The sequence below is a fragment of the Cottoperca gobio genome, chromosome 7 (assembly GCF_900634415.1).
Source record: "Cottoperca gobio chromosome 7, fCotGob3.1, whole genome shotgun sequence".
In the NCBI taxonomy this organism is placed as follows: Eukaryota; Metazoa; Chordata; class Actinopteri; order Perciformes; family Bovichtidae; genus Cottoperca; species Cottoperca gobio.
In genome coordinates, this window is record NC_041361.1 from 20811644 (window position 1) to 20881310 (window position 69667).

The 69667-nt window shown below is 42.0% G+C and overlaps 3 protein-coding genes across 9 annotated transcripts; 2 read left to right on the plus strand and 1 right to left on the minus strand.

The window, feature by feature from the left end:
- The first annotated feature begins 289 nt into the window (after window positions 1–289).
- arfgef2 (ADP-ribosylation factor guanine nucleotide-exchange factor 2 (brefeldin A-inhibited)) lies at window positions 290–28229 on the plus strand. Of its 2 annotated transcripts, none has more exons than XM_029435721.1 (39): window positions 290–814; window positions 2813–2843; window positions 3108–3231; window positions 3474–3620; window positions 4598–4777; window positions 5155–5512; window positions 5631–5789; window positions 5930–6057; window positions 7317–7450; window positions 8053–8287; window positions 8423–8522; window positions 9282–9421; window positions 9675–9783; window positions 9874–10063; window positions 10191–10302; window positions 10393–10598; window positions 11315–11399; window positions 12735–12906; window positions 13071–13222; window positions 13727–13855; window positions 14679–14837; window positions 15676–15823; window positions 16042–16138; window positions 16231–16271; window positions 16360–16529; window positions 16798–16949; window positions 17192–17364; window positions 17883–18043; window positions 18191–18321; window positions 19329–19458; window positions 19609–19744; window positions 20655–20793; window positions 21064–21121; window positions 21316–21424; window positions 22909–23048; window positions 23164–23341; window positions 23685–23823; window positions 24319–24436; window positions 26540–28229. In XM_029435721.1, exons 1-39 carry the CDS (start codon window positions 637–639, stop codon window positions 26702–26704), a joined length of 5613 nt encoding a protein of 1870 aa, XP_029291581.1. In that variant the 5' UTR covers window positions 290–636; the 3' UTR covers window positions 26705–28229. The 2 variants fall into 2 exon arrangements, with proteins under 2 accessions (XP_029291581.1, XP_029291582.1); XM_029435722.1 differs by having other exon boundaries at window positions 291–814; window positions 5155–5473.
- Window positions 28230–29669: 1440 nt separating this feature from the next.
- bcl2l1 (BCL2 like 1) lies at window positions 29670–58933 on the plus strand. Of its 5 annotated transcripts, none has more exons than XR_003832479.1 (7): window positions 29670–29862; window positions 34813–35550; window positions 48651–50210; window positions 50682–50769; window positions 53304–53462; window positions 54148–54320; window positions 54880–55016. XR_003832479.1 is itself a non-coding variant. In XM_029435080.1 (3 exons), the coding sequence occupies exons 2-3, from the start codon at window positions 34996–34998 to the stop codon at window positions 55021–55023; spliced, it is 699 nt and encodes a 232-aa protein (XP_029290940.1). In that variant the 5' UTR covers window positions 29673–29862; window positions 34813–34995; the 3' UTR covers window positions 55024–58933. The 5 variants fall into 5 exon arrangements, 1 of the variants encoding a protein (XP_029290940.1); XR_003832477.1 differs by lacking the exon at window positions 50682–50769 and adding an exon at window positions 51384–51453; XR_003832480.1 differs by lacking the exon at window positions 50682–50769.
- Window positions 58934–62077: 3144 nt separating this feature from the next.
- Window positions 62078–67940, minus strand: cox4i2 (cytochrome c oxidase subunit 4I2). 2 transcript variants are annotated; one of them, XM_029436416.1, is made up of 5 exons: window positions 67697–67940; window positions 65564–65663; window positions 63881–64045; window positions 63021–63152; window positions 62078–62436 (listed from the first exon to the last, which is right to left on the minus strand). In XM_029436416.1, the coding sequence occupies exons 2-5, from the start codon at window positions 65661–65663 to the stop codon at window positions 62303–62305; spliced, it is 531 nt and encodes a 176-aa protein (XP_029292276.1). In that variant the 5' UTR covers window positions 67697–67940; the 3' UTR covers window positions 62078–62302. The 2 variants fall into 2 exon arrangements, with proteins under 2 accessions (XP_029292276.1, XP_029292277.1); XM_029436417.1 differs by lacking the exon at window positions 67697–67940 and adding an exon at window positions 65748–65945.
- Window positions 67941–69667: the final 1727 nt, after the last annotated feature.

Genomic DNA, 69667 nt, shown 5'->3' on the forward strand with positions numbered 1-69667 from the left:
TTGATTAGCAATTAAAATTAAAGCAATTTATATGGCGTTTTTAGGGTGTCTTTAATTAAATGTCAATGCATTTTGCCATTGGCTATGCAATGTGCCTGCGAAACAGCGCCCCGATCAAATTTACTAATTAAAGAAAATGAACAGAGCCATTTTTATGTACCTTTTTATAGTGGCGTTTTAGCTTTAGTGTTTAGATTTAGCGCCATCTGCAGGACATTTGAGGAACGGCGCTCTTTTCATTGGGAGCGCTTGATTTACTACAACGGTGTTATCTGCTAACTGTTGCTCAGCTCGCCGTTTGGGGGGCACGCTTAAAGCTCCTCTATGGTCAATTTAAACGGACACGTTTTTACAATGTCTGCTTTGGAGGACGTATAGATTCCTTTGTGTTAACTATGAGACTATTGACCGCATTTGGGAGGATACCTGCTCTTCAGGGTGCTGTTGTCAAAACCCAGACAGCTGAGAATCACGTGACATGACGTGTAACCAGCATGGCGGCGCTGAGCTGAAGTAGCGACTCGACTGGACTGACACCGATAGCCTGGCTTTCGTTAGCTTCCCTTGACACCCGCTTACTCGCAGGGCCAGGCCGAGAATGACGGCCTGAGAGAGAAGCGGAAACAAGACCGAGAGATGCAGCAACAACAACACCGGCCACCACAGCAGCAGCAGCAGCAGCAACACTCGAAGGCAGAAAACAGTAAAACCAAGAGCATGTTTCTGTCCAGGGCGCTGGAGAAAATCCTCTCGGATAAGGAGGTGAAGAGGAGCCAGAACAGCCAGCTGCGCAAAGCTTGTCAGGTGGCGCTTGGTGAGTGGGTTTGTTTTGCTTACTGGTTTGCCGACTTGCTGGTTTTTATGAGTGCTTCGCTGAACATTTCGGTCGTGTCTGGCTCGTTTGATAGACTGGGGAGAGCAGTTGGCTAGCGTTAGCGTTAGCATCTGAATGGCCTTCACCGTCTGTTCAGCTGTCCGTTGATGTTTACAGGTGTGCTAATTGTGTGTAGGCATGGCTTTCACATACTATTGTTAATTCTACAATGCTAACACCTTGCCTTCACACCACCGTCATCGCTGTCAACGTCGGCAGGTAAACAAGCTAGCTGTCGTTAGCTAGTTGGGCTAGGTTAGCTAGCTAAACAGACCAATCCCTGTGTTGTACGTAGCACTGTCAGCCAGCCAGACAGACCCGTCCGGCTCTGCAACCACACACACAGCAGGCTACCTAACTCCAGGATACTCTGACGCCCGTGCTTTTCCATTATACACAATCTCGGATAGTGTTACACACCAGGCTCCTCACTTCATTGTCATACATTGCTGCTTATATTTCAGTTTAAGCTGCCACCTCCTTGTCATATTGTTTTGATAAGTGAAACATATATTGTTGGTATCGAGGCATTAAAAGCGTATCCTACTCAGTACTGATCAAATACAATTAGTTGGTATTTGAAGGTGTTATTTTGCACAGTGCCTCTCTCTTGGTCTCAATGCCGGTGATTGAGAAACCAGAAGTTGTGCTTCATTACTAAGGTTTAGTTTACAGTAAGGTGTAGAACCACAGGGTTGACTGCAAGGAAATATCTGTCACTAAGAAGTGGGCAAAAAGGTAGGTGTGTTTGAGTTGTCCCTGTCTGTCAGTGAGACTCTCTCATTATTCATGATCCCAGTAGAACACAACACTCCTTTTTGACTCCTCACACTACCAATGTGGGTTGTTTAGTGTGTCTCCATAGTCATACTGACTGTCTGGTGTTTTGGTAAACTCTTTGCAAGCTTCATGAACATCTCATCTTTCCCAATGCTACTCTGTTCAAACATGGACGTTTATTATGCTGTGGATTGCATTCCATGGCATCTGTTGCCTCCATGATTAAATAGGCGCACTGTGGAAAGAGAGATTAGTTGTTAATGGCTGTTTTTAAGTGAAACACCAAAGCTTAGCCAGGCGACTAAATATAACGTTTTTATTAATACCTTTCTACATTTAGGTTGACCAATTTTAGAGCTGCAACGATAAATCTCCTAATTGATCTACAGAACAATGATCACCAACTGTTTTGATAGTAGAATAATCGTTAAAGTAATTTTTTTTCATGCATAAATGTCAGAAAATGTTGTTTTCAGCCTCAACTATGGAGGTTTGCTGCTTTTCTCTGTTTTATGTCATATTAAAGTAAATACCTTTTGGTCTCGGACTGACGGAACAAAACATTTAAAGACAACCTTGCCTGGGATGTTCAGTTTTCACTATTTTCTGACATTTTATAGACCAAATGATTAATCGGCAGATTAATCAATAATAAAAATAATCATTATTTACAGGCCTATCTTATTTACACACCATGGAGAAAGGAACTGAGCTTGCATTTTATTTCATGAAATATATCATCGGTGTGTGTGACATTTGTGGTGAATATTGTGCAAGTTCATTTCCTCTGTGTAGCCCAGTGAGTTTGAGCGTTGTAGTATTCACTACAACATCATTTGTGAATCGTGTGTGTGTGTGGATCAATGTAGGATGATAAGTATTAAGAAATGGAAATTGATTTTAGGGACAGAAATAGCAGAACAGATGAGAATGCTGATGCAGGGAATGAGACCAAAGATCTCAAGGAGGCTGTTCAGTTGAGCCAAATGTGATTAGCTATAAAACATTGGGGTAGTGTAAGATTAAATCCTGCTCAATATACAATGTTATAAATTAACCAGGAACATCACTTGTCTACTGCAGACATATTTGTGAATGGCCCCCACACTGAAGTTCAGACTTCTTTTAATATTTCTTCTCCTGTGTCTTCCTCCATAGATGAAATCAAGGATGAGCTCGAAAAGCAAAAGTAAGTATTGTTATTTACATACAGTTTTCCCTGAATGAATGACTGCTGAGCAGTTAGTTTGTGCTTTTCCCACCTTGAAGCAAGTAGTCGAGGTGCCATTATGCTTTTCTGAGGGTTAAAGGTAAAGCTTAAATGCTCTGTATAATTCTGCACATATATTATAAATATACTGTAAAATGTTTTACCCAGCACTTTATCAATTCACGTCATCCACTGAAGGTAGCATTAGGTTTATGGGCCTGTTTGCTCTCCTCACCCCTGCAGGGATGGCACAGTGGTCCCACCCAGAGCCAACTACATCGAGGCTGACAAATATGTGCTGCCCTTCGAGTTGGCCTGTCAGTCAAAGTCCCCCCGGATAGTGAGCACCTCTCTGGACTGTCTGCAGGTTAATACACACACGCACACACCGACTCACAAACTGACTTTAATTTATTTTTGTAAGTTATAAAACAGTTTAGTCTTATTTCATTTTTGTAGTTTTATTTTTTTAAATCACTCTGGGAAATGTTGACAAAATAACAAAGACTAATAGAGAAAAGAGAATTACACACCCGCTCTGCGCCTGCCGCTCTGCGCCTGCCGCTCTGCGCCTGCCGCTCTAACCTGTGCGCTGTTTCTGCACGGTAGAAGCTGATTGCATACGGCCACATCACAGGCAATGCCCCGGACAGCAGAACCCCGGGCAAAAGGCTGATCGACCGGCTGATGGAAACCGTCTGCAACTGCTTCCAGGGCCCGCAGACCGACGAGGGAGTCCAGCTGCAGATCATCAAGGTATACCCAGCGCCTCTCTGCACATCTGGCAACCTTCAGATCCTCCAGCTGTCAGGGTTGTTTATGTGAGAGCCAATCAGGCAAGACTGAGACACTTTAGCCTTCCATACTTAACCACAGAAAGCTGTTAAGTGAGGCATTAAGAAAAGTTATATAATATTAAATAAAACTACATGATCCACTTAATCCATGATTTAATACTTGATTGTTATGATCACACAAGAAATGCAACCAATTAATTTAAGACGTCCTTCATTTGTTGCACATTAGTGAATCTAAAGAGCAGAAAAGCTGTATAGATTAATTTATTTCTTCCTTTTCCTGTCTGAAGAGGTTTCACACTCATAAACTTGTAAAAAAAGTGTCCAATATCCATTATTGTTTATTTTTGGATTTGTGATCAAGTTAACATAAGCTTTAGTTTGTAATAGAGCCTAAATAGTGCACACTTTTACCATCTTTCTCAGACCTTTTATCACATGTATTCACATTTCCTGGTCACTTCTCTGGCTTGATAATCTGCCTTGTGTTTGCGCAACAGGTATGATTCATAACTGCCGCTTCCTGTGGTTTCCCTTAGTGAATGAAATGCACATCCTGGTTGTTTGGGAAGGGCAAAGTCGCTGCTGCTGTAAGACGCACACAGCTTTATCTGTTGACGAACGATTAATAGCTGATTATCTGTTTGTCTTACATTCACTACTAAAGAATGTCAGTGCAGTTTCTTTAGACTGACTTAATAATAAATACTGACTGATTTTAGAAAACTTGAACTATATTTTTCTAATCTTTTGTATTTTAATATCTTATTTTAAGTAACTGCATGAGTTGAATGCACAAAACCTGCAGTGTCGGAGTAAGAGAACTATACTTCTGTGGCAGTAAGAAGGAGAAGTTGAGCGGTGATTCAGCAAGTGCAGCAGCTTCAACAAGACACCCTGTCTGATAACTCTTGACTTCCTTTTCTCTCCGTCCAGGCCCTGCTGACGGCGGTGACCTCCCCGCACATAGAGATTCATGAGGGCACGGTGCTCCTCACCGTCAGAACCTGCTACAACATCTACCTGGCCAGCCGCAACCTCATCAACCAGACCACCGCTAAGGCCACGCTCACACAGATGCTCAACGTTATCTTCACACGCATGGAAAACCAAGCTGTTAGTGCATTTACCATTGTTACTCCATCCACACGACTGAGGTCACTGTATCGATCTATCTATCTATCTACTGCTTTCTGCTCTGCACTCTCTTATTAAATGGCCAAAAGGGACTTCAGTACATTTGATTTAAAGTCATAAACAGAATATTTCTGTTTCTGATTTTGGGAATGAGTGAATGATATCTGAACAAAGCGCTGTGTAAAAAGCTTCAGAATATAGATGTGGTGTGTGTGTGTGTGTGTGTGTTAGTGCTACTAAAGGAAAAAAACTAATTTATCAAAATGTATTTTTATTTAAATTCCCCAACATCCAAATTCCCTTGTATAAAACAATTCCTCTACATGGCTCCTCTTCTCCTCCTGCCGCCCCCGCAGGCTCTGGAGGCTCAGGAGCAGGAGAAGGACCGGCTCCGTCTGCCCCAGCAGAACCCATCCCCTGTCCCAGGTAATCTGAGGTCCGGCTCCCCCCGGTCTGACCGGACGCTTACTCCGGAGCCACAGAGCTCCCCGTCCCCGGCAGCCAGTTCTCCAGACCTCACTGCCACCAACACCACCAGCTCCACCCCCCCACCGCCGGCCCCTGACCAGGACGAGGACCAGAACCAGGCGCCAGACGCACCATCAATCAATGGAGAACCTGAGGACGGCAACGCTCCGATGAATGGAGGAGCAGAAGAGATCACGCCATCTAGAGGTATGATGAAACCTACATTCTCCGCTTTCACTTTCAATTGTAAGTTCCAATGCAATTTGTAAACCTTTATTTGTTTTTTATTTCCAAGTGTAACTGGATGGTGCAGCTCCTATAATGTTCATGACTCTTCATAGTCTTTGTTATTTGTTTACATTAGATTCAGTTTTTGAAGATGAAGTTGTGGAGGCCCCTCCTCCAGCGGCTGAGCCAGCTGAGGAAGGAGACAAACCACAGAGCAATCCAAATCCAGCCGAGTCAGCTGTGACTGAAGGAGAGGAGGGACGGCAAACCCCGACACAGATGCACAGTGAAACAGGTCTGAGCTTACTTTCTCTAGAAGTTATCCTCGAGTTCATCTGCTTCTGTTCTGATAAGTGTCGATACACTTGTTGGAGACGGTGCTTTCCTCTCATGGTCATGACGACCTGAAAACCTCCATTCTGACTTCTCCTCCAGGAGGTGAGCACCCGGCCCACCCTGCGGATGAGCAGACAGAAGGGGCTCCCCCCAGAGTGAGAACAGAGGGTCAGCAGATGAATGGCATCATGGAGGACCGCTCTTCTGTTTCCTCCACAGATATGCTGGTGAGTAGTGTTATTGCCATTAGTTATTAATCAGTAGTGTGCTGAGGAAATAACTATTTAACTTTGAAAGTCTTTAGAGAAGTATCAGCCCTGTTGATCGGCAAATAAGATTTTGCGCTGGCTAAATTGAGTTGGTTATTTATGTTTGGACTACAGTACCTAGCATTATGCTGCTACTGAGGCAGATTCAAGTATGACATAAACCGTAAATGTCAAACGCGTATATGGCATTTCTGTGTCCTGCCTTCACCTCAGTGTAGGCAGCTGCTGAACAGGAGCAGACAGAGACAAAGTCTCCGGATCATGCCCATCATGTTGTGTGGTGGAAATTCTGTTCACAAACAAGTTGCTCTTTGAGTGTTTTATTGAAAACAAAAGTCTTTCTGCAGAAAGGATCAGAGCATACGGCACAAAGGTCTGTTGAGCAATGATACCATGTGTAGAGTGTGTTCTCATCTTTAAAGAATAGGGTGAGGGGGAAAGTACAGCTGCAACTAGTTGGGTCTGGAACTGGCTTTGATCACTTTGGCCCTTATCTGCCAGACACAGCTACTTCCTCCTTAACAGGTGACTGCTTTCTCCCACAACGGACGCCTCGGTCAACTTGAGGTCATACCTTCACACAGAACCATTTCCTTAATGAGTACCAACCATGATAACAAACAGAGCACTAAAGCATGCAGTGTTTTTCCATTACAGTTGTTTATCCTCAACTGCTTAAGTTTCAGAGTAAAGTTTTAGGGTGTTTTGATTCTTGTATGTTGCAAACATTTTTAAGCGTACTCTGTCAGATGTACAGGCAGCTCCGCTATCTCCAGACACGGCCAGAAAGCTTCCTTCCTTTGTGTAGAAATATTCTACTTCTTTGAGTTTCAGTTTTCTTCAAACTCAGCATCAACACTGTTTAGTTCCTCTCATCAGTCACACTTGTGCACAGCCAAGGAATCTTGAAGAGCTCAGTTAATATAATGGGAAAGTAGTAAGTAGTGAAATGCATTAGTGCTACCAGAATGTGATGAGTTAAGTAAAAGGAGGCACTTTATACGGGAGCATGTTTACCCTGTTGGTAAGATTCTTGATTCAAAGCTCAGGTCCTCTGGACACGTCTGGAGCTCCCAAAGAGCTCAATCAATATGGAAGTGCCCAAACACAGAAACAGTTTAGTTCAGACTAATCAGAGCTGCGGCTTTCCTTTTTTTCTTTTACGTAGACGTGTTGTTTCCATAAAAAGTACGACTGACTGTCTTCCTCTGTGTCAGGATGCTGAGGCGCTGCAGGGACCCCACGGTGCTGCCCGATTCTCCCACATCCTGCAGAAAGATGCCTTTCTGGTTTTCCGCTCTCTGTGCAAACTCTCCATGAAGCCTCTGGCTGAAGGACCTCCAGATCCAAAGTCAGTGTTTTTTCATCTGACCTGTAAATGCACCATAACTTGTATAAGTGTTCTTAAGTGTTACCTTATCTCCGTCTGCCCCATTCCTATTACATCACACCAGGAAGATATTTGTTCCTGTGAAATGTTTTGATATTTACACCTTTTTTATTACTTTTAATTAATGATTGTTCATATTATTTTACTTGCTCTGGAAAGCTTCTTTAGTTTCTTTAGGTGGCAACCTTTTTGTCATTCCACAGTTTGCCAAAATGAATATAAATGCCTTCAGATTCCGCACAGCGCGCCGTCTCAGTCTCCGTAGGTTAACTTGCCCTTTCCCCTCCGGCTGTGGCCCTGTCATCTCTAGTTACTGTAACATCAGACCCTGAGCCCGTCACTGTGAATAGGCCAGAGTAAACCGAGCCAGGAAGAAAAGCTCACAAAGAAGTGCGTCTGGCCTACATTAAATAAAGCTCTTGATGAAATGCCACTTTACCCAAGTATCTTGTGTTTCCCTCAGCAGTATTTATTAAGGCGCATACTGAGAATGTTGCTGTGTATTCATCTTCAGTGTCGTCTGTTCTCTTTCATATGTACCGTACAATCCCTCTCCTCTGCAGGTCGCATGAGCTGCGCTCTAAGATTGTCTCCCTGCAGCTGCTGCTCTCCGTGCTGCAGGGCGCCGGGCCGGTGTTTCGCACTCACGAGATGTTCGTCAACGCCATCAAACAGTATCTGTGTGTGGCGCTGTCCAAAAATGGCGTCTCCTCTGTGCCCGAGGTCTTTGAGCTCTCGCTGGCTATTTTCCTCACCTTGCTCTCCCACTTCAAGGTCCATCTGAAGATGCAGATTGAGGTACAGACGCAGAGTGACAGTAACAGACTGTCAATTGTGCTCAGATAGTTTGTCTGGCATAGAAATGTACCCGTTGCAGCTTGTTTGATCAAAGAGTCGCACTGACTTTATCTCCTCTCGTCCACCATGCCTCAGGTGTTTTTCCGGGAGATTTTTCTGACCATCCTGGAGACATCGACCAGCTCCTTTGAGCACAAGTGGATGGTCATCCAGACACTGACGCGCATCTGTGCAGGTACAAATCCACTGACACAAACTGAAGAATAAATCCTACAGTCAAACTAAAGCCTTTCAGACATGGAATACATCAAGATCTTAATGTAACTTACGCCGTTTTTTAGACATGACGGGACATTTATGGAGCGAGCCTAATGCTCGTGTGATATTTGGCACCTGGTGTGCGAGAGGAAATGATGAGGAAATGATGAAGAAACAGCGTTGAGCTGACGCTTAATGATTTGACAGAAGAAGAGTTTTCTGTTTTCTCACAGGCTGCATTTAGTTTTCTGAGTTTGCGGGACGATCGCCTCTTCTCTTCTTGCAAATCTAAAAATGTTTTACATCATTTGAATCATTTATTAGATGGACAATTCAGCTGCCTGTTTCAAAATGCACAAACATTGAATACCAAGACGCTGGGACTCACTCATTCATGCATACAGTTTGCATGAATGAAAGTTGTAAATATGAAGAGGTGAGAACTGGTCTGATTGCTGTGGTAGTACCAGGGTTGGATCTTCACATCTTCATCCATCACTACGCAGTAGTTGTAACCATTGCTGGCTCTGATCATACATGTGTTCTCTAGCAGCACGAGTCACATGCAACACCAGGAGCACTGTTGGGAGATGTTGGTCGTCTTTTCTTTTAGTGCAGCTCTGGACCAGCATTTGAGCAGCCATCTTAAAACTCTCTCTGCAGGAAAACCCTGAGCAATTTATAACCCTGTTGTATCTAAAGAAATGTATTCACTCAATTGGTCTCCCCCCCCAAGATGCCCAGTGCGTGGTTGACATCTACGTGAACTATGACTGTGACTTGAATGCAGCAAACATCTTTGAGCGTCTCGTCAACGACCTGTCTAAGATTGCTCAGGGCCGGAGTGGGCAGGAGCTTGGGATGACTCCTCTGCAGGTACACAGTGTCCCTCTGTTCATATTGTAGCATCTCTTTCTGGTCAGGGGCAGACATTAACTCCTTAATGTTTCATATTTATATTTTACATCCTAGTTATTAGGTTGTTCACTAAACATATCTCTAAAAGGATAAGCATGCGGGCATCAAGCCTGAGGCAGGGGCCTTCTGGCCTTAGCTTCTCACACATGTGAGTGTGTTTGTGTGTGTGTGACTGTGTAAAAGAACTCGGGCGTTTCTGTAATATCCACAGGAGCTGAGCCTACGTAAAAAGGGTTTGGAGTGTCTGGTGTCCATCCTCAAATGTATGGTGGAGTGGAGCAAAGACATGTATGTCAACCCAAACCTTCAAGCTAATCTTGGTAAGTGTGTCGTGTACAGTGAATATGTGAGCAATGCACAGGAGAGAAGTCTAGACATATAATTATTGTGTGCGTGTTCTGTGTTTGCAGGCCAGGAGCATCCATCTGATGGTGAGAGCGGAGAGCTGAAGCTCCCAGATCCGCTGGCGGGACGTCGAGACAGCATCAGTTCGCTGGACTCCACCGTCTCCTCCAGCGTGGCACTTTCCCAAGCGGACCACCCGGAGCAGTACGAGGTCATCAAACAGCAAAAGGACATCATCGAGCACGGCATCGAACTGTGAGCCCTTTACCTCTTTTCTTAGCATTACTGAGGATCAGCCTTTTATCAATGGAACAGTCCAACAGAGGGGAATATCTTCTGTACTTAATACGTTGTGTTCTCGTTTCCTCTGTTCTCTCTCCAGTTTCAACAAGAAGCCCAAGCGAGGTACCCAGTACCTGCAGGATCAGGGCATGCTGGGTTCCACAGCCGAGGAAATCGCCCAGTTCCTGCACCAGGAGGAGAGACTAGACACTGTGAGGGATTCCATAAACGTTCATTCTACAAAGCTGTATTCTCAAGCAACAAAACAGCTTTAACTCACCCCTTTACCTCTGCGTCCACAGACCCAGGTGGGAGAGTACCTGGGCGAGAACATCAAGTTCAACAAAGAAGTGATGTACTGCTACGTGGACCAGCTGGACTTCTTTGGGCGGGACTTTGTCTCGGCACTCAGAGTGTTCCTGGAAGGCTTCAGGCTGCCCGGTGAGGCCCAGAAGATTGACAGGCTGATGGAGAAGTTTGCTGCTCGATACTTGGAGTGCAACCAGGGGTAAGGACCGCCTTAGATTTAGGATATAAGGGCTTGGAGAGACTTTTCATTTAAGTACATTTACTAAAGTACAAATTCGAGGCACTTATACTTTACTTGAGTATTTCCATTCTGTGCTACTTTATACTCGTACATCTCACAGAGAAATATTGAACTTTTTACTCCTACATACAGCTTTAGTTATTTGTCACATTAAAGATTTTGATCCCCTTCTGTCCAGTGGAAACTATGTATCTCCAGGTGTGTTGATTGTGATTGTTTGTGATGAACATAATGAAGACATTCTCCTGCTTCTTAAGCTAAATACACTCTTTAAGAAGCATCTTGCATCAGCTGGACAATGCATCGTCGCAAAGCTGACATTTCTGAGAAACGTATAATGATCTTATAGAATATGACACAACCGTAAACATCTACAGCACTAAAATACAAGATAAACATTAATGCAGCAGTTATATTAATCATATACAATAGGGAACCCTTTACTGCACAATCAATACTTTTTACTTTTAATACTTTAACATTTTTCTGATACGACTAACATTCTGTTACTTATGTAATGTTTTAAATGTTTTTACTTGTAGTGGAGATCACGGCGTCTTATTATTCATTTTTACTTTCAGGATCTGATTAATTCAATCTCTGCAAGAGTTTACGTTTGATTAAAAATAAAACGCGCTGCTAACCGTTGCTCTGATCTTTGTCCTGTTTTGCAGACAGACTCTGTTTGCCAGTGCAGACACTGCCTACGTGCTGGCATACTCCATCATTATGCTCACCACAGACCTGCACAGCCCTCAGGTGAGAACGCTTTTATGTCCCGTCACATCATCACCGTATGTGGACTCTTCTATCGTCCAGGATACACCTGTGTCTCGTCGCTCTGTGGAATATTTATTAGGACTGCATCGAACAATTATTTATTTTAATTATCGATTTAATCTGCTGATGATTTTTTTGAATAAATCAATTAATGGTTTGGTCTATAAAATGTCAGAAAATAGTGAGAAATCTCCATCCCAGCGTCTCACAGTCCAAGGTGATGTCTTTTTAAATGTCGGGTTTTGTGAGTCCGAAACCCAAAGATCTTCACTTTAATAAGATAGAAAATAGAAAAGCAGGAAATCTTTATATTCAAGAGGCTGAAAACATTTGCTGACATTTTAGCATTTTTCTCCCGATCAACTAAGCATTGCAGCTCTAATATTTATTAAGGATTTGCGGCCCTTCTTCCGGCTCTAAAGAGTCACATTGCGTGAGTTGTTATTTAAAGGATCACACCAAGGTTTTACGCAGGCAAAATGGAAGAAAAGCAATAATGTTAAAAACATTGTTTTTTGGTAAATGCAATATGTATTTTTAGCTGTTAAGATCAAAACAAAGGCAAGTGGATGCTTTGGTGGGGGTGTGTTGTTCTGCTACTGAAGAGATGATGACATACGACGCAAGGAAGTCCGGTTTGAGTACACATCCATGAGCTTAAAGGCTTATCAGACACCAAGACACTAAAAAGTACTTTATAACACTCAGACAGGATTTTATAACTCAGGAAAGTTATCATGTATTTATTTCTTGGCACTTCAATCGCAAGGCAAAGTAAACAGAACAAAGTAATCTGCCAGCGCTTGCCTGTATTTGACTGGGCACAGAAGCGCCTTGCCGGGTTCAACATCTTCACCAGAGTCCTCTGAGTTGGCAGCAGCTGCATCTGTCTCAACGTGGACTTCTACAAATATCTGCTGCACCTGATTTATCTTTGCTGACGGAACACCGTCACAGAGGAAATTGCATCTGAAATTTTAAGTCTGTGAAAAGCAAGTGTAAAATATGACACACACACACACACACACACACACACACAGAGCCGGGGGGGAAGAGAGAGACGATGTCACACAATGAAATGTTCGTATCCTGGTAATTGAATCCAGTAATTTGCAGCATGCTCAGTAAATATCCCCCAGTGTATACGGACCAAACCATTCAGCTCCTTTTTTGTGTTTGTTCCTTCAAACGTATGCAATGCTTGAATAGCTCAACAGGAATTGTTTTCCACTGAGTCCCATTCCCGCACTACCCATTTCCTCCGTTTTAATTAATCGCACCAACTGACTTTCTCCATCTTCTTCATTTATGTAGGTAAAGAACAAGATGACGAAGGAGCAGTACATCAAGATGAACCGCGGCATTAACGACAGTAAGGACCTGCCTGAGGAGTATCTATCTTCCATATACGACGAGATCGCCGGCAAGAAGATTGCCATGAAGGAGAGCAAAGAGTTCTCGATCACCCCAAAGTCCACCAAACAGGGTGAGTACTTAATTTCAGTGAGGAATACTCAGTCCCACACACTGGCTGCATGCAAACTGAAAGCCAACATACTGAGGTATCACTGTGGGGTCCTCTAGGCTCAGGATATGGCACTTTTCACTATTTTGCTGAAAAACAAAAACAAAAACATTTCTGTCCTCCAGGTGTCGCCAGTGAGAAGCAGCGGCGTCTGTTGTACAACGTGGAGATGGAGCAGATGGCAAAGACGGCTAAAGCTCTGATGGAGGCTGTCAGCCACGCTCAGGCCCCCTTCTTCAGCGCTACACACCTGGAGCATGTCAGGCCCATGTTCAAGGTAACCCTTTGCACTCTTTTCATTTACTTTACATTAGCAGGTTTATTTAATCAAATGTCATTTTCAGTTAGGATTTGTTGGTCGATTACGTAAACGGGATAATTGATGATCACGCCGTTTCCCAACGATGCTCTCGTTTTGTCTTGTATAATATTTTTGTGTGGTATTTTTATGCATTTGTTTTTCAGTTGAATTTTATATAAAGAAAACCTACAGTTAAAAAGATTTGAAGAAAAGTTTAATTAAATGCATGATGTTTCCAAAGTCAATGAGTAATCATGTTAAATAATCAAGATTGCCACAACTTTACATTCCTGATCAGATATGAACATTACGATCAAACTGTTAAACAGGTGTGTGTGTGTGTGTGTGTGTGTGTGTGTGTGTGTGTGTGTGTGTGTGTGTGTGTGTGTGTGTGTGTGTGTGTGTGTGTGTGTGTGTGTGTGTGTGTGTGTGTGTGTGTGTGTGTGTGTGTGTGTGTGTGTGTGTGTGTGTGTGGGGTAGCTGGCCTGGACCCCGTTGCTGGCAGCGTTCAGCGTGGGACTGCAGGACTGTGACGACCCAGAAGTGGCTTCACTTTGTCTGGAGGGCATTCGATGTGCCATCAGGATCGCCTGCATCTTCAGCATGCAGGTCTGCTGATGTTTAAATTATGTGTATATTTAAAACATTTTTTTACACACAAAAAGACAATACGATGACATGACAATACAACTTACCAAAAAACAAACCATTAATAAAAAAAGATGAGGAATGAATAGGATGAACAGTGTAGAGCATATTCAGCGTTCTGCCGTCCCACTTGGAGCATTTCTTCTGTGTCATGCTGTGTTTTACTTTGTGATGGTTTGTAGAAATTATTTAAGAAATTTCCTTCACAATTTTCTGTTCGTTTTTTTTTTTTTTTCGTTTTTTTTAAGGAAGTTTATATTCAGATTAGTTCTTGATTGAGCTTTAGAAATAAATACTTTTACCTGACAGAATAGTTAGATTAATAGTTTATTTATCTAGGGACAATTTTCCTCCGGAACCCCAACAAAATGTTTAAAGTTAATTTAATATAAATGTTGAGTGGCCTTAGCCAATTGTGGATATTAGACCGTCAAGTTGCAACATCTGGACAATAGAAATACATTTACAGAATGTACATGATGATGGTTGTTCAGTGTTGAACATGTTGACGTTGTTTTTAAGAGCAGTAATCTTGTAGAATATTTTCATTTGAAAGATCTGGAGCAGGAATAAAATATTTCTTTTTGTAAATTGTTCTGAAAAATTGTTTCCAAGATTACAAAATAGGAAATTCATCTTCCCAGTAGGAACAAAGTATATAAGGGAAAACCGTAAGCAATATTCTGATTATTCTGAGTTTCTTCTCGTCTGCTCACGTGATTCTTCAGTAATGTTTTATTTGAACATTGGCTCAGTGTGACTGTAGTAACCTTCCTGTCTGTAGCTGGAGCGAGACGCGTATGTCCAAGCCCTGGCCAGATTCACCCTGCTGACGGCCAGTTCCAGCATCACAGAGATGAAGCAGAAGAACATCGACACCATCAAGACGCTGATCACTGTGGCCCACACTGACGGAAACTACTTGGGCAACTCCTGGCACGAGGTGACTTACAGGATTTATGGGCAGTAGTAGCACAGAGACCAACGTTATTAAATCTCAGAAACAAGTACAGATAACTTAACCAGTGTTCATTTAGGCAGCCTTTTCAGATTTAACTTACTCTTTAAATGAAAACACTTAGTTTTTGTCGACGAAAAGTTATTACATTTTAGTCTTATCGCTAAATGTTTTCTCAGCTTCTTTTTTTATTCAGTCCCGTGTCATATGTCGAGCCAAACTTTTTGCACATAATATTTTTTCTTAATATCTGATGAAAACACAGGTTGAATGATTTTTAAAAGGCAGCTTTGCTCAGAGTTGTCCTGACTGTGCTTGTTAGTGATGAACAAGATGTAATTTGATATCGTCACAGGGAGTGTTTTAAATACGTCTGTGATGTGTCAGCATCCTCTCGTCTCGTCATGGAAAAAAGTTAATTGACGAACATATTTTAGTCATAGTTTTTGTTAAGGACATGAACTCTGCTTTAAACATAAAGCCTACACATGCAAAGAAGTACAGAGAACATCAATACATCATCATAAAGTCTACTTTGCTGCTGAGAGTGTCTGAATACAGTGGTGACAGTGTAGGAAGCTTCATTAAGGACTTTGAAGTCTGAGTGCATTCAGGGCACCTCCTCGGGCAGGTTCTGAGATGCTTGATAATTAGGGCCGGGCCCTGGTCAATTATATTCTCGCCAGCCAAGGAAAATGAGTTTAATTATTTAAGTGCTAATTCATGATTACTGCTAAGGATGTATTTTTCATATAAACTGTTAAAATTGAATAAAACATACAAACTGTAGATGTTACTTGTGGTCTTTGTCTGCGTGTTGTAGATCTTGAGGTGCATCAGTCAGCTGGAACTCGCCCAGTTGATCGGCACCGGGGTAAAGACACGCTACATCTCAGGGGTGGTCCGGGACAAAGAGGCAGGCATCAAGGGCTTACCCTCCGGCACAGAGGAGTTCATGCCCCTGGGCCTGGGTGAGAGACACACACACACACACACACACACACACACAGGTCGCCCCCTAACTCTGTCACCTACTCAATGTGTCTCTAACCTTGTAAATGTTTAATGTGAAAACAACTTTATTAGTGTAAATATTACACAGAACAGCACATTTTGCTTTAATTCCATGTGTGTCTGTTGCCTGACTGTAAGCATTAGCTTGTGTTATTAAATGTGTTTGGTATTGCAGGTAACCTGGTGGGAAGTCAGGACAAGAGACAGATGGCTCACATCCAGGAGTCAGTAGGAGAGACCAGCTCTCAGAGTGTGGTGGTAGCTGTGGACAGGTAAGACAAAATGGATACGTTTACATAATAAATGCATGATCAATACCTGTCCCGTATGATGAATGAAGGTTCCTGTTTCCTCAAAACACTAGGATCTTCACTGGTTCCACCAGATTAGACGGAAATGCAATTGGTGAGTGTGACGGACAGGATCTGTGTTTGTGTGTGTTACAAAGAAAAATAAGTTCTTCATCGTGTGTTGCTGTTTGAATTGTTTCCAGTGGACTTTGTGCGGTGGCTGTGTGCCGTGTCCATGGACGAGCTGGCCTCAGCACATCAGCCGAGGATGTTCAGCTTGCAGAAGATTGTGGAAATCTCCTACTACAACATGAACCGCATCAGGCTGCAGTGGTCTCGAATTTGGCAGGTCATCGGAGACCACTTCAACAAGGTCAGTGAATTAAGGGATTTACAAAAATCAGGTTGTAAAAATGTATCACCTGAAAGTACAAGTATTTTAGTGAGGGGGGGGGAGGGCGCGGCAGGATGACAACTGCTCTGTGCACTTGCATAAGAAGGCTCTTTATTCACGTCTACACAGGCTGTGTGTTGGCAACATATTGTTATTTATTTTTATGCACTTAGGTCGGGCATGTTGTGTCCTAAGATTCTACAAAAAAGTCCCCCCCCCCCACTTCCTGACTGCTGTCTTCCTCTAGGTGGGCTGTAACCCCAATGAGGATGTAGCCATCTTTGCTGTGGACTCACTGAGGCAGCTCTCCATGAAGTTCTTGGAGAAAGGAGAGCTGGCCAACTTCCGCTTCCAGAAAGACTTCCTCAGGCCTTTTGAGCACATCATGAAGAAGAACAGGTAACACTTTGTAATCCGGTCGATGGCAGCATGAGAGCTGTACTTTCCCAGTGCCCAAGTGTCCTAATGTACAGTGTATTTATATAAAAAGCTGCAGGGTCATAGAAGTATCAACGGTGATAAATGGTAGGGCACTAATGGGTTATATATTTGTCAGTGTAATAGATGCAGTGTACATTACAGTGGAGTGTTTGTTAGCTGTTATAATAACTCCTCCCCCCCCCCCCCCCCCCCTTCCCCAGGTCCCCCACTATCAGAGACATGGTGATCAGGTGTGTGACTCAGATGGTAAACTCCCAGGCGGTCAACATCCGTTCGGGCTGGAAGAACATCTTCTCAGTGTTTCACCAGGCAGCCTCCGACCACGATGAGACCATAGTGGAGCTGGCCTTCCAGACCACCGGGCACATTGTCAGTGAGTATGACTGCAGCTCTTTCGTCAGGGCAGCCATTTGGGCTCAGGTGACGTGAAAGAAACCAGTGACGGGTCGTGTTGTGTCAAACTGCTGAGACTCAACAGTGAGATGGATCCTCTGTCCTGCTTAAGCTCTATAAGATAGGAGAATTAATGACGGGAAAGATTTAAGATCTATGGAAGCCCTGAGATGCTATTATTTTCATGGTGATCCATTATCTAAATCTAAATCTAAATAGTTTTCTCTCCTGTGTTTATGATTTGAGAACATGTGAAAAAAGTTTTTTCCAGAAGATTCTTTCCAATCCAGAATAGTCCTATTTAGAACATGGGGTGGTTAAGCACACTTAGAAAGATTATCCTGGCCAAACCTGTTCTTAAGTCATAAACACAGGAGAGAAAATAATTTAGATCAAAAGGATCACCAGGAATGTGTTTCTGCCTCTCAGGGCTTCCGTAAAGATCTCCTTAACCAACCAAATCATCCTTGTTTCCTATTTCCACCCCTCTCACCTCAGTGAACACCTTCCAGCAGCACTTTGCAGCCGCTATTGATTCATTCCAAGATGCAGTGAAGTGCCTCTCCGAGTTTGTGTGCAACGCAGCTTTTCCTGACACCAGCATGGAGGCGATCAGACTCATACGACACTGCGCTAAATACGTCTCAGAAAGGCCACAGGTGGGAACGACTGAGTTGTGACAACGCTGGTTAAATAAAATGGCAAATGTTTGACAAGATAATGACACTTATGTACCATTGTAAGTAGCACTATGTGCTTTCTTCTAACTTATGATGCAATATTCCACTTCATGCGTCCCTGTCCAGGCCCTGAGGGAGTACACCAGTGATGACATGAATGTTGCTCCTGGTGATCGGGTGTGGGTTCGTGGCTGGTTTCCCATCCTGTTTGAGCTCTCTTGCATCATCAACCGCTGCCAGCTGGATGTCCGGACCAGGTAGAACAACAGCTCATTCATTTCACTGTGGGAACTGAGTTACAGTGATGTGTCCCCAGAACCTCTATCCCTCTAAACCCCCAGTGCTCTACCTGCCCCGATTCTGTCGCTACAACAAAATATATCAAAATAAATCGAACAAACAAAAGGATGTAACGCAAACAAAGTGCAATGCATAGAATTGAAGCATGACTGGATAAAATATTATATAAAAATATATATATATATATTTTTTTTTTTAAGTAATGTTTTTGGGCTTTGTATGCCTTTAATGACAGAGAGAGAAGTGCAGATTGTGAAAGGGGGAGAGAGAGAAGGGGAACGACAAACAGCAAATGGCCACGGGTCGGACTCGTACCACAGTGCGCTGTGGCAAGGACTCAGCCTTTATATATGTGTCGCCTGTGCCACTGGGTGAGCTACCGGGACGCCCTATAAAAATATTTATATAATAAAATATATTCTCTGCACGAAAAAAAGGTTTAGGCTGAAGCTTATTGTGCCAAAGCATTACCTAACTCTGTCTTAATACTACTACATCATAAATCAGAAGCAGATAAACAAAAACAGATAATTTCTCAGATTTGGTCAAAACAAAGTAAAGTAAAGAAATATTATCAAGAAACACAATCTTTCTGCCATGTCAGGCATTTCTCAGTTTGGTCTCTTTTTGTACATTTCTTCTTTAAATGTACATATTATGACATTATTTTTATATTTATATATTTCTTGGTGCATATGATTTCCTAAATAAAGGTTTGGTTGGGTCATTATGCCTTATTGACAATTCTTTTGGCTCTTTTCTGCAGTATAAACATGTAGACATTGCTAGTTTTGTAAGTGATTTCCCATTACTTTCACACAGTATGTAATGTATGGAAGTATGAGTGAGTAGTAAAGAATAAATAGTGATTGATTCATGATGTCCTAGTGGTGTTGTTACTGGATGCAGAGCTGTGAAGCAGCACTTCGGGTGTGTAAACTGTTTGTCTTTTTGTTTCTGACAGAGGTCTCACCGTCATGTTTGAGATCATGAAGAGCTACGGCCTCACCTTCGAGAAGCACTGGTGGCACGACCTCTTCAGAATCGTCTTCCGCATCTTTGACAACATGAAGCTCCCTGAGCAGCAGACAGAGGTCACTGGTAGCAGGCCGCCAAGTCCCATGGCTGTTTGTTTTGACAAGCCACTTGTAGTATATCCTCTGTGATTTGGAGAGGCAGAAGACTACTGTGTGAACAAATGGAGAAAAAACATCTGCTAATGTTTGTCTTTTGTTTGCCTTCAGAAAACCGAGTGGATGACGACGACATGTAACCACGCTCTATATGCCATCTGCGACGTGTTCACCCAGTTTTACGAGCCTCTCAGTGAAATCCTGCTGGCTGACATTTTCACACAGCTACAGTGGTGTGTCAGGCAAGGTGTGTGTTCAAATTCCTGTTGACAGAACACTCATCCGTTAACACAAAGAGCAAATAATGCTCATAAGGCAGAGGGGTAACACCCACTCGTCAGATTTTACAATCCAAGCATATACACGCAACAATTGTACCTTCATTTATAGACGTTTATTCTTCACTCTTTTTTTGGGGTGTATGTCTTTTTACTGTAAATTGTATTTTTAATTTTATTACATTTTTCTTGACTAATTTCTTTTTTCTTTTTCTTTTTTATTAATTACTTTTTACTTTGATTTTAATATCACTATTGCTATCTCTTTTATTACATTATTATTTATTTGTTTTTATTTCTATTTTTGTATAAAGATTTTTATTTATTTATTATCAGTTTATTTTTAAGTCTTTTTTACTTAATATTTATTTTCTCTATTACCATCTCACTATCTCTCCGTCTAAAGCTGTATTTGCCTATACAGTCTATGGTATTTACCTCTGTACATTTACTGGAAATGGCATTGAGACTTTCAAATTTGAATAAACAAAACAGCTAGCTTGTAGTTATGGACATCAGTAAGGGACTATACACACATTATTAGGGCAGGGTGGGGGCTTAAACATCAGTTTCACTTTTAAACGACCGCATTATTGAGTTGCTACAATTTGTTTCACCATTAGTAACTAGAAGCGTGTGAATAATTTAAGATGGTGTACTCTTATTAAAAGAGAAAAAGAAATGCATAACTGTCCGCCTATATTGTCTTTAGAAATCTGTGCAGGTGCATTCCAGTATCACAATCCAAACATTCAGCATCTGTAATGATTCTGTTGACACAAGCGTTCAGTCCCCGACACACACCTCATGAACCTCGGGGAACTTATTATTTGTTTTGCATCAGCTGGGCTTTAAAGTCCTCCTCCCCTTCTTCTACAGACAACGAGCAGCTTGCCCGGTCGGGCACAAACTGTCTGGAGAACCTGGTGATTCTGAACGGGGAGAAGTTCAGCCCCGAGGTCTGGAAGATCACATGCTCCTGTATGCTGGAGATCTTCCAAAACACCAGCCCTCACGCGTAAGTCCTGAACCAATGTACTGCCAGCCAATTTAGTTTCAATTGAATCCGTTCCAACATGTTACTCAAAATGAAAGTGTTCATTCAAACACTTATTGAATTATTTGTTACTGTTTTGAAGACAAAACACACAGTTGTCAGTTACTGAAAGAAAGCAGTGCAGCGGGAGGTTAAAGAGTAAATATTAAGGCTAATCTGGTTAAAGACTATTATGTTTCTGTGACAGGATGTTATCACAACACCTGATCTGCCATTCTGTTTGCTTTTCAGTTTGTTGACTTGGCGACCGGCTGGGCAGGAAGAGGAAACTGCAGATGGCAAGCATTTTGTAAGAAAATAAACAAATACACTCGTATGACTTAACAATAATTACAGCAGGATCTACAACAGCTGCTTAGCAGAAGCTTCATCCTTAGTCTGAGACATGATAAATACGTATATCATATATTGCTAACTACTAACCTTCCCAGTGTATCAGAACGTATGTGAACGTCCACAATGTCTGTTTCTGTTCGTCTCCAGGAGGCTGATTTTGACAGCCTGTCCCAGAGCAGCTACGACAGAGCTCTGTCTGAGAGAGGACACAGCCAGATGTCCAGCGACGACACCTGGAAGGGCAAGTCCAATGCTAGTGAGTATACACATGCACACACACTTTTTAAGAGTAAGTCTACACATTCTAACTTGGACAAACTGGAGCACAAATCTTAAGAAATTAAGGTCAATATATAATATTATTGTTACGTTGCACCCACCCCTAAAATCTTTTTTATTTTTCAACACACACACACAACTCTCAACCTGACAGACAATTTGAATAACGGATATGGCAGCAGCACGGAGAAAAACAAAAAGATTGAAACTGTCTCATCACATTTTTGTCGCAGATCGTTATAGAATGCCATTTCATTCAATATCAAATCAATAAATATGCCAATAAAATCCAGAAATGAATAAATGAGGTAATAAATGTAACTCTGAATGTGAAAATACACTGCCCGTCCAAAAAAAAGTTGCACACTCTTAATATTTCGTTGGACCGCCTTTAGCTTTGAGTACGGCACGCATTCACCGTGGCATCGTTTCGATAAGCTTCTGCAATGTCACAACATTTATTTACGTCCAGAGTTGCATTAAATTTCCACCAAGATCTTGTATTGATGAGAGAGAGGCACTTGGCATGATGAGTGCATCACTTCATCCGCCTCTCTTCTTACCATGATGCGTCCATCACTCTGGAACAAGGTGAATCTGGATCATCCGACCACATGACCTTCTTCTATTGCTCAAGAGTCCAATCTTTATGCTCCCTAGCAAATTGAAGCCTTTTTTCCGATTAGCCTCAGTAATCAGTGTTTTTCTTATTGCTGCACAGCTGTTTAGTCCTTTCAGCTCCCTTCGCATTGTGTGTGTGTGGAAATGCTCTTACTTTCACTATTAAACATAACAACGGGAGTTCTACCGTTGATTTCTTACAATATGATTCCACCAAACGTTTACCATCACCATCATTCAACTGTTTTTTCCGACCACATTTCTTCCTCGAAGACGATGGTTCACCACGATCCTTCCAGCTTTTAATAATGCGTTGGACAGTTCTTAACCCGGTTTTAGTAGTTTAATCTCCGTAGATGTTTTCTTTGCTTGATGCAGTCCAATAATTTGACCCTTCTGAAACTGATTCACATCCTTCTGACACGGTTGTTTAAGAAATGAGAAGCTACTCACTGCATTAGCTCAGGTTAAATAACTTGTTGCCAGCAGAAACATATTAATCCATGCAGTAATTATCCAATGGAAGGCTCTTACCCATTTGCTTAGTTAAATCCAGGTGGTGACTTTATTTTTGGACGGGCAGTGTAAAAGTCCCCTGAAATGCATAAAAGTGGTCCTGTGTAAATAAAATGTATTGACACATTTATATATTTACTTTTATATTTATTTCAGGATTTATTTCATAGGCATATTAATATAATTTATATTATTGAATGAAATATAATTCCATAGACAGTCACTGCCATTGTTGCATTTTGTCCCTCTTCAAAGTAAGTTTTACTATATTTCTTTTTTTAATACACATCTCTACACCACGTGGGTTTTTTTTCTGTTCTCCAGGAGTTTCAGATCAGAAGCTGTTTGCAGGGCTGCTCATTAAATGTGTGGTGCAGCTTGAACTAATCCAGACCATAGACAACATCGTCTTTTACCCAGCAACCAGCAAGAAGGAGGACGCTGAGAACATGGCTGCTGCACAGGTAAGTTACAACAGCTACTATTTCTTAATCACCTTTTTATATATTGGGCCACTAAGAAAACCTTAAAAGGAGCTGTGTGCAACTTTAAAGTTGTCTGAAACTGTCCTCCCGTCAGCGAGATGCTCTTGAAGAGTCGGAGGCTGAGGGAGGCGAGGCGGGATCCGAACAGGGCATGTACAGACACATGACCTCTGCACACCTCTTCAAGCTGCTGGACTGTCTGCTGGAGTCGCACACCTTCGCCAAGGACTTCAACTCCAACAACGAGCAGAGGACGGCACTGTGGAGGGCAGGTAAATACAAAGTCCTTCATGATGGCTCAGTTCATAAAATGGTATCTAATTCTCCTGCACTTGTGCTATAGTGACGTGCAGTAGAAGGTTTAAGCAACAAGTCAAAGTTATGAGACCGTCTGTCTGTTGTGAGACTGCCTTACAATATCTGTATCACAAACGTTCAGCAGGATACTGTGCTGTTGCCTGGCTTGAACCTGAAAAGTTTCAGTTGTTTGATTACCTCTCTGCTGAGAGAAAGTATTCAGGCCATTTAGAGGATTATCTGATCGGCCTACGTTTTTAGAATTGCACTATAACACTGAAAATATCTTAAACGTCGATGCCTCTCTTTTGCCCTCAGGCTTTAAAGGGAAATCCAAACCCAACTTGTTGAAGCAGGAGACCAGCAGTCTCGCCTGCAGCCTGAGGATCTTGTTCAGGATGTACTCTGACCTTCAGCTGCAGGACTCATGGCCTGACATCCAGACACGCCTGCTGCTGTGAGTACAACAGACTGCAGTGTTTTGGTCTTTTGGTGGGTTTGTTCACAATAGAGAAAAATATACAATATTACCAGACCTATCCTTTAAAAATGCATAGACAGATATTGCATTGTAAAACAAAACCATAACAAAACATGGTTTGTTATTGCCTGGTCAAATCTTAAATAAATAAGCACCAACTGTGACACAGAAAACTGGAGCAGAATTGTTTTGACACATGGCTCATACCTCATTATATATTTATGAGGTGTGTTGGGGTGTGTATGGCCTGGTACAAATTACCTTGTGTTTTTCACTGGATCGTTGACTCATGTATTACAGCAATAATACGTATGTGTATGTGATTTTAGTTTCAAGATGTGTAGCCTTAGCCTGCTCTCCTATAATAGCAATAATAATACCTAACCACTTCTGCATATTCAGTGTTGGAGATGCATCAGTGTTGTGTTGGTTATAATCCTGTGTGTGTGTGCGCTGGGTGGTCTCTCTTAGGGTGTGTAGTGAAGCGCTGGCCTACTTCATCAGTCTGACCTCAGAGAGCCACAGAGAGGCCTGGAACAGCCTGCTGATGCTGCTGCTCACCAGAACGCTACGGCTGCCTGATGACAAGGCAGGAACACACATACACACATATATACACACAGACACACAGACAGAGAGTTTACTTCCAACTAAACATTAGTAGTTGAATGACGAAGGGCAGCAATGCTTCAGGACTCAAACCTTTATTTGCAAACGTTATGTAGCTCTGGATAATAAATATGTTCCACTGTGATTTAAATCTGAACTAGGATCAGAAATTAAGGACAGGCCTGGGTCAAAAATACCATGGAAAGTTGATATCCTTATCCATTAAAGCAACTACAAGAAACTTTCATTTTGTGCTGATTTTGGCGGCCCCTGTGGACAAAAGCAGTAGTGTTTCCATGAGCCGCAGTGCTTCCTGTTGTAAAGATCTTCATCTGGCTAGCGTGTGAATTTGTTTTGGAAGCAAATAAAAGAAAGACTAAAGTTATTGTGGAATATACTTTTTCTGTTTTAAAAATGGCTGTTTGCTCGATGCATAGCGATGAGGTAATGTATCAATTTGTGGTAATGTAAGATTAATTAATATTATATGACAATGTTGAAACAAAGTCAGATCAGTTTTAGCCACCAAAGTAAATTCATATATTGATGTAAAACCACATCTAACAAGGTATAACGTAAATAAAATGGACATCAGTCTAGGAGGAAAAGTGACGATCCAGGATCAGTTTTGAATTCTTTAAATTCTCCTTCTGTTGACTGAACCACCAAGTTTGTTTTCACCCATTCTCTATCAGTCACTTTTCAGCTTTTTTTAGTTCTTCTGTTAATTATTAATATTTTTTGTCTAAGCTGATCCTGCTCCAGGATCAGCAATAACCACAACAAATAAAGTCAAAAATGTAAATTTCTTAAGAAAAATCTTCTTTTTCTATTTAACAGGCTAACTTATACTCGCTGTGTAAATGTAGACATAGGCTCTTCGGGTCTGTGTGATTTTGCGGGGAATCCTGTGATGGGCATTAAGAATAACGATATAATAATATGCTATCTTTGTCACAGATGGTCTCATTGCTTGTCATAAAGAGGCATCAGTATTACATTGAGACTGTTTCGTAACCAGTTAAATACTCCTCATGGTAACTTTGGAAAGGATCAAAGAGACCCTCTTTAAAATTCCTTTTTTAAATTTCATATTTTTGTGATTCTAAACACTGTTGTGAGCTGTCGCCTATGAATCATGCATGCTCTGTGTAAGTGCATGATTCACTGATGAGTCATGGCAGCCCATGACTCATTTTAGACCAAAGCTACAGCAGTTTTTGGTTAGAAAAGAACCCAGCATGCACCTTGAAACAGTAGGAAATGTTGGCACAATGCAGCCAGCCTTGAGAAGGAAATGCCAAGACCACACTAACAATACTGTTATACTGTTAAAGTGGACTGGCCGGCACCAGCCTCTTGTGCAAGACCTGCTGTGAATTTTGGGAAATGCTGTAAAAACAAATCTTAATTATACAAATTGTGTTTATTTGCCTGAATGCAATTTCGTAATTCAATGACACAGAAATGGTCCCTCGACACAATTTTATGCCCTGCTGTGAACTCTTTGGCCTCCCAGCAGCGGCCACACAACCCAGAGCAGTTCCTCTCAAACTCAAAAATACATAAGTTTCCTCATACATGTCCTTTTAATCTTTGCTAAACAAAGTATTTGCCAAAGGTGTAACCAGTGTATTTGGAAATATTTAAATATTAGAAAATGTTTTAAATATTTCCAAATACACTGGTTACACCTTTGGCAAATACTTTGTTTAGCAAAGATTAAAAGGACAGTTCCCCTCAAACTCAAAAATACATAAGTTTCCTCATACTTGTAGTGCTATTTATAAATCTAGATTGTTTTGGTGTGAGTTGCAGAGTGTATAGATGGCACTCTGCTTGTGGTGCCCAAAAAATACTTTAAAAAGAACTCTACAGCGATGTCTCTTTCCAGAAATCAAGACCTGGTTGCTCAAGATAATCCACAGACTTTGTTGTGACCATTTTCATGTAGGAACTATTTTCTTTCCAACAAACTACACCCACCAACTAGTGAGCCTTCCTTATGCGCAGTGATGCAGGTGTAGTTCAGTAGAAAGAGAATAGTTAATTTATATATTCTCACTTTCTCCTTCTTTTCCAGTTCAAGCCCCATGCTTCCTGCTACTACCCCCACCTGTGTGAAATGATGCAGTTTGACCTAATCCCCGAGCTGCGGGCCGTCCTCAGGCGCTTCTTCCTGCGCATTGGCTCTGTCTTCCACATCGCTGCTCCAGAGGGGGCGCATGCCCGAACTCCCATATCCTAGAATGAGTGGGTGCAGGATTGGGTGGACGGACGGGTGGAGAAATGGAGATGGAGGACATTGTTAGGTTGACACATAAGACTTTCCCTCACTTTTGGACTGGAACAGATTACAGAGGAAGAAGATGACAAAGACTGCAGCTTTTCTGTCTCTGTTCAGGAGTCTGCATTAAAGTGTTCAGCGTGTCTCTACTGCACTCCGCTTGTGGGAAAGTCTTCACCCTGTCCTTCCTCCCTTCTCTCTCTCGGGGATGAACAGCACTGTGACCAGCACTCTCTGCTGACTGTTGTCATTCATCATCCCCCTGACTCATCTCAAACTATAATGACAATAAGAAGAAGAATTGTAAACAAATAATTTATTGATATTGTACCCGATTTTGATTGTTTGTTTTTTCTGTTTTTTCTTTTTTTTTTTTTATACTCAAAAAAAAGGTATATCTACATGCTGAACGATACCATTGAATTTGATGAACCTTACAGTGCGGTTTTGCGAAAAATCTCTTGGCCACCTGTGCCTGTTAGAAAACCATGACGCCATCAAGTGTCGCCCTTATTGTGAGTTTGGTGATCTAATCAAAATATGTGGTAATATCTGAACCCTCATGTATCGATGCTCTTCCCAAAGCATTGTTGGTCACTTTAATGTTTGTGTTCCCTCTCATGTCTGTGTTCTTCGGTAGCGGGCTGTTGACTCTTGAGCTGCAGATGAAAACTATCTACATCTCTTACAACACTATCAAAGATCTAACGCGGCTTCGTTTGAACCGTCCTGGCACCTTCCTTTATTCCATATCAATGAGATTTTACTTTATTTATTTTTGCTCACTTGATTTATGAATTTATTTTTTTTCAGGATGGTTTACAATGGAAGGTTGGTTGAAGACTGGCTACTTTCCTCTGTACCCAGTAAGCCTGACACTGAAGGACTTAACATGGAGTCAGATCTTCCTGGCTTTAGAATTACAGCTGGCTCAGAAAAGCCTCCACTTATCCATCATTTGGCCCTATAAGGTGACTCAGTGGTTTGTTTCCCACACTCTTTTTGCACATCTCTTGCAGACAGTTTGCTCATGTATTAACGCCTTCTGGTGTATCAACTTGCTCTGGACGGTTGGAGCGGCCATCAGTGTCGTGTCACATAACATTCAACAGTAGAGTTCAACTCCAGAAAGGTTCGGGAACGGAGTGAAACCAAAAGTCGCATCTACAGAGAAACTGGAATCTCTGGATCCTTCGTAGTTAATTCCATGCCTTTTTTTTTTTTAAAAGAAGGATGTATGTAATTATTTAAAGTGCATTTAAATATTTTTTGAGAAGCATTCCTTCCCTCGCAACTATGGATGTCTACTTTTCTTCCCTGAAGCTTGGGAATATATATATATATATATAGTAAATGAAAAAAACAGACTAAAGTTTTCAATGTAAGATACATAGAAATGAAAGTGCTATACAGTTCTATACATAATATTGTGATGTAATCTTCCAAACATTTGGTGAAGTAATCAATAAACCTGAATTCTGATCCACTCGTGACTTCTGATTTAAGTTTTAGAGTTCTTTAGAGCTTTCTCACAGTGAACATTTAGACTACAGACACAGGTGGTACTCATAACATTAATAAAGGCTTCAATCAAAGTCCTCCAGTTCCAGGGCTGTGGTAAAAGTGGAAAAAAAAAGAGGAGAGTATGACAAGTTCACTTTAAATCTATTGCATACAATTGTTTTGATACCTTTTTTGTCTCGTAAGGAAGGAGTCTAAGTTGTTTTAATTCTTTCATGAATACTTGTTCGCAAATTTACAATTGTCAATGTGGAATTTGGCTAGGTGTAACATTTGATTAATAAGGAAAAATGTTTCAATGCCTTTGTCACTATGATAATACCATATATAATATTTCTATAGTAAAAAGTAAAATCTGAGAAAATGTCAACTTTACAATTTTATAAATCTTTCCACAGTTTGTCAAAGTATAAGACCAAATTAAATGGAAACAAGTTTCAGGATAAAATTCCCAGTAAGAGCAATCTGTCACTCTTTAACTTGTGTGGGAAATAGTTCACTTGATAGAATCTATGGATCAACTTAATAAATAAAAACTATTAGTTAGAAGGCACTGTTGTGTTAAGGACCAAGCGTTCTTCAAGTCAATATTTACTGAAAAACTGTCTTCCAAAAAATATATTGCTCCAGGAATGGAAACCATGTTGGTGTTCATATCTGTATTAAAAGAAAAACAAACGTTACATGGGCCAGGCTGCGACACTGACACGTGCAGAGAGTGGAATATGTATATGCCAGAAACAATTAATGTTAATTACACCTGTGTTTGTCCTGCTTTGATGTGACGCAATATGATTTGCTCAAGGGCACTAAAGCCAATTTTGAGTTGAGACGTAGCTCTTTGACCATAATATTTGTATTTAAAATAAGTAATTTAGTTGTTTGTTCGTTATGTTGAGCGAGTTGGAAGTGTGGAAGAGGGGTTTCCAGTGTTTCTATATAAACATGTCCACAGAGTGGCGCGCTGTGCTTAAACTGGCCGTCGGCCTGACGCGCGCTACATTTAGGGGTAACAAAGGTTACCATGGAGACCTCTCACATCCTTTGTTTTGGCGAGTAAAGTGGAAAGCTGCCTAACATCTGCTGCACGGAGTCCTGTTAAGGAAAACGCTATGTTATTAATCCTTAAACAAGTACCTAGATTAGCAAATAATAAGGAATGTGACAGTTGCGCTTTACTATCAATTTACACAATTCACGTAGGGGTCAGACACCCCAACATAAATAAACTCACTTTTAGCTAGTTAGCCCTAACGCTAGCTGGGACTTTCTTGCAGCTCCCATATAAAGTCAAGACTACAAGTCAAGACCCGGCGTGAGGACTACATTTGTCCTGATAATACATATGTTGCATTCTCTTCACGCTGGATGATGCTGTCCATTATCACTTGGACTGAACAGAGTGAGTAGGACTGGCATGGTGAAGAAGTTACGCAGAGGACGTAGCTGTGTGGGCGGATCTGTGGGAGCCAGTAGCAGGCTAGGAGATCTCCGTCGGCGGCGTTAGCCAGACGGGCTAGCAATGACTGATAGGATTACTACTGCCGGGGTCTGGATTGTGAGCCACCAAACATGATTTTATGGAGACCACCCTACAAGTAAGACTTTCTGGTCTGGCTAAGAATGTAATTCTAATTACTGTGGTCGTTGTGTTGGCGAAATTACGAGTGGAAGGCTGGTAGAGAGGGCGGATTTTCCTTTCTGAATCCAGAGGAAAGAGGTCGACGGATTTGGAATGCGTAACCATCATTTTGTTTCCTTTTCCCGTCAAATTCTGTTTGACGAAAAGTATACGTGAAAACTGTAGTGAAGGTTTGTGCCACTGTAAATACACATTTCTAGGTTACAGTCTATGAATGTGCGACTACATCAAGAATGTATATGACAGTGACAGTCATCTTCACTAGCTTACATAGCTGCCTAGTGTCGTTAGTATAGGTGGAGCTGTGTGTGTCTGTAATGCTTTGCTCAAGAATTAGTTTTGTAATGATTGCTGGCGTGGTGAAGTTTATTTAGAGGTGGAACAGAGGGTAGTGTCCATTTTTCTGCGTTGTGATTAAAGGTCTTAGCCCAGTGTTTATGACAGGAGAATGGGAATGGCCTGTGATGCCTTCAGGGGCTCCTACTAAACCCGTTCATCCGTTTGTAAATTGTGTAAAGTGTGCCTTTGATCGGAAACACTAACATGTTTGTTGAATAAAGCAAACAAAAAGGGCACAATTGAACTGCGGTGACTATATGGCTAGAAAAGAGAAGTGCACCGGTCGTGACATTCATATTTTAGTTAATGTAGTAAACTAAATGAGCTCTGTCACAGATAAAAAGTAAACAAAGAGTAACATACAAACATACCTCCCGCACTAGTTATGTGCACATCATCAAAAAATTAAATATTATTATTTACATCGGTCTCTATAATTGTTCTTCACACTGTGTGTGTGTGTTAGGTTGTAATTGTTAACACTATACTTTCATCTCAGGTTATATTACTACATGGCGTTGTATCATATTATGAATGTGTAGTCCTGGGTTTAAAGACCAGCATAAACGAGTATTCCCTATATTATCGTGATCCAGATATTCAGACGTCTCTGAAGGCGTCGTATTACGTAATAGAGGAGGGTTTGGCATGCAGAGAGTGGAGGGGGAGACGTAGGAGGATACGTGCAAACATGCACACATGCACACTCGCGCACACAAAGTGACTATTTTACGGTCTTGGATTTTGACAGTTTTTGTACAGACAGACTGACTGACAGATTTAGGACATTTTCACAGAGGGAAAGGGGAACAAACCGAGGATAACTCTTTTTATTTTATTCATTACTGCGGGTAAGACACTAAGGTTACTCTTGTATCTTTTATATTTTCTTCATATCATATCATATACAAATAGAAATATGAATTAATGTAAAATGTGGAGATTATTTACATCGAAACACAGATGCGTCACACAACCAGCGCATGCAGCCTACAGAGGCAGTACACTATCGCCAACATACCGTGGTTGGGTTATCTGTAAGTCACAGTCCAGATTCCACTGTAATAAACAGGAACACAGCCTTCAGCTTGCTTTATATGGGTTAATATTTGAGCGATTGTCTTTACAAATGTTGCATTCAGGTGCGACATATCGTCGCGACTCATTGGTATTCCTGTAGGAGCTGCGTGGTGTTTACATCAGTGCTGGGGCTTTTAAAACCCGAGCCACGTGCTGTGTAGCTTGGGACCATGTGGCTTTTGTAAACACTGATGCCTTGTGGATGTTCATCTGCTCTAACGGGCTGTTTCTGAAATATGGCCTAAATAGTCTGTAGCTGAAGATATGTTTGCAAGAAGTTTTTTGGAAACGCACTTTGCTTGTTTGGCCAGGAGCCCGTAGAGACTGTATCGGGCTTCCATTGTGCTGTTATGAAGAGTAGACCATTAGCCTAGTATATAATGTCACCAGCACTATTTGCATGGAGCTCCCCTTCCATCCGCCTCATACACTAAGTCTAATGTCCCGCCACTTATCCGTTTAAATGCCAATCTTGTCATATGAAAGGTCAGGTTCCCACATGATAAGCAGCAGGCCGTTTGGGATCATCAGCAGGTCATGTTCCTCCCACATCTTTTTGTATATACACCAGTTAATGGGATGGTGACAGGCAGCAGAAGATGAGTGGAAGGCTTTGTCACATTGTCTTTTGTTTCAGGGATGGAGGCTCACTAAAGCTCAATTTACTGGCTGCAGGACAATAGTATACAATAGTATATACAATTACAATTACTATTCAATTAATCACGATATCACCGGTCACTATGGTCGGATCAAACTCTTTTAATTTGATATATCAATATTTATTGTTACAATTTTGATGATACCAACACTGATACTGTACTGAAAACGCTTCCAAGCGATGCAGCCACCCTCATTTTGTATTTATACCATTTTATTATCAATATATTTTTTAAAGGAATTGATACCAAATGAGTTGCTTTTGAGTAAGTATTGATCCCTCAGTATCGATCCGCCCATCCCTAGTCTCAACACGAGTATGGACAGTGTCAGAAGGCACACAGGGGATTAGTGTGGGAAAATTGGATATCACTTCTAATTAATATATAGATTCTTTTTGAATTTCTTTTCAACACATGAATCAGGAATGCATTTAAACAATTATTTCCTTATTCGATTAATCTGCAGATTATTTTCTCGATTCATCATTTTGTCAAAACAAATGTCAGAAAATAATGAAAAATGCCATCATAATTTTGTAACAACTGATGGAGACATAAGGAGATTCCTTGTTTTATTTGACAAAAAATTCAAAACCAAAAGACATGTGGCAAAGAAAAGCAACAAATCCTCACATTGAGAAGATAAATCCAGAGCGTGTCATTTCTGCTTGAAAAATGTCTAGTTGAGTTTTATATATTCACAAATTATTTATAGTAAATTCACAAACAAACAGTTAAAGGTTCAATGTGTAATTCAGAGCCACCTGCTACAAAGACAGGGGGGCTCAGTCAGAACAAGCCCCAGCGCCAATATATTGTAAAATGTGTTTGCCAATAGAATTTCCGACTTTGAGTTCATGAAGAGTTTACAGCATAATGCTCACTATTCAATGACACTGTAAGAAAAGTAGTTTTAACTTAATTGGAAACTTTTAATTGGTCCTTGAAATGTAATGCAACATTATACACGTATTATACACTAAGGCACATTAGTGTGCAAACACGTGACAAAACTGTCTGACTATGCGTGCGACGCCATGTTGGTTGGAAAACAAATCAACAATGGCGTCTAAAGCAAACAACAACAACAATACAACTCCGACTTCTTCAAAGTATTTTGACTCTCTGTAGTCCTCTGCAAAGGCAAGATTCAGAGAAAAAGTCCAAATTTGCGGCCGTGACCCGTACACGCTGAAGCCATCGGATTATATTGAGGATTTAGATTCATTACCGCCGATTGAATATCCGGATATTGTGAACTATCTTGTGCTGCAAACGTCGTGGGCAACCAACGCACAAATGAAGGCATACAAGAGCTTAGATGCTTATAATTTCTTTGTTTCTGGCTGGGTTGGTAGTCTTCTTACCAAACCACTGAAAGATGACAGGGTGCTCGTCCATGCCCGTGTAAATCACTCTCAAAGAGCTCGAGATACACCGCTCAAGCCGTGGTTTGTGAGTGAGAAGAGCGGCGATGTTATCCTCGCACACTGTGATTGTATGGCTGGATTAAGCGAAGCATGTTCTCACATTGGTGCTTTGCTTTTCGCAAGTGAAGTAGTCTCAAGAATAAGCCAAACAAAAACATGCACAGAAGAAAAGAGCAAATGGCTGCTATCATAAAGCTTTGCCGCTTCTCCTGGTGACGAGAAGTAAGGTCTTACAGTGTTCGGGTATATCATAAGCACAAATGTTTAACGTAAACATTGAAAACATAGCTTTAGCATGAGCTCTTACCAGATATAAAGTGGACGCCACACACACGGGTGAATTGTGCTTTTTCTTCTGTTAAATCCTCACGAGTTATGTTGCTAAACCAGCGTACGGCGTTCGGTAGACAGAAATCCATCCCTCTTTTGTGAATCGTTGTTTTTGATGATTTTAGGAAATCTAAAGAACCGTTTCTCTGGGTCACGAGTAGCGTTATGACCACAATTATACACTGCGCACACGATTGGCATTTTCTTTCAATCTTAGATGTTTAAATACAAAGAAAATTACGGAGCGTTGCAGCAACTCACACGTGAACGGCCGCAGTCTTGGTTGTGTAATCCAACCAACATGGCTGACTTCCGGGTTGGGAAATAAGCGTGACGTCACATGCACACAATCTATAGTTGAGAGGGTTAGCAGTGGCAGCCAACATCTACTGTAAGGTTATAGTAATCTTCTAATAATATATAATTTGACCTGTGCTTTCATATTAAAGCAGAGTCGTGCCAAACCAGTATTAAACCCAGAATCCATGCAGTAATGTAAGGCCAGCATGGATAACGTGTATTAATGCATTCAGTCCAATCTCCAGCACCAATATTCAGATATTAATCAGTTGGATGCTGGATATATCTGCGAAAAAGCCAGTTTAGTACAGAATTTCAAGGGCATGCATAAGTGTGACAGTATTCAGGTGAGCGTGTATGTAACAGAGAGCCTGGAGCTGACACAAACAAGGTGCCTTAAAGCTCAGAGGTCACTGATTAGGAGATGGCGACTGTCTGCGTGGACCCTCATGCCTCTGATCTCTCCTCACCTAAACCCCACACCAGCTCGCTCTCTCTCTCTCTCTCTCTCTCTCTCTCTCTCTCTCGCTCTCTCTCTCTCTCTCTCTCTCTCACACACACACACTCGCTCTACTATTGTCTCATTAATATCATTGCCATCTGCTCCATATGTAACAGCCCAATTAGAGACGCACTTTGGCCCTACCTGTCCAAATTTGAAAGTCTACAGCTATCCCCACCCACACACACATATATATATATATATAATCACAGCATGCTTATAGGGTTTACAGACCTTGACCTTTCATTGTTGTCTCTCTGCAGGGCCTGAGCTGATTTGTCAGCCTTGTGTAGGTTTGGGTTTCACCCCCGAGTGTCCTCTGGAGATCAGCTGACCATGGTGGTCTGAACAGAGGAAAGCCCGGCACAACGTGAGTTTACAAGGCTCGACCGAGAGAGGAGCAGATACAGACCGCAGCAAAGAGAAAAAACATATTTAAACACAACATGACTCAAAACGCAGAACTGGTGGTTTTCTACGTAAACTATAAACTCTCCCAGAGAAATTATCCTCTCAACCACATGGGAATCATAGAGCCTCCAAACAGGACCGATGGGGGGGAGGCAGGGTCGGGTGAGGAGCAGCGGGTAGCAACGCAAGCCAACGGGACTTTTAATGGCACAAGTCCCGGGACCCCGCCGGCGTCTCCGCTGCGGCAGCAACGATTGCCTTCAACGACGAGCCTGGACGCGGTAAAAGAGGCCCTCCGGGACTCTGCTAACGAGTTCGAGCTGCGGTACGCCCGTGCCTTCAGCGATCTGCACAACCAGCTGCACATCACGCCGGCCACGGCCTACCAGAGCTTCGAGAACGTGATGGATGAGGTGTTCCGGGACGGGTTCAACTGGGGCCGCATCGTAGGGCTTTTTGCTTTCGGCGGCGCGCTGTGCGTGGAGTGCGTTGAGAAAGAGATGAGTCCGCTCGTGGGCAGGATCATTGAGTGGATGACGGTCTACCTGGACAACCACATTCAGCCCTGGATCCAGAGCCAAGGAGGATGGGTGAGAGAAACACAAACACAAACATAAAAACATATACAGAGTGTGTTTAAGAGCTCATGGTATGCTGCTGTGTGCTTGTACTGTATAGCCCCTGTCATACTCTTCAACATTACTGGGGTACATTTTATGGATAAGGTAAACTGAGGTCGCCTATATGGATAATGTCCAGGTTGACACATTTTCTACACACCACTGCTGGTAGCAACACTGGAGAACAGCGGTCAGTTGGAAAACAGTTGAAAATGAAGATAAATCCTGGGAACACATTACAGCAGCAGTTCACACAGTCATCTTAGCTACATAATAGAACATGGAGTATTTTCCATTTGAAAATATAATTAAAAAAAACAATGATTCTTCCCATTACAAAGATTTTATAAATTATATCATACTAGTCCTTCATAGATGGGGTGTCCCGAGTTCTAAAAGCTCAAAAAGAAAAAATGTTTTGGCCCAAATATAGCTACTATTTATACTATAGCTACTATTTACTTGCGTATACACCTTACGCAAAAAAGTATTTATATTTGGACAGGCCCAAAACACAGGGTAATGATCGAGCCACACTTCCCCCAGCAGCTGGAAAAGCATGAGAGGTTTCTGACCTCCTGAGCAGGAGTGATACAATATCTATGAAGACTCTTCCAGCCAAACGCTCTCCATGAGGTTGAGCTTGATATACTCTATTTGAAATGTACAATATTTTGTCCAACAAATTGGGAACAGTTGCATTCAAGAGGAATCTTGAATGCAACTGTTCCCAATTTGTTTCTCCATTACATTTCTGAAGACCAGGTTTGCTAATATGTGTTGGTATTGTATGCATCATGTGCCTCTCTGCCTGGTCGGACTATTGATCATTGGTGTTGAGTCTTATCTCACTGGAGAAAGATAATCCAGAGCGTAGTTTTTATTCCATCCTACATGTTGAGACATGCCAGCAGATAAGCCAGCATGCTAACATCTCAACTGTATCAGCCAATCATGTACATCTCCAAACATTTATGGATTTCTCTTTCAAAACTGATTGTTACCTTTTGGAAAAATGATTTCACCCAATAAAAAAAACAACTCAATCCATGAGATTGTGACATAGCACAGGGGTGGAGTTGACTCTGCGACCAGCGGAGGAGTTGATGTAATAGAGAAGAGCTAGATAACATGCAGTACACTCATATGAAAAAACCCATCTGTGCTTAAAAGCAGTAAAAACAGTAAAAACAGAGTGTTTGTGTGGTCAGCAGCTGGTTCAGCTGTTCTCTAATTGATCTGAAGCACAGAGCTCAATGAGCTGAATCGAAGTGGGAGCTTAACAGGCTACATCAGGGCTTTGTAGCTCTCTGCAGCCTGCCTGGGGATCGAAGTTCTCTCATCACAGGGCGGGATGAAGTCCACGGCTTTTACAGATAGCCCTTTGTTTTACTCCGGTCAGTTGATTGGCTCTGTGCTTTGTTTTTCTTCTTCTTCCTCCACTATCTGTCCATGTTTTGTTCTCTGCACTGTCCTCACTTCTCTTATGTTCTTCACAAAGGCAGCTGCATCCAGATGAAAGCTCTTTTTTCTTTTTCTTGGGTTAACTGGAAAGTGGGCTGTCCTGGTACTGACAATCCCTGTGTGTGTGTGTGTGTGTGTGTGTGTGTGTGTGTGTGTGTGTGTGTGTGTGTGTGTGTGTGTGTGTGTGTGTGTGTGTGTGTGTGTGTGTGTGTGTGTGTGTGTGTGTGTGTGTGTGTGTGTGTGTGTGTGTGTGTGCGCGCTCATGAACACCTCCAGGACAGTAAAGGTCATCTCTTTTCCTTTGTGTTGGCCATTTGATGGTACGAAGGAGAGTGGGGTGAGGGGAGGGGCTGTTTATATTTGCTCCAGTGCTGCATAGCGCCAGGTCAAAGGTCGATCCTATGGAAACTGACATCCCAGTGGCTGAACAGCATACCTAGACGGAAATCCTATTGGACAGACAGTGGTTTTCTGTTGTTTGCAGTGCAGACCTATAATTATGTGTTTCAATGTTGGACTGGAGATAACGCAGAGGAGAGGGGGACAGTGAGGATGAAGTAATGGAAACCAGTGATAGGATATGTGATGGTAAAGGCTTAAGGCTTGGCGTCATACTGATGTTAGTTGTTACTTTGTTGAAGGGATGCTGCAGCAGCATTCTCCTTACCAGCTCCCGGAGGTGTGCTCTCATAAATACACGACTACCCCACTTCTGGTGCTGATATTTTTAGCCATACTAGCAGCATTTCTAGAGAGGGCTATGTTGTGCTTTCGGTCTGTCAAACCACCACTTTGGTTCAGATTGAAATATCTCAGACACTCATGTTCCCCAGAAGATGAATCCTAATGACTTTGAGAATCCTGTGACTTTTCCTCGAGCCCCACCATAAGGTTGACATTTTTGGTTCGGCGTGAAATGTCTTGACAACCATTGGATGGTTTTCTATGAAAGTTTGTACACACATTCATACCCTGTTCAGGGTGCATTGAAATGGCTTTAGTGATCCCTGACTTTTCCCTCTAGCACCACCATGACATTAACATTTGAATTAGTTTTTTGGTTTATGACCAAACACAAAGTACAGCCTTAACTGTACGCTAATTAGCAAATGTTGAATGCTAACATGCTAAACTGAGATGGTAAACATCGTGAACATTACCCGCTAAACATCAGCATGTTAGCATTGTCATTTTGAGCATGCTCAGTACAGCCTCACAGAGCCGCTAGCATGACTCTAGACTCGTATTCTTGTTGCTTCTATGTAAGATCGCAGATTCCCAGTAGACCCTCTGTATAGCTAAAACAAACTCACTGCGATAATGTGAAAATAACAACCACTTAATTAAATTATTATTTAGTTGTTATCATTATCAAAACACTTGTTCACAAACGGGAGGCATAATCAGGGTGAAAATAGATCCACCATGAAGAGGATGGTCTAAAGGGTAATCTAGTTTACTCATAAATATTTTTTATCGCCACTGTTGTCAACACAGTGTAATCAACACATCTGTCATGTGTGGTTGATCTCTATGATCTCATGTAGTCAAAATCATATATGCGCCCACACACACTCTCTGGAACACATTTACACACTCAACAGTTTGCTTTGCAACAAGTTGGACCACCAACATCAGTTAGCATGCTGTAGCTGCGTGTGCTTAATGGCGTGCATGTCAGTGCAACCTGGACTTGGAGAAGTGAATGACTTCATCTGAAATGCTGAATGGATCGTTGGTTGGTTTCACTTCTCCTGCCGCAGGATGACATTGTCTGGAGCACATGATGCCACTTCCTTCCCTGCTAAGCTTTATGTACTTTACTTTTATTCAGTTTTTGATGGCCTGGTGCTGGGGAGAGAGCATTGGGCTTGATATGAGTGTCAGTTATTCATAAGTCTCAGGGGTAGTCCCAAGCTGCAGTGGCAAACTAAAATCTACCCTTCAGTAAGTGGTTTACTGTACAGTCCTGCCATTTCTTCCCCTCACTCTATTGCTTTCCCCCTCTTTGTCACATTATGATTGCGTTTTCTTTTTTAGTGGTTTCTCTGGTACACTTCAGGGAAGGTGTACGGTGACTTTGAACAGAGTCTCAGCGTAAACCCACATGAGACTTTGGTTGTTTTTCTTTGTTTCTGCCTTTTATTTCCCTCTTTGCTTCTTCCCTCCCCTGATGCCTCCTCACAGGGATGAAGCACCGAGCCGTTGGCAGATGTGGGAACCTGAGTATAGCTGTGAGGCAGGTGTGCCCGAGTGTTAGCTGATGAAATATTAGTCTGCTCTAAGCAGCAGCAAGGTCACTTTCACTCAGATGCTCCAACACTGTCTCATGACCTTATTGTTGCTTCCCAATTTTCTGGTTTGAAGCATTGTGACAGAGAAAGTAGAGGAAAGAAATGAGAGGAAATACAGTTTGTTTGGAGTTGATACTCCAACAATAGAAAATATGATGTAAATCAATCTTTTGAAGCTAATCTTGAGGTAAAGTAATCGGTGCTAGCATAATTTGTTGACGAGTGTTTCCCAAAAGTTGGGAATTTACTGTATTTGTGGTTGTCTAAACTCCATAATCTGACAATTGAGAATAGACTCAAAGACATCATTATATCCACAAGCTTATTAGGAAAGCCGTAGTCTTTCCAATATTACTGCACCTGAACGCACCATTCTGTCTAGAGCTGAGACAATTAGTTGATTGATGGATGAGTAGCCACAACGAGCCACACATTCTCAGCTTTTAGCTTCTCAAATGTAAAGATTTGATGCTTTTCTTTGTCATATATGACACTAAACTCAATATCTCTGTAATCTGTGTTTTTGGTCAGATAAAACATGCTATTTGAATAATCTCCATGGGCTGTGGGAAAATATTTTCTGACCATTTTTGACAAAATGATTAATCGAGACAATAATTAATGTCACCATTTGGCTCTGTGAAGTTATAATATAACATTTTCAATCATTTCTAACATTTCATAGACATCAATTTTAAGTAATCATTAGCCATTAAAGGAAAAAGTATTTTTGAACTGGGGAAATAGTTGGGGTGTTGAATATTGAAAAGTGAAAGTTGTTTTGAACAACATAGCAAACCTCGCTGTCAGCAATACTGATAAAGCCTCAGCCTAAATGATCCCACCGGAGCTTATTTAGGAGCCTTCAATGTCCTGGATGCTGAGATTTAAAAGCAGATTCTCCCTCCACATCCTGTGGTGTTAAAAGAAGCGCAAGAGTGAAGCCATATATTGTCAGATAATAGACCTTGGCAGACAGCAGAGGTAGAGACAGTGCCATCGACCTAATAATGTTGTTTCCAGCAGAGCAGGCGATGGCAGTGATTACTCAGTGGAGATTGAGCCGCCTTCAGGGTGGGGGTACGAGGTTATTACCAATTATAGATGAATAATATCTCGACCTGCTACTGGGGGAAACAATGTTTTTTTTTCCTCTGACAGACTAATAAAGGCTAAACTCATTTTGAAGAGCCCCACTGCCACGGTCTGGGGAAGCTTGGCTCAAGCTGGATGGGGAGGGGGGTGAGGGGGGGGGGGGGTCCAGGTCCAGGTCCAGGTCCAGGTCCAGGTCCAGGTCCAGGTCCAGGTCCAGGTCCAGGTCCAGGTCCAGGTCCAGGTCCAGGTCCAGGTCCAGGTCCAGGTCCAGTAGAGAAACAAGGGAAAAAAAGAGACCATTATCCCAGTTGTTGTGCTTTGTAGGTCTCGGTAAGGTCAAAGTAAAGTTAACTACAAGAAAAATGTCTTCGAGCAGCCTATTTTTAGATCACATCTGCCACTTATGGCTTTATAAAGCTGTTATTGTACCATCTTCAGCACTAGAGTCTGGTGTAGGGGTGGGCAATATGGCCAAAATCTTTTATCACGGGATATGTCATTTTATACCACTATATGTGATATTCTATAATTCTCTTATTGTCAACGCATCTCAAGGAAAGACCAACACATATGACCTGTGCAATGCAGCTTCATCGTTGTCCTGAAACACATCACTGGGTGACATGTTCCTTCATTCCCATAAACACACACACACTGGAGTTTATTTTGGCTTAATACCACATACACTTTACCTTGCACTTCAGCTGGATTCTTCGTAATATCGTGAGATCACACAACGGTCCATCTTGTCAGGTAATGCGTCTGTGTCCGAACCACAGTGGATCGGACCAATCAGGTGGAGCTACTGGCAGCTACAGGCACTATTCGTTCAAAACAACAATGCCGGCGCCTAAAGAGGTTAGCATAGATACTGCAATAGCATCAGTTGTATCAGAACTGGAGAGTATTTTCACATTGAAAGAAGAGCAAAGAACCGCACTAAAGGCTTTTGTCGATTTAAAAAAAAAAAAAATAATAATAATAATTAAACAAAAATTATATATATATATATATATATATATATATATATATATATATATATATATATATATATATATATATATATATATATATATATATATATATATATATATATATATATATATATATATATATATATATATATATATATATATATATATATATGATTTGGATGAAACATCTGTAAATCAATCACCTGCTTTGTATTATTTCATTTTTTAAGTACCTGCCCTTTTCCAAACAGTTTCCAATGACGGCTTCTCAGATGGTTCTCTGTAAACAAAGCATCTGGCAAGTCGAGTACACTGTTTAAAGTAAATTGGCGAGCCTTAAAAATATTCATTTATTTAATATTAAAATATATTCATTTCCAAAACAGGATGAGCTTTGGGCTGAGAGCCACAGATGTAGTAATAATAATAATAATAATAATAATAATAATAATAATAATACATTTTACTTCTGTAGCGCTTTTCTAGAAACTTAAAGACGTAGTGGGTAGAAAAGTGGGAAAATACCAAGAGATGGACTAACATATTGTTAGTTTTGGCCTTACCATGGGAGTTGTTGACAGAAACCAATACATTAACAGTCTGTTTATCTATATGTGTGATTATGAATGTATGCAAGCTGTCTGTACTGTAAAGTGGGTTAGAAACTGAGGCTGTAATTAAAGGCCCATGGAGGGCAAGTCCATTGACTTGTTTTGACAAGGGAAACACCTGAGCTTCCTTTGTGCCATTCTCCTTCACAGACTTATTCTCTCTCTCTCTCTCTCTCTCTCTCTCTCTCTCTCTCTCTCTCTCTCTCTCTCTCTCTCTCTCTCTCTCTCTCTCGCACTGTAATTAGCATGCACATGGAATAGGCAGTTAGATCCACAGAGTCAGTCTGTCAGACTACCCTGCCGGAGAAGAGCAGGAAATCTCACCCTTGGGACCTATCCAGCCCGCCTCCGTCTCTTTCTCTCTCTTCTTCCACCCCCGCCCTTCATCTTCTATACATCTCTCCCTCGGTTTCTCTCCCATGTCCTTCCACCTCCTCTACGTGCACCCCTCCCAATGCCACGGATCGATTTATGTCCCTTATTTTTCTATCTGTATCTCCCTTCCTCCTGCCCCCTCCTCCTATATTCCTCATTTTTGAGCTCCTTTTTAATTCCACCCTTGTCTGCCCTTCCTCCCCTTCCCCTCCTCCTTCTCTACATCCATCTATCTCTCGTCTACCTTACAGACCATAGTGGCTAGACATATTATAGAGCAGACATGCTACCACACGCCTCGTCAATCTCGCTGTTAACCCTGTGTACCCCTGTTCCAGTGCTTTTTCAGATTGTTTATCAAAAACCCACACCGAACATCACCACCAGTGCAATCGATTCCCTCTGACTTGATCCCGGCTCACTACCCCCGCACCTCCACCCCTACCTGTGCAGCTACCACCATCCCTTCATCCTTCATCTTTCCCTTCATCCCACCTTTAGTCCCTCCTTATCTGCCCCCATCCCATCCACCTCCTCATCCCTTTATCACTAATGGATCATGTGTGTCCACAAACTGATTGTGTGTTTGTAATCACGCACGTGTCACGTGCTGTTGTTGTCTCCTACATTCGAGCATTTTATTGTACGGTGGCACGCTGCAGAGGGGTGGGGACAGCGGCAAGTCAGACTGGTCATGTGACTACCTCAAACAAAGGACCCGTGGCCACACACACACACACACACACACACACACACTCACACACACACACACACACTCAGGAATTTGCCTTACTAGCTTTTTAGTTGTGCCCACAGGTGTCGCCGCTTTGCCGATAAAGCCATTGCTGAAAAGGATGCGTTGATCTATGAGCGACTTTGTCATTGTTGAACTTGTGACACGCATAGAATAAACACACACAGACAATGCTGGATCAATGGCGGCCACTTTTGTTGGAGCGGGCGTCAATAAACGCCTCTGTGTGGTGGGCAGATCTATGCAGATTGATCCCTGAATCTTCTCATATGAATGTAGCTGTTCAGCCATGGATGTGTCTCTATTGTTTTAGCATGCGTGTGTTTAAGCTCACGTATTAGTGCGTGCGTGTGTGTGTGTGTGTGTGTGTGTCTGTGTGTGTTCAATGTTATGTGTCAGAGTCACAGCTTGAAAATGGCAGCAAACAGATTGTGTGATTCAGTTGCCAACAGCTCCATGACTTTCTTTGCTTGTGTTTATGCAAGTATGTGAAGATATATAGACTCTTGGACCTTGTGCGTGTTCGTTCTATCGGTTGGTCATGTGAAAGACAAGACCTTTAGCCCTGGAGCATCACACACAGAGTGAAACACACACAGCCCTGAGACCCTCTAATGACTACATTTGCTGCATTTAGAATGCATCAGAATCTCTCCGTCTCCGTATGTTCCATACTCAGACGCTGTTTACGTATACAGGACAGATATCCAGGTGTGTGTGTGTGTGTGTGTGTGTGTGTGTGTGTGTGTGTGTACTGCCGGAACACTGCAGAGCGTAGAGCTATTAGAGCGACGTTGCCAGACTGGTAGACATCAGACTACCACTGTAGTGCACCATTATGTGCCCCCCCCCATGGAAGTGTCTGGCAACGTGTGGCAGCCGAGAATGCGAAAGACGAGGGGTACAGAGAGATACAGATGAAGACTAGGCTCGTGACTCAGCTAGATGAGGATGCAGTATGTAGGTTAATAGGTTACGCTGCATGTATGGTGCAGGTTTGCACGTGGTGTACATTTCTATATGTGTAGATTACATGTCGTATGAGCAGCTGCATTTGGTTGTGCTGCTCCACTTCTCCGAGGCTTAGTGTTGGAATCAGGTCACGAGCAAGTCTTTCCCCCCTCCTTCCATCTTCCTCTCTGTTCTCCCGTCTCCTTCTGTCTGCGTACCCCCTCGTTTTTCTTTTTTTTACCTCCAGCCCACATCCCTACCCTCTCTCCTGCGACGGATTCTTTAAAATTGTTCCCATCTTCTGTCCTCGTGCAGTCGAGTGTGAAGCCTACGCATCCCTCTCGTCTCTGATTGCATTTCACCATCCTTCTCTCTCGATCCCCTCTCTGTTTGTCTCTCTATGCTCATATCTGTGATCAGATTATGAGGCATATCATGGGATTAGTCTCATGCCATGTATTAAAGTGGGAGAGCAGAGGAATGGATAGAGAGGGGTTGATGAGTATTTCATGGTAATGCGGCCCCCAATCTCATATTGCACAAGGACTAAATGATGATAAAGAGCATCAATGCCATCGTCGTTCTGTTCATCATAGGCTCGTTTGAATGGCCAAGGGGGTAAAAGCAATAAAGTTGCAAAATATCTTCAGTGGCTCTGCAATAACAGAGAGGAGATGATAGAAAGCGAGAACAAAAACGGACTTGTGCCATAGATATTCATCTGTGCTGAAGTGATTCTGGGGATTCACTCTCGTTCATGTCGGCAAACTTTATGAAAAAGATGGGAAGTGTAGTTTCGAAGAAATCTGTCAGTGAGCCTCACTGCTGCCACTTGCTCTTCTCTCCACGTACTTCTCCTCATGGGTTTCCCCATTTTTCAGTTTCCAGTTGTTTTCGTCAGCCTTCCCCCCCCCTCCCGCATTCCGCTTCACCCTCAATCTTTTGTTCAAAACCCATGCCTCTCTTTGCGTCTTTCATTTTGTCACAGTCTTCCCCTCTTCAGTTCTGTTTCTCTGTCTTCCAGGCAGATGGAAGGTCTCGGGTCATAGTGAGTTGTCTGTGTGGGGTGATGGCCTACAGGGTGGAGGGCTACACTGTCGAAGACATCCAGTCAGGAGAGAATCCTCGTCTTACTTCCTTCAGCTACCGCTCTCTGGTCTCCTTCTGTGTTTAGGCTTGTGTGTGTGTGTGTGTGTGTGTGTGTGTGTGTGTGTGTGTGTGTGTGTGTGTGTGTGTGTGTGTGTGTGTGTGTGTGTGTGTGTGTGTGTGTGTGTGTGTGTGTGTGTGTGTGTGTGTGTGTGGAGATGTGCTGACGTGCTGACAGAATGGGGTTTTGTGTAGAGAGACAGCCCCCAGAGTGGGGCAGGGAACAGATTGGAGTCTGAGCCTCCATGTCCTGACTCATTAATCTCCTCTTTAATTCATGGTCTCACCGCCGGCTCAACACGTGCAAGGTCCAAAAGGAGACGTACATACAGACGCACCGATGCTGGCACAAAACACAAGCCAAGTGTCAACACTGAGGGGGGTTTAATGATTCAATTTCCTCATTTTCTCTTGCTTTCTTTCTACTGCTTGGAAATGATTCATCACACTTCAAACCAGTTCTGTCCCCCCACCCCCCTCAACGCCAGCATTGATCTCATGCTTAAGGTGGCAGTGATCTAGCCAAGAATGTGAAGTCAACAAGAGTGTGAAATAGCTCAATGACTGATAACCTACGAGCAGCTCATTGCTGTGCTCTGAAGCTGCTCTTCCTCGTTCAGGGGAGCAGTATTTCAAAGTCGGACCTTTTTGGCTGAACTCCAGGTTTCCATAAGGGTCATGCAGAAAAAGACAAAAGAAAAGATGACAAGTTATTAACACACCACTTTCTCTGAACTTGTATCAAAGTTATGACTGTTGAGGCCTTTTGTGCATAGTAGATCTGCTGCTTGTTGTTTAAAATGTCATGGTTTTCTGATTCCTAGCAGCGCATCAAAAATAAGTAGAGAGGAACCACATCCAGTGCAAAAGGAGCCCTATTTATACAGGAGCACACTTAAATATAAAACAGCTACATAAGCAATGGAAGAAGAACTTTGAAACATGCACATATCAAGCAACACGATTCGAATGGATGCGCTCCTCTTCAGGCATCAGCAAGTGTAATATGTATTTTTCATATTTTTCACTCTTTTTGGCTGTTAGTATGAGCAGTCTGTCTTTTTTGATTGTAATATATTTAATTTCCATTTTCCTTGTTTTTTGCCTCGACTTTGTCCTTAATCATCCAGCGTCTGCTCTTGTCACTTTCTGAAGCAGAATCCTGAAACCACAAGTTACCCTTCATGCTCCATGGCCATCTGTAAATGCTCAGAGTTGTAAGATCTGACTTGACCATGTTCGGGTTTCTCTGCCTAGTGCTTAGCTCTACAGCCATTCCTACCTTTCTGGTCGTATGGAATCTTTGACAGCTGACCTTACTCCCTTGTTCCTAAAAATACAAATTGGCAATTGTGATAAGGATGGAAAAAGGGGAGGAAGGCCTTCAAGGAGGAGCAGGAAGAGGTGGAACTTGTGGAATGATAGGGACATTGATAAGGAAGGAACAGTCACTCACATTGTTGGCTTTTTTTCCATAACTGAACACACATCTGATCCCATGATGGCGATGACGCTCTTGATAAGGAGTGTTACGAGGTTGTGCTGCATTTGAACTGTGAGATCATTATTTTTTTATTATGATGCTGAGCCAAACTTGGGATGTGTTGAGACTGACATAAGCACTGTGTGAAAAAAGTCACCTCCTTCATTCATGGGGTAGCCAACGCTTGGGGCTCCAGCAAAAAAGAACGTGCTATTTTTCTCTCTGAAAGCCCAAAGCAATTCTCTCATTTCCAGAAGTACTTGGAGCCTTTATTCTGTACCTTGTTGAAGCACTTTTGGCAGCAATTCCACTTTCTGGCCTTCCCGGGTAAGTCTCTGCAGGCTTCGTGCACCTGGACATCAAGCTGCCACCACCACTGTTCACCGTAGGGATGGCATTCGCCAGGTGGGGAGCAGGACCTGCATTTTGCTAGACATAGCAATTGGAGTTTAACCTTAACTTTGTCTCATCAGACCAGAGAACCATTATTCATGCTCCATTTTTGAAGTGGCTTTTGGATGAAATCCAAGCGTGCAGCCATATTCTTTTTCCTCTGGAGTGAATTATGTCAAGCCACTCTATCATACAGTCCTGATTGAGTGCTTCCTATGAACCCTTCTGAAGCTCTGTCACAGTGGCCATTGCTTTGTTGGTCACCACCCTGACTGAGACGGCTTATTGTGGCTGGACATCCAGCCCTATGGAGAGTCCTGGTGGTTCCAGACGTCCTCCTTTTTTACAATAATGAGCGGTGCTTCTGCTTCAGACATTCATAGCTATAGAAATGGTTTTGTAACGTTGCTCAGTTATGGCCATGACACAAATTGATTGTGGAGATCTTCTGACAGTTTCAGACTTCAAAGCTTAGTTTTTAGTCTGACACACACGATGAATTGTTGTAACCTATATATGCAGGTGTTGTCTTTCTAAATCACGTCCAATTAATAGAATTTGTGTGTCTGTATGTCCTCGAGAGGCTTATCTGCCGTTTCTTTTGATCTTGCTGAGTCACTATGATCTCATGCTCATAGACTGTTGATCACAATGTAAGGCAGAGGACACAGCACACACACACACATCACATTCACTCACGGTACTGGAACTTTATCAAAGTTCTCTTCTCTCTGACATCATCTTCAGCCAGGACATCATGTCACCTCCCTGTTTTGCAACAGTGCAACAATTCAATAAACAAACACACATCATGGGTTGTGTTCCAACGCGGCACTCTGGGCCCAGGGACACAGCCGTGTAGATCTGTGTGTGCACACAAGGCCATGCAGTGTTTGCATGTACACATCCCAAGTGTTGCAACCTGCAGGAAGTGTTGCTCAACTACAGCCGGGACAGAGAACATTTTTAGGTGTATTAAGAGCCCGTTTCTTCTCCTTGTGACTCTCAAGGACCATCAGGCTCTCAAACTGTGATTCTTTGTCCCACCAGACCTTATGTGTTCAGATCCTTTGTCTTCTCACTTTTGGCAATCTAAAGAACCGCTTTGTGTGCAGAACTCTCTAAAAGGTTTTTAGTCACTGCTTGTTAGAACGTTTGCCTCAGAGTTAGTGTAGAAGATAAAGGGACAATAAAAACCTTATTTGTCTTACATTTCTTTCTGGCTGTTCATTGAGTGACAGTGGATGTGGCCTTTTATTATGACTCCTCAAATTTTGCCCATTCATGCACTCGTGCGCACACATAGATTTACAGATATGGCCCCCATTAGGCATGCTCATGGTAGTTGTGTGTGTCTGTGCATCAGATCACTGTATCAGCGTCTTGACATTCTTTAAAAAACCTGCAGAATTTCTCAAATGTTTTTAAAATGCCAAACCCTAACCCTAACCCTTCTGTCATATAAAAATGCTGCTTTTATTGTCTTATTTATTTGTCTTTCTCTTTCCCACGATGCCCGGCTCCCCACAGAGCGTGACCTCCTCCAGTTCCAGTAACTTTCTCTCTCTCTGGATGGGACTGCTTCAAAGCTGGTTGATCTAGATTATTTTTGTCAAGTCATAGCTATTCAAAGGGAGTGCTGTACACACACACACACACACACACACACACACACACACACTGAAAGCGGCCTTTATGTGTGAGAGTGCAAGGGAAAGAGCCTTTGTCAGCGTTCTATCACCGTAGAGAAGTTTCCAGTTAGCAACACTGAACCCTCTGGATTCTTGTCTGCATGTGAATGGGCCCTTAAGTGTCAGCATAGTTTCGTCAGACGGCGTGTCTGCGCCTCGCAACAGGTTTCCAGCCACTGCTTGTGGCCAATGTGGCCTGAACATCATGTGTTCTACGGTTTACTAGAAAGCGCTCTGTTGAAAGCGAGCCGTCTTGTTCTGATGTTGCACACAGAGATAGGACTCTCACAGTTAAAAAACAAACAAACCTGAATACAGCTGAACTTCAGTGCTCATTCAATGACTAAATATCAGAGCTACAAAAAGCTCACATTTTACACCAACAGTTATTGTGTACAGGGAAATCCATGTCTTGAAAAATTCTCACATTCAAGAATCTTAAACTATATGTGTAAGTATTTATAAATAATACCAATCACTAAAAGTTGTTTGTTTGGTCATTTTAATTTTCTCAAATACAATAGATACAATATTACATTACATTACAGGTCATCTAGCAGACGCTCTTATCCAGAGAGACTTACTGTGAACTAACTACAGGGACAGTCTCAACTCAGGGTTAAGTGCCTTGCTCAGGGGTACAATGGTGGCAACCCTGGTATTGAACTCACAACCGTCCGGTGTTCTGTTTGGAGGCCGTACCACAAGGCCATCATCACCCGATACAGGAGATGGACAGATTTCTGTATCTGCTCACACAGCCGGATACTATCAGCATTCGGCCTGACATCAGGATTGCACATAGGATTAATGCAATGTGCTTTTAATACATGGCCCCAAGTTATTGAATTTCAATTAATCTCTAGCCCCATTTTGCCTAAAAGGAACAGGATGTGATGTATTCATTGTGCGTGTGGGTGTGTGTGTAACGTGGTCAGGGGGTTTCACCATCAGGGGATTTGTGTGTTGCAGCTTGTTATGGTGCAACACCGGAGCAACCGACAAGTCAGAGCTGATGAATAGGAAGCTGCTGCTAATGATCGTTAAAATGCTCCTTTCTCCACATGTAGTATTGGGCCATTTATCAGCCACAGAGATGGACCTACAGGCCCAGACACACACAGCACACACGCTAATCAGCTGCTTGCCAGTAGCCGTGGCAACCAACTGCAGAATCTCCTTTCCTGTGCCCCTCCACTATTTCTCTCTCTTTGACCATACTTTTGCTTTCATGAGCTAATCCTTCTCTCATCCTCTTTTTTTCCCTCCACGGCTAACGAAGAAAGAGAGCGTAAAAGAAAAGCAGGGAGAAAAAACAGTCAAGTCCTGAAAGAGCTCTGCAGGCCGCTGCCTAGCACCTGATTTCCTCTGGGAGCAGAGCAGAGATAAAGAAATAAAGGTGTGACCGTGTGAAAGGGTTAGGGAGAGAGTAGATAAAGACTGGGTTTACCTGCCAGGTGGGACTAGAAGACAGCAACAGTGCTGCCTTGACATGTGCATAGTGAGCTGAGTGGTAATGCCGGTAAATAAATAAAACAGGGGCCCCCTCAGGCATTCTGTCTATGGTGTATTGAAACAATGAAGATAGGTTCTCTGATTCTCAAGTGAAGAAGTAATGTTTTTGGGTAGAGAGGTAATACTTTAATGGTAAAGTCACTCTTTTTATTATATTTTGAATTATATGTACAGGAATTATGTCGCTCAACTAAAAAGATGATTTAGATTTTAAATAATGGTATGACGTGTGACCCCAGTGTATCCTGGTACCATTAAGACCCCAGTGCTGCCAATGGAAAGGTTGGGTTGCCATGTTGGATTTATTTCCTTTTCTAAGTGATGGGGACATTTAAATATGTCACTTTCAACACAGGTTAGACTGAAGCCAGCGTCCGATCGCAGCGATCTTTCAGTAAATATTACAGGTGCCGCAAGAATGACCGACCACAGACCACAGACCAGTAAGGATACTTAACTGCAGGTTAATGTATCATTTTGTATTAATTATTATTTATTGTAATATAGTTTATTCCTCTGTGGAGTTAAATTCCATTTTTGTCCAAAGATGATTCAAAACTCATCAATGAGCCACACTGTTGCCCTGGCTGACATGGTCCTTCATTTAAAAGATTTTTTGGACTCAGTCCCACATAAACCGTCCACATATGCTCACCAGAACACCAATTATGTTTTAATCCACGGATGAAAATAGTGCCCAACAAATGCAATATTTCCTCCTGTTTGAGTATATTTATGTTTGAATAGGAAGAGTTTTGGTCTTGCAAACAGTAATTGTATAAATCTACTGTTGAACTAAATATGTAAGCAAGTACATTCACTCTAGTTGAAAGAACAGTTAATTATTGATGATTAAAGCTGCTATACCTATTTAATAAGTAAGATATTAACATCAGACAATAGAGAGCTATTGACACCCAAAATAATGTTGAACTGTCCACAGGTTTACAGGATCTTTCCTTTGCATCCCTCGACACTACCACACACTCACACATTGTTTCATTATGTATTTACGGCCCACTGGATGCTAACATGTCTTGAAATGTCCATTTAACAGCTGTCAGTCACCATCACAAGGTATTTTCCTGTTCTACACCCACATTCCTCCGGTGTTCTGGAAACAAAAGGTATTTAAGATTGAAAAAAATGCTTTATAACATTGACTCATATTTCGTTATGTACAGTATCGTGTAGTCATGTTACGTCATTATTTACTTCGACGCCTTTGTGGCTGATTCCAACCGCTTTACTTTAATGCAACTCAGTCATCGTGATGCTTAAGAGCAACTTTGCTCCAGTGCATATTTTAACCCAGCCTTGATGCCATCTGTGTAATAAGTAGCATTAATGGTTCATTTTGGTTTTATTGCTATCATGAAGGCCAGTTTATCTTTTCTGAAAACGTTCATGTGCTGTATCAAGGCCTGTCTGAAGTCGAGGTGAGGTGAAGACAAATATTTACTCTTCCTTGGCAGCTTCGTCACATGCAGACAGTAAAGACAGAGTCCACCCAGTTATTAACAAGGCCTTGGTAGAGTAGTTTAGAGGAATGAGACCGTGGGTTGAAGGTTAAATTCTGGCCTCGAGTGAACCTTGTAAGAGAGTTAGAGTCCTTCAGTCAGGCATTTGTGTTGCACTCAGTTGCATATTTACACATTCCTCACATCCTACTCACTGACTCGGAGCATTCACTCTACGTGTCTCATTCTCACTGAGTTTCTCCAATATTTGACTGTAGGTGTGTTTTTATTTAGACCATGAATGAAAAGAGCTTCTGTGAGACCTGCGTGGCCCCTGACAGCTCACTGCCCTTCACATCCAAACAGCAGTGACTGCTTTAGGCCGTGTTCTCAACAAAACTTTGCCAGTGAACAAATATGGTGTTTCTTTTTCTTCCAGTTTTGGTTCCATTCATGGCTATAATGGATGTTTTTTGCTCAAATGGAAGACCAAACTATCAAGAGCACTTTAAATATAGTCAATATAAGTTATATTATTATTATTATGCCTTATGTTCCCTATATTTAGTTGTATCTTCTTTAAGTTGTCTTTGTGTACTGTGTTTCATCCTTTTATATTCTTGTTCATCGATCAGTTGCATAGCCCGTCTTGCGCTCAATAAAGCACTATTATTATTATTTATTTATTTTTAACTGTCACAAATGATGTAGTTCCACATTTAAAAAGGGCCCAGTAATTTCCTAAAACAGCTGGGCACTGTAGTTTTAAGCAAACGTCACTCAAACAGGAAGAAAGTGTGATTCTGTCGGGGACTATTTTTAGCTGCGGATTAATACACATTTGGTCCTCTAGTGAGTATTTCCAGCTGCTGGATGGTTGGATTGACTCAAACTTAAATTCTTTATAAAATCTTAATGAAGGAGCATGACATTCAGTGCAACAGTGTGGCTCATTGATGTGTTTTAATAGTTTTTGGACAACAACGGAGCTCTATGGCACAGAGGAAGGATATACATCAGCCTTTAGACACACACTTATTAAGACTTGTTGGTTTTGTCATTTTATGGGATTTATTGCCAATAACAAAACATGTGGCTCTAAAGAAAACTACGAGCCATGCTTTTACTGTAACCAGTTCTGTACCATTATATTGCACATATGTTACTGTTGCATTGACACACATGTTGAGCTGCGGATCAGTTTCGGGTAAAAGCTGTAGCGCAGACCACAGAAGTGAGGGCACCTCCGCACCATCTCCCCCTTATCTTCCACCAGCACATTCACACCTAAAGAAATGGTAGCTGTAAAACGAAGATTTCTTTCCTTAGAAGTCCTACTCAGCATTATATATTGCAACAGACATGACATGACGAAGTGCAAAACGAACGCTCCCATCACCCTCCCTGCTACATGTATGTTATTTAGTAATCTTAGTAATTCTGTAACTACATAGTCTCATTGCTGCTGTGTTTCCTGAGCACTCGGGGACCCGTCAGTTTAATTCTTCATGTTTTAGTCCAGTGGTCCTCTGGTGATGATGATATCACCACATCAGGCAGCGAGAGGAACTAGACTGCATAGTTCTCTTATCACAAATCAGAATGACTCAAAAACTCCCGGAATGACGCAGGAAGGATACTCCTACGCCCCGGCCCCCTCCCTGACTTCTCACAAAGTAGGTTTTGACATCTTTTCAGCTAATCATACTTTACATCATGGGTCTATAAGTCAAATATGTGTTAACTTTACATGTTATATTCTTGTATTTCATCTTCAGTTGCCTGTCAGGTTACAGATGAATAAATACATTTAAAACTCTTTTTTATAATAAATAATACATTTAAATAATCAGATTTAAATACTTTATCATCCATTAAGGAAATCCAAGTGTGGTGATGGACGAGTAGACTGCGCTGAATAACACTTGAGTGTTGGCTGTGTTCTCCTCTACGACGCTTTTGCTTCTGCTTCAATGTGTTTCATTATGCAAATGCACGCGTTCATATTTCTAGCTCCACTGGATTAAAATGGAGGTTCATCTAAATTCACCCGTTGCCGTGGTGAATTGTGTCATCGGGGCTGATTGATGATGGCTTTTGTTTTCACTCGCCCTCCATGTGGTTAACACGGGGTGAGGAGTTTCAGGATTAGTCCAAGGTTAGACAATCATATCCTCCTACTTTATTACTCTGCGTTTCCTCCCTGCATTCCTACTGTGACTCACTCCATACCTCTCTGTCCTTTCACTCTCTACATCCTGTCTTCTTTCCCCCCCCCCATAAAACCTTCTGTCCCGCCTGTTGAACCCCCCTCTGACTAAGAATCTGGCATGTGAATTAGTCATTTTCACATTTGTTCAGATGATCAGCTCTGAAGAAGCCTCACAGATGATGTGAAGTGAGGTGACAGTTTTGAAGTGTGGACAACATGAGCATCATCCGTGGTGGCTCCCGTCCAGCTCAGCTGATCTGCTGCTGTGTTTGTATACGAGCTCTGAGCCTGACTGGCGCCTCCGTGTGGCCGGAAGTTAAAAGTGAGTGCTCAGCAGCTCATTTCCAGGAAATGATTTCAGTGGGTGGCAATGTAGGCTTGGCAATCTGAGGAAAACTGTGGGAAAGAATGTCAGCAACAACAACGGTCCTCCATGGATCTGCAGCAGCACTGCTGGGATGGGGAGGGAGGGGAGGTGGACATTTTAGAAGCAGTAGTTTCCGTGACCGGGTCCTAACGCTGAATATAATGGTGGAATTTTCCTTTAATCAATGAGATCTTGTTGTTACTGTGCACAGCCTCGATGTAGGTGGCTTTTTTTTAATTTGTTTTACTAGCCGTGATGACACTTTACCTGTGCGATGATTGCTGAGATGGAACTTCCACAAGCGACTACATGTGTGGGTTGTGACAGTCATACAGAAACCCAGATGTGGGCGCTCAGCAGCCACCGGCCTCGAGACCTTTACAGAGGGACTCTACCGGACCCTCTAAACCTTTTTTATTTTATTTTCAGATTTGAATATATGTCAGAAGCACAATGAACCATGGCGTTAACCCTTTCCTTTCCCCTTTTTTCTCTCTTTTTTCACGTCCACCAGGAGCGCTTTGCCGAACTCTTCGGGCAGGACGCGGCGGCAGAGAGCCGGAGGTCTCAGGAGAGTTTCAAGAAGTGGCTGCTGGCAGGGATGACCCTGGTGACCGGAGTCGTTGTGGGCTCGCTCCTCGCCCAGAAACGCCTGTGAAGACAACCTTCCTAACACTCCTCCGTCACTCAACCTGCACACAAGTTAAAATGAAGGTCCCATTTGTCTCGTCAGAACTGCTGATGATGTTTACACACACACACACACACACATACACACACACACACACACACCCCTAAGGACTAAGAATTCTCACATGTTGAACTTTTGAGAAAAAGACAAGAGGAAGAGTTACTAGTATTCATGTGTTATTCCACCTCGATGAGAATATGTGCGATTATACAGAGACAGACATGTAATTCTTTCATTCACTGAAGCGATTGTTCCTTCTATTCCTTTCTGCACTCGTTCTGTCTTCATGTTTGTGTACATTAGTTTTAACAAATTTTTGGTTTCCCATGTTCGCCCTCATAAAGACACTCAAACTGACTGCAGTCTTGGCAGATATAAAGAGTCAGTGTGTTACGGGCCCGGGCTGCTCCATGTGTCTCGTCCCCCACAGACAGCTCCACAATAGCTTTGTATGTGCCATATGGAGAGTGATGGCAGGGGAGGATGTAGCACCTTCCCGCTGAACAACTTCATAATCCATAGTTGACCCGTCCTTCATGTGTAATGGTTCTGTACGAGTGCTGAAAGAGAAGGAGTCACACAGATTTTAGTTAACGAAACACGGGAGTCTGAAACTAAATTCCTAACTCCTCTGCTTGTTCGTGTTTGTTGATGTGTTTTGTTTTGGTGAACCATTAAACCCCCCCCCCCCCCCCCCCCCTGCCCCCGCTGCTCTGCGCGCTATGGTCACACTTGGCCGCGACTCGACCTGTTTGTGTTTAGTCAGCCCGCAGAGTGCCAGACCACTGCGTGCGGCAAGTCCTCTGAATCCGTGCAGTTCATACTGCAGAGCCTCCATGTTTACCGCACAGTAGCTGAGGAATGCAGCACATACTGTAGCAACGCGTACAACAGACCGAGCGACACATGAGACTCTCCAGGGTCGGATATCTGGCTACGTTTTTATTTTGGCAAGACTTTATTTTAACCCCCCTATTTAGCATTTATAAGCAGTATATAAACGTTTAATAAATGCTTTATGAAACAGTAAACTAGTGTTTATCAAAGTGTTTGTCAACAATAATAACTTCTCTATGATGCATCTATAACTGGTGTACAAACAGTAACTAAATGACTGACAAAAAGATCATTATTTAATATGATTACACACCTTTACAGTCTGATTTTAGACATTTAATAAAGTAATGATCATTCGCAGGCAGGTTTAGAAATAGTCCATGTACTACAGGGGTTTGAGAAATATTTCATGTTGACTTAAAATGTAACACCTAAAGCCCGGCCGATACTGACATTAATATTTTGGAGTTTCTAAAGTCAGATAATTGAATCGGCGACAGCTCGAACATAAACAAGAAATCTACTCAGAGGCTCATTTCACTTTGTGCTGACAGTGACACTGTCTCAAACCTAGTTTGGCACTTCTGCTCTGCAACTGTTTTTAATTTATCAGCCCACTTGCACACTGATAAACGTATCTGCCATGAGGTAACATCAGCCGATATATTCAGAAGAATTATTGTTATTCGTTCATTTTCTGTTCATAGTCCAGTTATATGCCAAGTTATAATTGTCGGGAAAAAAATACATCAATAAACACTTGAAATACCCTTATGTTGGTTTACAACTACATTATGGTGCGTTGTAAACTATTTATTTATTGTTCCTGGAGCTGCAAACATTCAGTCAACTGATGGATAAGTCAACAGCTTTAATAATGAATCAATAATTATTAAGAAAAAATGACAAATACTCTGGTTAAATGTGAGGATTCGCTGCTTTTATCTAATGTCATGTTATATAATTGTAAATTTAATATCTTTGGGTTTTGGACTGTTGACATTGGAAGACTTGATTTAACAGACATGTTTCTCTGTTTCTGACATTTTATAGACTGATCAAAAGAAAAAAAACGGACAAAAAAAGTAAGCGTTATTTGCAGCTATAACTGTTTATCCTGCTCAGTAGGGTTGAAATAAAGTGTTATCATTTGCGTGCTAATTTTGCAATAAAATCTTTAATCATGTGGTGCAATGCTCAAACAGGAGGTTATTTTTCATCTGTCCTCATTCAATAATCATTCCTAATATTTAAACCATTGGTCAAATCTTACATTTATCGGTGACGCAGTTATGCTTCATGTGAACATCACAGCCTTTTGAAGATGTATGTAGCAAAGTGGTGAAGCAGCTGAGGAGACAGTCAGTTCTGCATCAGATGTTATTTGAGTTTAATTAGAAATGTGTCTGTGTAGAACTGTCAGTGGCTGTTGGACACACAAACCTCACATCTCATCTCACACATGTTCACTCCAAGTTATCCATGCATTGCTCTCACAGTCCTCCTCCTCCGTCCTCCCCAGACACTTCAAATCTGTCAATCTCCATCCTCCTCCTCCTTTCTCCCCCTCCATCCAGCTCCACCTCTTCCTCTGCGATTCCCCCGGCTGTCACTGCACCTAGTCACGTGTGTCAGTCACAGCTGGCCCACCTGCTGCTGCTGCTGCTGCTGCACACAAACACCCCTCAGCTTGTAATGCACACACACCTGCTAGTCACATGCAGTGCGTGAGAGTCGGGGAGAAGGAGCCCTCGTCTTTGTTTCCGAACATCTTTCCATCTTTAATTTGAAGCTGGAAGTCGGAGGAGTGTTTGTCGCCTGGCGTTTCACGCACCAACAACTGGCAGCTCGATTAATTTACTGGGAAGGGAGGGGAGGTGGGAGCTACTCCTCCCTATCCCCAGTACCCCCACCCAGTGCTTTAATCTTGATCTCTTTCCAAATACTGTCTCCAGCTAACACATGTCCTGGGTTTTCATGTGTTAAAGCAGCTCCATAAAGCACAATACAGGCAGGTGCCATTTTCTCTTCAAAGAGAATTAACATTAAAGTGGGAACACCACCTAAATTAAGAATTCAAGTCGGTTAGTTCCATGGCCGAGGAAAGTTCAATTAATATCAGTGAACTCATGTTGATATTGGAGCTGCTCTCTCTCTCTCTCTCTCTCTCTCTCTCTCTCTCTCTCTCTCTCTCTCTCTCTCTCTCTCTCTCTCTCTCTCTCTCTCTCTCTCTCTCTCTCTCTCTCTCTCTCTCTCTCTCTCTCTCTCTCTCTCTCTCTCAAGCCAGAAACCAGAGAAGTACTGCTGCGTTGAGCTCGGAGGTTTCCTCAGTGTAAAGTCCAGCTTCTGACCGGGACAGACTGGTGTTTCTTTTGTAAGTGTTCACACTGTCAGCAGTGCAGACGCCACATTTTTGGGGGTAATTGTATTATTTTTAATTAATTACGAGTAGGAACTCACACTTGTGATATCATCAAGTATAAAGTGTGGAGCTGCTCCACAGACGATGCACAGAGACCCACTGAATGTTTGTTTTCTTTTTTGTACCCAAATGATCTTTATTCTATTGCAGTGTTGTCAGTTGTGAATCAGAACATGTAGCATACACTCACAACATTCCCCTGGCTGCTCTGTCGTCTATAACTCACAAGTCTATGGAGCACTTCCACACTTTATACTTGATGACATCACACATTTGAGTGTTCTTCTAGTTTTTGGAGAGTTGTTCATGTACACTGTATTTTGGACTGCCTTTTATTCTAGGAACAAGTATGTATTTGCAAAATGGGCGTAGTTCCCCTTTAAAGCAAAGGACTGTAAGAAATATACAAATAAAATCGGGACTTCGGCATGCAACATCCACGTCTACATCGTCGGTGCGAGGGTCCAGCTGCTCTCGTCTCTCTTCATCCACCTCTGCTCCTTTTCATCCTCATAATTCACAGAATCATGTACATCTCCAAACATTTATGGATTTCTCTTTCAAAACTGATTGTTACCTTTGGAAAAATGATTTCACCCAATAAAAAAAACAACTGCATTGACTATTGTTGAGTATCCTCTAAACGCTCGTGTCCTGAGCATCTTATTAGCCAAGGTCTGCTCTCATACATTCCAGTACAGTATAAATATATTTTTCTAGTGTATGCCCCACTAAGAAGCTGCTCGCAGGCTTTTCTCTGCTGTTCCAGCCCCTCACTCTTAACAAGTCCCCCTCCTACACATTATGTGAGCGTATGTATTTGTGTGTGCCTGAATTTCTGTGTGGCAAAATGTTCTTGAAGGAGGCACAAATGAAGTGTGACAGCATTGGCACGACTACATATATATATATATATATATATATATATACAGTATATCTCAAAAGTGAGTACACCCTTTAGATTTTTGCAAATATTCTGTTATATCCTTTCAGGGGATAACATTATCCTACTGAAACTTTGATATAACTTAAAGTAGTCAGTGTGCTGCTTGAATAACAGTATAGATTTATTGTCCTTTGAAAATTACTCAGTACACAGCTGTTAATGTCTAAACAGCTGGCAACAAAAGTGAGTACACCCCATAGTGAACATGTCTAAATTGTGCCCAAAGTGTCAATATTTTGTGTGACCACCATTGTTATCTAGCACTGCTTTAACCCTCCTGGGCATGGAATTCACCAGAGCTGCACAGGTTGCTTCTGGAATCTTCTTCCACTCCTCCACGACGACATCACGGAGCGCACGGATGTTGGACACCTTGCACTCCTCCACCTTCCTCTTGAGGATGCCCCACATGTGCTCAATTGGGTTTAGGTCTGGAGACATACTTGGCCAGTCCATCACCTTAACCTTCAGCTTCTTCAGCAAGGCCGTTGTCATCTTGGAGGTGTGTTTAGGGTCATTATCATGTTGGAAAACTGCCCTACGGCCCAGTTTCCGAAGAGAGGGGATCATGCTCTGCTGCAGGATGTCACAGTATATATTGGAATTCATGTGTCCCTCAATGAAATGCAGCTCCCCAGTGCCGGCAGCACTCATGCAGCCCCAGACCATGATGCTGCCACCACCATGCTTGACTGTAGGCAAAACACATTTATCTTGGTACTCCTCACTAGGGTGCCGCCACACACGCCGGACACCATCTGACCCAAACAGGTTTATTTTGGTCTCATCAGACCACAGGACATGGTTCCAGTAACTCATGTTCTTGGATTCATTGTCTTCAGCAAACTGTTTGCGGGCTTTCTTATGCATCGGTTTCAGAAGGGGCTTCTGTCTGGGGCGACGGCCATACAAACCGATTTGATGCAGTGTGCGGCGTATGGTCTGGGCACTGACAGGCTGACATCCCACTTCTGCAACCTCTGCAGCAATGCTGGAAGCACTCGCACGTCTATTTTTGGAAACCAACCTCTGGATATGACGCTGAGCACGTGGACTCAACTTCTTTGGTCGACCCTGGCGAGGCCTGTTCCGAGTGGAACCTGTCCTGGAAAACCGCTGTATGATCTTAGCCACTGTGCTGCAACTCATTTTCATGGTGTTGGCAATCTTCTTATAGCCAAGGCCATCTTTGTGAAGCGCAATAATCCTTTTTTTCAGCCGCTCAGAGAGTTCCTTGCCATGAGGTGCCATGTTGTCCAGCATTCAGAGAGAATTGTGCCCAAAACACCAAATTTAACAGCCCTGCTTATCATTTACACCTGAATCCTTGTAACACTAACGAGTCACATGACACCAGGGCGGGAAAACAACATCATTGGGCACAATTAGGACATGTTCACTATGGGGTGTACTCACTTTTGTTGCCAGCTGTTTAGACATTAACAGCTGTGTACTGAGTAATTTTCAAAGGACAATAAATCTATACTGTTATTCAAGCAGCACACTGACTACTTTAAGTTATATCAAAGTTTCAGTAGGATAATGTTATCCCCTGAAAGGATATAACAGAATATTTGCAAAAATCTAAAGGGTGTACTCACTTTTGAGATATACTGTATATATGCTAGTTATTTAAACTGATTAGAATAGTGCGTTAGCTTAGTAACATATTTAAGAAAATCAGAACTGATGGCTTTTAAACATTATTTATATTTGGTGTAAAAAGCATTGTGCCCCTTCAAATGGCCTTAAACTCCATCTTTGCATTGATGTGCATCATCATTCGTAGTTTCTTTTAGGATTATTGGAGAAAATGCAAACAAAGAGGATATTTTCAAAAAGGTTAAGTCTGTTGTTGGCCATAATGAGTACACAATTAAAGATGTTCAATGGTCTGTTTGTATGTCTTAGAATGACAGTTGTAAAATCTTAAATTACGTTGAACCTAATAAAACCAATGTTGGAAGATGTACCGAGTCTGCCGTGTCTTTTCCAACGTCTTGAAGAGTGGCTGGCTGCATGACAAGATGCTCATTAAGACGTGTTAAATATCTAAAAAAAAAAGAAAGGTAATTCCGGAAGAATAAATCAACTTGAAAGCACAACTGATGCGAGGAAATGGGAATTGTTAAGTGGGCATCTTAGTTTAGTGTGTTGCTGTTTGGAACATGAACGCCTGCAGAACATCTCAGTACCATCCAACTAGTAACACCTCAATAGTGAAATGCATAAGTGGTAGAAGTACTCAGAACCTTAAAAAGCAATACAAATATGTAAAATGATGAAAAATGAAAGTTGATGTTAATACTTTAAACATGTATGCTGCATTGAAATATATTTAAAGTTACAATCTCTTCTCACAGATGGTGTAAGTGGTCATTTCAGGTGTTTTTGGATCTCACGTCCCAGAGTGTGTAATACTGCAAATACCAGAGCTTTCAGTGGGCCAGTGGCCATTTATTGCTAAAAGAACTTACTTACAGGCTTTAAGGACCTGATAACAGGGCGTCTTCTTTATCACTGAATGCAAAATGCTGATTAAATCTTTTGTATACATTTTAAATTAAAACCTGTAAAAGTAACTAGTCGTCAAATAAATGTAGTGGGGTAAAAATATCTCCCCTGTACATAGTGGAGTAGAAGTTACTTTCCACCAAGGGTGAAATGTAATAACTTGTAAGCACCCTCCTGAAACCAACAGTCTCAGTTTTAATTACTTTTTTGTGCACGGCTTTGCATTTGAAAAAGAAATACGACCAAGGCACTGCAGAAGCAGGCAGATTGGCAGTTGAGCTCCAGATAATAAAAGAGTTGGACAGAGGCATAAGCAGAACTTTATTACTATAATAAGGTTAGATCAGGACTGACATGAGGCTGCAGTGGTTAGAGAAGAGGCCCCTGACTGACAGAGGTGAATCTGCTCCATCTTTTAGTGGTTTGACGGTTACAATGCAACATTCAAAATGAGACTGACTTAAACAACTGGAACAAATCTCTGCAGTGACAGGTCTGGACACTGTGCCACCTCAGCCACGGCCTCTCTACTTCCACTGGCCCTTCTCATAGTCCCAGTTGGCCGAGAAGCCCTCAATGGGGTTCACCCTCATGTCCAACATCCTCTGTACCTGTTTGGCCTGCCACTCTTCGCCAAACGTCCTGGGAGGTGGAGGGTACACTGCAGAAACAAAAGAATAGAGACACAAAAGTGTTTTGTTGTTAGGAGTTTAAGAGTGCACAGAGAAAAGAAAACTGACCTGAAGAGAAAACATGACTGCTTTTAGTCCCATTCAGAACATGGGATAGTGGTGCACTTCAGCCTCTTGTGGCCCAAATGAGAATTACAACCAAAATAAATGCATAAACTTAAAAGATTATCCTGGGAAATACATTTTGTTCACCTGTTAAGTGTTTTCTCTCCTGTGTTTATGACTTAAGAGCCAACTTGGATCAAGTTTCTCACTTGCCTCAAGGCTTCCAGTGAGCAGTCCTTTTGACCTGTCAAACACTGGAGAAGAGCATAAAGCCACTTCCAGTGCTCTGGTTGTGTGCAAGCTGCCTAACTAGTATGGTTTTCCGATAATTAAAAAAGGAACAGAGCCATCCCTAATATTGTTAGTGACAGCTGTGCTTTTTCTGCTATAATAAGTGAAAATGTGTGCAGTGAAAAAGATCTGTGTGTGATGTTGAGGCAGAAAGGGTCTCCTGTTCTTAGCCTCTTGCATTGTCATTGTGTAATTCACAGTGCAAGGGCAGATTTACCGTAGGCCGACTGCCACAAGACCACCAGGCCAGTGATGCCGAGAACGATAAAGATTCCCCCTGTGACAGTCTTCCACTCTGCTGACGGCTGCTTCATCTCTGCGAAGGTCTGGCAGAAGGAGAGCCGGTACACTGCAGGAGGGGGAGAGGGGAAGTCAGAAGAGATGGAATATTTCTCCTCTCTTGTCCTGCACTGTGTCACTATGGTAAGATTCCTTGGTATGCACGGCTACTTAAAGTATCCGCTGAATATATCGAGTCAAAACTAGAGATAAAGTTTGAATAGTTTTTAGTGTCCTGACTTTGCATATCATGGCCCCGCTATTTCGCCACCTTTCCCGTCTGAATCCAAAGGCAAAATGAAACTGAATAATAGGTGGTGAAAGTCTAGTGATACGGCTTCAAAATACAACACCAGATGGTTGTGAGTTCAATACCAGGGCTGCCACCATTGTGCCCCTGAGCAAGGTACTTAACCCTGAGCTGCTCCAGGGAGACTGTCCCTGTAGTTAGTTCACTGTAAGTCTCTCTGGATAAGAGCATCTGCTAAAGGACCTGTAATGTAAATGTCTTTGGGCGCACTAATGCTTCCCCTTCTCTAGTTGACAATTCATTGCATTTTATATGCTCATCATTAAGTTTTTTAAATGTTCTTGATCTGAAAAGTTAACAGATAAATGTAGGAGAGTAAAAGAGTACAGTAATGCATTACCCAGAAATGTATTTGAGTAGATCAGAATACTGTGCTTTTAATTGAGCTGTTGTCTATGAATATTGAGAGCATTCATTCATTTTAGGCACGTTTTAAAGCTTGTGATGTGGGTTTTTGGGTCCAAGCCTGCGAGTACAGAAGAACCTACACGCTATCTTCTCCTCTTTGCTCAGCTGGCTCCAGGGTCCTTTCTCCTTCTGCTTCAGGCTCTTGTCAGCAGCAGTCAGGACATCTTTGTAGGGTTTGTCAGGCAGAGGGGTTTCTTGACTGTCCAAGTACATCGGCTGAGACATGTCCACCATCTCGGTCACCTCTGGATGGATGGACAAAGACACTTTGGGAACCAAATAACTGCTGCAACAATGTACATTTTTAAAACCCTGGTTTAGAAAATGATTACATGTTGGTCAAACACAAGAGCCCCAAGGACCCTGTGTCTACTATGGATGCCTAGTCATGATGGTACCGCAGCGCCATCTGCTGGTTTGAGGCCACTTCAGAATGAGGCCTGATTACTGGGAGAGAGTTGCATAAAGTGAAAACACTGAATGATTGACTAATCCAGATTGGTTTATTTGAATCCAGTTTCATTCATCTTAACCTACTACTGTCAACCTTTACTGTGTTTTTGTACCAATTCTAGCAGACATCTACAATGTCCAGGTATGCTTTTTTGATCAAATATATACACCGGTGTACCACCAAATTTTGCCGCCCATCAGAATCTGTGATACTTTTAACTACACAACAAAAAAGTGCCAATTAGGATAGATCAGATATTGTCAAGTGTTAGTCCTCTCAAAAACGTATAACTCCTCTGTATCTACGGGCTCAATGTTTTCCCTTACATACATGTAGGGAAGTAGCGGGATTCTTTGTCAATTACATGATCACCCTTACATCTAAAAACCATAAAGGTGCCTTTTTTGGTAACGACTGTTATCAAAATATAGTATGCTGTAGTAGAAGAAGTATTCAAATCCTTAAGTAAAAGTAAAAATACTCTGTTACAAGTAAAAAAAAGTCCCACATTGAAAATATTACTTCAGTATAATCAGGAAAATTAAATGTATGCAGAACCTTGTCCTCTGTGACTTTTATACTATTATATCATTAGATTTTTTTTTACTCACGCATTAATCGAAAAGCAGGATTTCACTGTTGTAGTTGGTTACGGTGGAGCTCTTTTTAAACTATGTTGTATAGGACTGCAACTAATGGTTAATTTCAGTCTGCTGAATATTTTCCCTATCATAATAGTTCCAAATGTATTTGATGAATCGGCTAATCATTTCAACTCTACTTCTATACAACGTTGGGATAGTTTTATTTATGGCGAAACCATATTTATTAAGCTTTTAGTATGCAGAAATCTTAGCAAGTTAGCTAGTCCTAGCTAAGACAAAGTACCTAGCTAATGATCAAATAATAGTAGGCCTAAAGTAAAAAAAAGTCCCTAGCATTGAAGTACAAAGTAGCATGAAAAGAATAGGCTACCTCCCATATGCATGTAGACTTACAGGACTTAAGTAAATGTACATTTTTCACCACTGAAAGTATGTGAAATAGTAGGCTATGATAAAAACGTTTGCAGTAGCAATATGGCCGAAATTCCTTATTGGGTCATTGGGTTGAGTGTTTGGTCAGAATTTGTGCAACACATGTAGTTTCACTGTAGCAAGGTGCCTTGAGGACACGTTTCAAGAACATCCTCACCTCCCATTCTTTTAAAGTGTATCCATCAAAGATGTCCTACAGAGGAGTTTACACTCCAGAACCAGTAAGTTAAATGGCGGATGTAAAAAACAAAAAAACATCGGTGACATGTTACCGTGAGTGTGGCTCGCCATCCTCGCGCTGCTGGTAGTCCAGGCCACTGTCGCGCGACTGACCACCAGGCTTCCGACGCGTCCTGCAGTCAGGCGGAGCATCTAAAAACAGGTCAGTACAAGTCCAGGTTTACATTGCGTTAACACAGGCATCGCTTTGAATTTTGACTAATTATTGGTCATTACCGTCTTGGTTAAATAAACAAGATTGGACAAAAAATAAAAACGTAAAATAAAAGATGGGGTGTAAGAGAACAATAAGGTCAGCAAACAGTCAAATGCTTCAAAATCCTATTTAAGAATGATAAAGAGGGTGAGCTACTTTTAGTTGAGCGTGACTAGGTTTTCAAAAGCACAAACAGAACTATATTGTCTTAGACAAATAAACCGTCCAGTGAAAGATGAAACATTTTGTCAATTTAAACTAATTAAGTAATTAAATTCAGCTGCTGCAACTGGTGCAGCTGGCACTATGCTGCCTTCAGGTGCTGTCGGAAATCATTAAAAAAGTAGTAATGTAGCTTGAAAATCTCCCATGACATGAACCCTACTTCCCATCATTCCACATTAATGTTTGATTGCTGGATTGTACAGTTCATTTGTCAGATAGTTTTTCTGAAGCTAATTTTATTATACATAAAACGTATTGTTGAAAGTACTTTTCTTTTTTTTCCTGTCTCTTTGACTAATAATTTTGTTTATGTTTACAGCTACTAACTTTGGACAGTAAATGCAAAGCCCACCTACAGTATTATTTTGTGACAAAGTGAATTGTATTGTAAACTGGACAGAAGCACTGAAATGCACAACAAGTTGTATTTATGACTCTCTGAAGAGCACTTAGAAACAGCAATAACCACAACCAACAGTTCATCAAGGCAAGTTATTTTTTAACTATTGTACACACGCAAATATGTACACCCCATTAACATATAACGATTATTTTCTAAATTGCCCATTATGTTTTATGTTGCAGAAGTGTAAACATTGAATTGGCCATTGATTCTCTTTTAAAAGCAAACAGTGGACACACTTGTCTGTCTGTGAGCTGTTATTCACAACAGTGAATAAGAAGATCCTATTAAGTGCTTTATAAAGGTGACCTGGATGAATGCCAAATCCCTTCTTTTCCAGTCTGGCCACCTCATTACTGCTAAATATACTGCAGTATATTCATATAATGAATTACAAAGCAGCCACTAGAATTCAAGTGCAGAGGTGCAGCAGACCTACACGTAGAGGCTAGCAGGATCAATAACTACCTGTTCAAACTAAATGTGACCTTTTGATCATTCAGATATGATATGTGAAAATTAGGGATTCGCCGATCCGATACTTAGTATTGGTGTCGTTCCGATACTGGCCAAAATCTGATATTGGGGGTAGTATAATCCGATATGATATATTTGCCTAAACTATCTGTCAACATCTGTCATTGAGGTGTAGGCTGCATTTAGTGCTGAGTATTTTTGCTGGAATTATAATTCCTTTGTCATTCTAAACACTCAGATTCAAACGTTTGCACATAGTTGCACTTTAAATTTCAATTTGAATGTTTGAATAGTGTTGACCAATAAAAAATGCTGCTAAAAGTTTAGATAAAAAGAAGCTGTTCAGGCTATGATTTAAGTTTCCAAGTAATATTAATAGCACACGCGCGCGCGCGCACGCACGCACACACAGCAAATGAATATTGCGGAAATTGGCATTTAGTCAACTCCGACTTTAGAGTCCGAGCTGACCTTCTGAGAGAGGCAGAAGTAAACAGAAACATTTAACCTGTTTTACCAACACATCAATAAGGAGCAATACATTTAAAAAAAATGTAAATGTTTTGAGAAGTCTTTCTAACAAGATCATGCTTTTTATTCTGGAATAGATAGTGCAGCATCAGGTTTGACGTACTTCATTCTGTCTCAAGAGCATTTTTTATCCCCTTTTTCTAACAGCTGCTGCACATTTATGCACTTCTAAAAATCTCTCAGCCTGATCTGTGTCATGATTTCCAATCTTTTCTGCACGTCCGCCACTCTCCCTAGCTGTGTGGGGAGGGGGGGAGTCTCATCCCCTCAACTACTCCATGCCAAAAACTATTATAGTCTGTTTATTTGATTCTGCAAAGACAAGATACTCACGGTCGTTGTACGAGAGTGAAAGTGCAGGATTAGTAGATGCAACAGCAAAACACCAAATGTTGATAGAAAAGAGCTGCTTAGGACGTCTTTCCCGTTTCGTCTCTGCTCTTTTTATCGCCACAAAACACCAAGCAGGAACCAACTGGTGGGCGGGTGAGAGAAGCTGGATAGGCAGAAGAGGGAGAGGGAGGGAGACGCGACAAGTAAACAATCTAACAAAGCATGTGATAGGACTGGCAGAGTGAGAAAGAGAAAGTGGGTTGAGTTTAACTGCAGATCACAAAGATATTTTCTCTCATTTCCGTCTCATTCACCCTTCTCACTGTGCAGACACAGCCGAGACGACGGTGTGGCTTTAGGTGAGGTTAAATCAGGGCACAGAGGGGACTATATTTTGCAGTGGGTGGGAAATGCATGGCAGAGTGTGCGCATGCGTGTGAGAAAGTGAGAGGAGGTTTGTGGAAAGAGATACGTTGCAACATTTTACTCTAACTAGCTCTCTGCTCCACAAGTGCAGGTTCGCAGCAGGTCAACATTATAGATGTTGGCGCTGAGGCGCGGACTGCCTGCGGGAGGTATGTGGTGCAGACACAGGGCAGCCAACTGTCAGCAGCAGCACAGCAGAGACGGGAGGAGATGGGGAGGAGAAGGGGAGGGGCGTCTCAGGGGTCGGATCAGGACAGACTTCTTCAGAGAAACCCCACACTGCTTAGCTGTGTGAGCTTCCCAAAACACACAGGGCCATCAAACATACGCCACAGTCATTCATTCCAATGTTTTAATAAAATACACTGCTATTCGTATTTGTCCACTGGGAGTATCAGGCCCTATGCTGGATACACTATTATAGATCCCACGTGCTTACGTACAGGCTACGCGAGACTACACTCTCAAGCGTAGGCTGCTGTTCATGCAGGAGTTGCCGGTGGAGAAAAAGATTGTCGGGTTGTCCAAGGAAAAAAGACCAGTCAAACCAGTGTGCTTGGTGTGTTCACGGCCCCTTTCAGTGCTCAAAGAATACTATATTTGGCGCCAGTATCAGACGCATCAGGGCAAAAATGATAAGAACTTGCGAGGACAACTGAGAACAGAGAAGATAAATTAATTGTTAAACAGGTTTCAGAAAAACAGTGGCCTGTCCTTGCCAAGAGATGAGCTATGTAGTTGTGAAAGCTAATCTAGTTTAGCTAACGAAATAGCATCAGCATCAAAGCCATACCATAGATCAGGGGTCGGGAACCTATGGCTCACGAGCTCTTTCGATAACGCGTTATAGCTCGCATACAATTTTGAGCTGACAATGTTTAACAAGTAATAAATAATTATACTGTGTCATTTTAAAGTAAAACATTTAGCAGCAGAATTTGTTTTAGTTCTCCCCTCTCCTTTCCTCCACTCTGTCTCTGACTGTGTGCGCACGTGTGTGTGTGGGTGGGCCTTCGCGAAACAGCTGAGGAGAAACTGCTCAAAGCAAGCAGTCCAGGGGTGTCAAACTCAATCACAGAGAGGGACAAAATGAAGGCATCTTTTCGGGGGTGAAGCTTGGAAACTGCAGCGCCCACAGAGTCACACTTTGCCTTGAGTGTGTCGTTACACTGGAGGTCAATCATGTGCTGTTTCCAGTCAACTGCAAACGGATTGCTGAGCAGTTCATGCGCAGTCGGGAACACAGCGGTGGAGATGTTTGTCAGTGTTTGGAAACACATAGTGACCAAAGTTTCCTTAATGCATCTGTGGTGTGTTTCCCTTTGCTTCCAAAAACGGCCAGAATCTTTCCAGATTCGACTGAGCCATCGCACCGCCATGTTCAGAATGTATCTCCTCAGGAAAAGACTTACATTGACTCTTATAAAGTTTCCTGTCTCTATTACGGTGCTTATTACATGTTCCATCTCCAGAGCTTTACAACACAGCGCTTCCTGGTGTGTGATGCAGTGATACACCGTCAGCTCACTTGCACAGTTCTCCCGC

Coding starts and splice junctions, on each gene's coding strand:
- arfgef2 (XM_029435721.1), top strand. CDS start 637: ATGCAGCAACAACAACACCGGCCACCACAGCAGCAGCAGCAGCAGCAA. Junction 21,122..21,315: donor CTGCAGATGGCAAGCATTTT/GTAAGAAAATAA, acceptor GTTCGTCTCCAG/GAGGCTGATTTTGACAGCCT. Junction 21,425..22,908: donor GAAGGGCAAGTCCAATGCTA/GTGAGTATACAC, acceptor TCTGTTCTCCAG/GAGTTTCAGATCAGAAGCTG.
- bcl2l1 (XM_029435080.1), top strand. CDS start 34,996: ATGACTCAAAACGCAGAACTGGTGGTTTTCTACGTAAACTATAAACTC. Junction 35,551..54,879: donor TCCAGAGCCAAGGAGGATGG/GTGAGAGAAACA, acceptor CACGTCCACCAG/GAGCGCTTTGCCGAACTCTT.
- cox4i2 (XM_029436416.1), bottom strand. CDS start 65,663: ATGCTCCGCCTGACTGCAGGACGCGTCGGAAGCCTGGTGGTCAGTCGC. Junction 64,046..65,563: donor GATGGCGAGCCACACTCACG/GTAACATGTCAC, acceptor CCATCCATCCAG/AGGTGACCGAGATGGTGGAC. Junction 63,153..63,880: donor CAAAGAGGAGAAGATAGCGT/GTAGGTTCTTCT, acceptor CCCCTCCTGCAG/TGTACCGGCTCTCCTTCTGC.